General features: G+C 41.2%; 2 protein-coding genes and 1 long non-coding RNA gene across 5 annotated transcripts; 2 read left to right on the plus strand and 1 right to left on the minus strand.

Annotated features, from left to right (window-relative positions):
- Nucleotides 1-6662: 6662 nt before the first annotated feature.
- On the minus strand, nt 6663-23811 carry dcp2 (decapping mRNA 2). Of its 3 annotated transcripts, none has more exons than XM_029710416.1 (11): nt 23161-23811; nt 22130-22281; nt 21764-21891; nt 21510-21608; nt 21204-21356; nt 20981-21093; nt 15661-15765; nt 15440-15554; nt 13914-13997; nt 10085-10136; nt 6663-9240 (listed from the first exon to the last, which is right to left on the minus strand). In XM_029710416.1, the coding sequence occupies exons 1-11, from the start codon at nt 23211-23213 to the stop codon at nt 9098-9100; spliced, it is 1197 nt and encodes a 398-aa protein (XP_029566276.1). In that variant the 5' UTR covers nt 23214-23811; the 3' UTR covers nt 6663-9097. The 3 variants fall into 3 exon arrangements, with proteins under 3 accessions (XP_029566276.1, XP_029566275.1, XP_029566278.1); XM_029710415.1 differs by having other exon boundaries at nt 15440-15566; nt 23161-23808; XM_029710418.1 differs by lacking the exon at nt 13914-13997 and having other exon boundaries at nt 15440-15566.
- Nucleotides 23812-27885: 4074 nt separating this feature from the next.
- reep5 (receptor accessory protein 5) lies at nt 27886-37308 on the plus strand. The gene is made up of 5 exons (XM_029710419.1): nt 27886-28131; nt 28463-28556; nt 30548-30686; nt 33530-33698; nt 36922-37308. The coding sequence occupies exons 1-5, from the start codon at nt 28005-28007 to the stop codon at nt 36975-36977; spliced, it is 585 nt and encodes a 194-aa protein (XP_029566279.1). The 5' UTR covers nt 27886-28004; the 3' UTR covers nt 36978-37308.
- A 29739-nt stretch (nt 37309-67047) lies between these two features.
- On the plus strand, nt 67048-68170 carry LOC115160102 (uncharacterized). The gene is made up of 2 exons (XR_003868998.1): nt 67048-67415; nt 68061-68170. It is a non-coding gene; the product is annotated as an uncharacterized LOC115160102 (long non-coding RNA).
- Nucleotides 68171-72089: the final 3919 nt, after the last annotated feature.

Below are 72089 nucleotides of genomic sequence, written 5' to 3' on the forward strand. Positions count from 1 at the left end.
ATGTTCCCAGACTCTCTATGTTTAACAAAGGCTATTCAAGAGTCCTTCAGTAGAGTCAGAGAGAGAGGGAAGGGAGAAAGGTATTTATGGGGGGGTCATAAACCTTACCCACAGGCCAACGTCATGACACCCAGAATGCACGTGCCTCCTCCATTTCTACGAGCAAGATACATTACAAAAGTGTGTGGACACCTGCTCGAACATCTCATTCCAAAATCATGGGCATTAATATGGAGTTGGTCCCCCCTTTGCTGCTATAACAGCCTCCACTCTTTTGGGAAGACTTTCCACTAGATGTTGGAACATTGGAAGCAAGTTTCTGCAGTATTCAGCCACAAGAGCATTAGTGAGGTCGAGCACTGACGTTGGGCGATTAGGCCTGGCTCGCAGTCGGCCGTTCCAATTCATCCCAAATGTGTTCGATGGGGTTGAGGTCAGGACTCTGTGCATGCCAGTCAAGTTCTTCCAAACTAATCTTGACAAATAATTTCTGTATGGACCTCGCATTGTGCAAGGGGGCATTGTCATGCTGAAACAGGAAAGGGGCTTCCCCAAACTGTTGCCTGAACCATGAAAAACAGCCCCAGACAATTACTCCTCCATCAAAACTTTCCAGTTGGCACTATGCACTGGGGCAGGTAGCGTTCTCCTGGCATCCGCCAAACCCAGATTCGTCCATTGGACTGCCAGATGGTGAAGCGTGATTCATCACTCCAGAGAACGTGTTTCCACTGCTCCAGAGTTCAATGGCGTTGAGCTTTACACCACTCCAGCTGACGCTTGGCATTGTGCATGGTGATCTTAGGCAGTATAATACTACTATTATACTGAACAAAAATATAAAAACACAACATGCAAGAATTTCAAAGATTTGACTAAGTTACAGTCAATTTAAATAAATGCATTAGGCCCTAATCTATGGATTTCACATGACTGGGAATAAAGCTATGCATCTGTTGGTTAGATACCTTAAAAAAAATGGGCCTCACAATGGGCCTCAGGATCTCATTACGGTATTTCTGTGCATTCAAATTGCCAATCGATAAAATGCAATTGTGTTCATTGTCCGTAAAATACAGCGCATTCGGAAAGTATTCAGACCACGTGACCTTTTCCACATTTTGTTACGTTACAGCCTTATTCTAAAATGGATTAAATAAAAAAAATGGCCTCATCAATCTAGAATTGTTCTTGTCTGACTTGCCTAGTAAAATAAAATGTTAAATAATAAAAATATATAATCAATCTACACACAATACCCCATAATGACAAAGAAAAAACAGTTATGAACATGTTGCTAATTTATTACAAATAAAAAAACTGAAATACCTTAATTACATAAGTATTCAGATCCTTTGCTATGAGACCTGAAATTGAGCTCAGGTGCATCCTGTTTCCATTTATCATCCTTGAGATGTTTCTACAACTTGATTGGAGTCCACCTGTGGTAAATTCAATAGAATTTGAATAGGCACACATCTGTCTATATAAGGTCCCACAGTTGACAGTGCATGTCAGAGCAAAAACCAAGCCATGTGTCACGTCCTGACCAGTATAAGGGTTATTTGTTATTGTAGTTTGGTCAGGACGTGGCAGAGGGTATTTTGTTTATGTGGTTCGGGGTGGTGTTTTATGTAGTAGGGTGTTTGATTTATTATTTCCGGGTTATGTTCTAGGTTTGTATTTCTATGTGGTCTCTAGTCTTTTGTATTTCTTTGTCTAGTTTATTGGGGTTGGACTCTCAATTGGAGGCAGGTGTTTTCTAGTTGCCTCTGATTGAGAGTCCTATAAATAGGTGTGTGTTTGGTTAAGTGTTTGTGGGAGATTGTTTCTTGTTTTGCCTGTGTGAGCCTGTGAGTTCTTCATTTTGTTATTTTGGTGTTCTCTTTATTTTAAATAAATAACAAGATGAGCATCCACATTCCTGCTGCGTTTTGGTCCTCTATTCCCGACGACAACCGTTACACCATGGAGGTCGAAGGAATTGTCCCTAGAGCTCAGAGACAGGATTGTGTCGAGGCACAGATCTGGGGAAAGGTACCAAAAAAAATGTGTGCATCATTGAATGTCCCAAAGAACACAGTGGCCTCCATCATTCTTAAATGGAAGAAGTTTGGAACCACCAAGACTCTTCCTAGAGCTGGCTGCCCAGCCAAACTGAGTAATCGGGGGAGAAGGACCTTGGTCAGGGAGGTGACCAAGAACCTGATGGTCACTCTGACAGAGCTCTAGAGTTCCTCTGTGGAGATGGGAGAACCTTCCAGAAGGACAACCATCTGTGCAGACCTCCACCAATCAGGCCTTTATGGTAGAGTGGCCAGACGGAAACCACTCCTCAGTAAAAGGCACATGACAATCTGCTTGGAGTTTGCCAAATGGCACCTAAAGGACTCTCAAACCATGAGAAACAAGGTTCTCTTATCTGATGAAACCAAGATTGAACACTTTGGCCTGACTGCCAAGCGTCACGTCTGGAGGAAACCTGGCACCATCCCTAAGGTGAAGCATGGTGGTGGCAGCATCATGCTGTGGGGATGTTTTTCAGTGGCAAGGACCAGGAGACTAGTCAGGATCGAGGTAAAGATGAACGGAGCAAAGTACAGAGAGATCCTTGATGAAAACCTGCTCCAAAGCGCTCAGGACCTCAGACCGGGGCAAAGGTTCACCTTCCAACAGGACAAAGGACCTAAGCACACAGCCAAGACAACACAGGAGTGGCTTCAGGACAATTTTCTGAATGTCCTTGAGTGGCCCAGCCAGAGCCCAGACTTGAACTCGATCGAACATCTCTGGAGACCTGAAAATAGCTGTGCAGCAACACTCCCCATCCAACCTGACAGAGCTTGAGAGGATCTGCAGAGAAGAATGGGAGAAACTCCTCAATTACAAGTGTGCCAATTGTATAGCGTCATACCCAAGAAGACTCGAGGCTGTAATCGCTGCCAAAGGTGCTTCAAGAAAGTACTGAGTAAATGGTCTGAATACTTATGTAAATGTGAGATTTCAATTTGTTTTTATACATTTGCAAAAATGTCTAAAAAACTGTTTTTGCTTTGTCATTATGGGGTAGTGCGTAGATTAATGAGGGAAAAAAACAATTTAATCCATTAAGAATAAGGCTGTAACGTAACAAATGTGGAAAAAGTGAAGGGGTCTGAATACTTTCCAAATGCACTGTATGTCTGCCCATATCATAACACCACCGCAACCATGGGGCACTCTGTTCACAACATTGAATTCAGCAGACCGCTCGCCCACACAACGCCATACGTGGTCTGCGGTTGTGAGGCCGGTTGGACCGTACTGCCAAATTCTCTAAAACAACGTTGGAGGCAGCTTATGGCAGAGAAATTAACATTCAATTCTCTAGTGAACATTTCTGCAAATCAGCATGCCAATTACACGCCCATCTGTGGCATTGTGTTGTGTGACAAAACTGCAGACCCCAACACAAGGTGCACCTGTGTAATGATCATGCTGTTCAATCAGCTTCTTGATATGCCACACCTGTCAGGTGGATGGATTATCTTGGCAAAGGAGAAATGCTCACTAACAGGAATGTAAACAAATTTGTGCACAAAATTTGAGCGAAATAAGCTTTTGTGGTAGTGGGGTCTGGCTTGGGTTTTGCAGTTTCCTGTTATTCTATCATTAACGTGTGTAAGCTACCTCGTGTGTACAGGTAACTTCCAAAATAAAGGAAACACTTGAGTAAATGAGGGATATAAAGTATATTGAAAGCAGGTGCTTCCACACATGTGTCGTTCCTGAGTTAATTAAGCAATTAACATCCCATCACACTTAGGGTCATGTATAAAAACTCCCTGTTTCCCATTATTTTGGCTACCATGGCTAGAAGAGATCTCAGAGACTTTGAAAGAGGGGTCTCACAGGACCATAGGGGATTAAAGGGGGGGTGTGTCTCAGTCACCACATTTCAACCCAATTGAACACTTATGAGAGATTCTGGAGCGACTCCTGAGACAGTGTTTTCCACCATCACCAACAAAACACCAAATGATGGAATTTATTGTAACATGGTATTGCATCCCTCCAATCGAGTTCCAGACACTTGCAGAATTTATGCCAAGACGCATTGAAGCAGTTCTGACACTATGTCGGTGTTTCCTTTATTTTGGCAGTTACCTGTATGTTTGGGGCGGCAGGTAGCCTAGTGATTAGAGTGTTGGGCCAGTAACTGAAAGGTTGCTAGATTGAATCCCCAAGCTGACAAAGTAAAAATCTGTTATTCTGCCCCTGAACAAGGCAGTTAACCCACTGTTCCTAGGCTGTCATTGTAAATAAGAATTTGTTCTTAACTGACTTGCCTAGTTAAATAAAATAAAAAATTAATTGTAGGTATGTAAAGCATATACAGTAAAACTATGTCCACCAACAAATAAAAAGATAGTGATGTAGACAATGTATGTTTTTGTCACTACCACCGGTACTGTCAACCTTTAAATCCTCTAAACTAACAGACACGGGAAGCTATCCAGTTTCACATAAGACGTGATTCCCATCAGATCAGGCAGACTCTGTGAAAGCCTGATGTCGTTTCGTTCCATTGACAGATAAATCAGATGTTGCTAATGAGAGGAGGAAAAAGAGGCCATTCTGACTGAAGAGAACAGCGTCTTTATAGAAACATAACAATAAACAGTCGGAGGAGATTACTTCCTGGAGACAATAGATGAGACAAGCAACTTGTACAATAAATGAACTTCTTTTTATTACCCACCAAAAGCATGATGGACTGCTTTTCTTAACTATCTTACGGCATTTACTTCACAAATTCAGTAAAAACTAATGGCAGGTCTACTTGACGCAAAAAGTCTTAACAGTGTTTGAAGGGTACCTACCTAAATACTTCATAAGCCATGCATAAAACATTCATAAGCAGTACATGCTTATGTCAACAATCACAAGTAAAGGACATTACTGTGAAAAAAATGAATAGATAACATTGTGGTTGTTGACATAGCCAATGATGGAATAAATGTGTCAAGAAGTCCTTACTTACCTTTCAAATGAAGTGTTATTCATAAAGTATAGCAAAATGGTTGAGAGAAATTATTTTCTAAATGAAATAACAGAAGCAACTTGAGCTGCAACTGACCATGTTAAACAAATAATTCAACTTTCTAAAAAAAAAAAAAGTACAGTATTTAAAATGAAAGCTTACGATCTCAAAAGAATAATGATAGGCATTGAAAACACACGAAGATAAAAAGGAGGAAGTCCTGCTTATTTCTACCAACCTCAGGTCAACGGTCAGATGTACACCACTAATGCAATTCTCCAAATCAAAAGAATAAGTTCAGAACGTTGCAGATAGAAATGTAACGAATAGAGCTGGCATGGTTCCCTATTCTGTATGACAGACCATCATATCCATTCTACACAATACATTTCTATAACGTTACACCCTCATGAACAGGTATTTGTTAGACACATGAGAATGAACCAGGCGCGGTGAATAAAACACTGTTAATCAAAAGGAAAGTCCTGCTTCGCCATAGTCCCACGGGTTCATCAGCATACCATACCTAATATTAAAACTCTTATCACATTTTGTCTCAGCAGGCACCTGGGTTAACTATGGTTCAAACACTAAGGGCCACAAAATATCTTGACTTACTGAAAGACAAAAGACCGCCTCGAGCAGACAGACGAGAGCAGACCGCCTCGAGCAGACAGACGAGAGCAGACCGCCTCGAGCAGACAGACGAGAGCAGACCGCCTCGAGCAGACAGACGAGAGCAGACAGACGAGAGCAGACCGCCTCGAGCAGACCGACGAGAGCAGACCGCCTCGAGCAGACAGACGAGAGCAGACCGCCTCGAGCAGACAGACGAGAGCAGACCGCCTCGAGCAGACCGCCTCGAGCAGACAGACGAGAGCAGACCGCCTCGAGCAGACCGCCTCGAGCAGACAGACGAGAGCAGACCGCCTCGAGCAGGCAGACGAGAGCAGACCGCCTCGAGCAGACCGCTTCGAGCAGACAGACGAGAGCAGACCGCTTCGAGCAGACAGACGAGAGCAGACCGCCTCGAGCAGACAGACGAGAGCAGACCGCTTCGAGCAGACCGCTTCGAGCAGACAGACGAGAGCAGACCGCCTCGAGCAGACAGACGAGAGCAGACCGCCTCGAGCAGACAGACGAGAGCAGACCGCCTCGAGCAGACCGCCTCGAGCAGACAGACGAGAGCAGACCGCCTCGAGCAGACAGACGAGAGCAGACCGCCTCGAGCAGACCGCTTCGAGCAGACAGACGAGAGCAGACCGCTTCGAGCAGACAGACGAGAGTAGACCTCTTCGAGCAGACAGACGAGAGCAGATCGCTTCGAGCAGACAGACGAGAGCAGACCGTCTCGAGCAGACCGCCTCGACCAGACCGCTTCGAGCAGACAGACGAGAGCAGACCGTCTCGAGCAGACAGACGAGAGCAGACCACAGCAGACCACCTCGAGCAGACCGCCTCGACCAGACCGACGAGAGCAGGTGGTTATGGACTCACACAGTGGCTAATTCTAGGACTAAAAAAGTACCCTACTATTTGAGCTACTTGTAAGAGAGCAGTGAGACTCAAATGACTTTAAAAGCAGTTATTCCAATAAGGGAGAGTGATGAAGCAATGTGAAGAGTTTACAGGACACTTCTGACCAGGATTTTAATTATTTATTATCAGAGCTTGTTGCTGGAAACACTGAAATACCTCCACTTCAGAAATACACACCAACACACATGGGATCATTAGCCTGTCTCAGCGCAGAGTGCCGACCACAGACGGGGAAATGACTGCCATTAGGAAGTGTCACCAGAACAAGATCAAAGAGTGTTTCTCCCAAGAGGGGACGTATGTCTTCTAACATCTCTAACGGGTTCCTGTTGAGACTGTCTCTTACTCAGATTGAATCATGGGACTGATTCCGTGAGATGCAACATAGACAGGTAATGATGAAGAGTCTTGATTCTACATGAAGTGTGTATCTTCTACACAATCTATTTCTATGTAAACATTCTGTAACATTGCGCCCTCCTGAATGAGAAGTCTATGTTCATGTATTGTTGAATAACCACCTCTGAACATGAAGCTTGTAACGCTTTACTAACTTAATGCAAGCAGGTATGACGCTTCATTACATGCTATAAGCAGGTATGAGCCCTTACAATGCTTCAGGCTGAAAATAGAAATGACTTAAAGGATCATGAAGAGATGACACTTACTAAAACACAGTGGGGTTCATATATGCTTCTGACAAGTATTACATGCATTATAACCACAATGCATTACTAAGCATCAAGTGTTACCATTAAGTTCTCTAAAAACCTACCTTTGACTACATGTAGGGTCAATTTATTGTTCAATCATACATTACAGTCGGGGTTCTATGACTTGTTGCCATGAAAAACAACGTATAGTACCCTAGCGGGCACGGTATTATGATTAAGAGGTCTGAAATACTTCAAAAACAAGCATACTGAAGATGCAAGGGTAAATTGAATTCATTCATAGTCGTATGCCAGTTAGCAGTATGCTTTGTACCACACATATTGGGCTAAATTTACTAAGCCTTTGCACCTGTGCTTTCAGTTTAGAATCATTTTGTAGAAGGGAGAACAAACAAAAGCTAGAAAACGTTTATTTCCGTTTTGTCTTAGGATTCCATCCCCCTGTTACTGTTCCCTAGTGTAAAATGTGATTTGTCTTGTCCAGGTGTAGAATAGGTACAGATACTTTGTTAACCAGGCGTATTGTGAGAGTGATGAGTTTTGCAGGCTAGATGCACCAAGCCCTGCTACAGACCCCAGACAAAAACAGACATAGGACACGTTCCAGGTTGTCTTTATTGTAGTCGTGCTGCGCAAAAATCACATTTAACATTGTGGAAACCACATTCGTATCATTTAGCAATCTTCTGAGATGCACGACTGCAAAAAAAAAAGAAAAGCTTGACCTGGAACGTGGCCATTGGCATCACAGTTGGTAGGACGAGGCTACTTGGAGCTGACACGGCTTGAGCCATTCAACATAACTGCCTGTACAAGACAATCTACACCAGCTCTATGACTTTGGGGATAAAGCGTAGCAGCACAATGTACAGTACTCTGTGCTTAGCCTCAGATCAGTTCACACCAGCTATACACACACACACACAAAAAAAAAAAGTGGTTCCCAACCGTTTTCGGTTACTGTACCACTGAGTATCCCCTCATGTGCATTTTACCAGCAGTCCTATGGTCTCATGAGTCTTCTCAAGTACCCACTGTAGATAGGCCACGTACACCAAGGGGTCCTAGTACCCCTGGTTGGGAACCACTGCCCTAAAACATAAATCGGGAGCTCAGTTGGTAAGGCGGTGAAACTGACCAAAGTTGGACTATGTTGTCCATTAAAATTAGACAAAAAACACTGAACTGGGCAAGTTATGGCGCCGACTTCACTCACTGGCCAGATTTACTAAACATATGCTCTGTTCGTGTCAACAGGGGATGAAACCCCAAAGTTAAAACTCTTATCTTCATCTACCTTAATTTTTTATTTAACCTTTAAATCTACCTTTACCGTCTTTCTTCTCAGAACATGTATTTTCAACCCCCCCCCCCCCCCCACTCTACTTTCTGTGACTAATTCCCTCTATAAAAATACAGATACAACATTTGCACCTGATGCAAATGCTTAGTAAATCTGGATCATATGGGCTGAATCCTAACTAGAGATCTGTGCACAAGAGTACAAACTGTTCATCCCTAGTTGGCATTGACATCACTGCATGATTTCCTGGAAGCGAAACTAAGTTACTAAGAATCCCAAAGTAAGGATTCGGCTTGAATGAACAAACAGCGACATCTAGTTCACCTTTCTGTGCTTGACAAAAAATTAAACCTACGACAGAAGGCTTTTATATATATGTGGTCAGTACTCTTCATCTCAACCCTAAGGTTGGAGGGGCTGCCGTTCCATAGAACTGAAGTTTCTGCTCGTCTGCCATTCCAGGGTCGTGTTCATTAGGGCATACAACGAAAAGCAAAAAAATGCATTTACTTCCTTTTGGCCCCTACTGAACACGACCAAGGTGTCCCTTTGGCTATTTCAGGAATCAAAGCATTTCATGATGGCCTCCCTGTCGAACTTGAAGTTGAGGAAGGACCTGGAGGAGAGGTGTTCACAGTTGCCGTTGCAGATCACCTGCTGCCCATTGGTGGTGCTGCACATGTCAGATGGCAGTGCTGCATCTGGGAAGAGAAAGGGAGCAGTTTCACTCAAGGCCAGTGGACAGTGGAAACAACCTTTAAAAAGGGAGAGTTCACCTCAACGTTTTGTCCCACCCCCCCAGACGTTTTGAAAATGTTGGCTCTCTGAAAATGTCTGACTGATGTTGAAGTGAACAATACCTTTAAATTCTCACTCTGAACTAATAAAAATGGTGGCCAAACCTCTTGGAGAGCTACCCTCGCAACATAATTTTGTTACATTATTCTAGTCATGTGCACCTCAGGATCTTGATTAGCTGAATCAGGTGTGTTCACTATAACCTGAGCTAGTTAGAAGATCTCTAGGAGTCACGGCCACCCCTGAGCTAGTTAGAAGATCTCTAGGAGTCACGGCCACCCCTGAGCTAGTTAGAAGATCTCTAGGAGTCACGGCCACCCCTGAGCTAGTTAGAAGATCTCTAGGAGTCACGGCCACCCCTGAGCTAGTTAGAAGATCTCTAGGAGTCACGGCCACCCCTGAGCTAGTTAGAAGATCTCTAGGAGTCACGGCCACCCCTGAGCTAGTTAGAAGATCTCTAGGAGTCACGGCCACCCCTGAGCTAGTTAGAAGATCTATAGGAGTAACGGCCACCCCTGAGCTAGTTAGAAGATCTCTATAGGAGTCACGGCCACCCCTGAGCTAGTTAGAAGATCTATAGGAGTAACGGCCACCCCTGAGCTAGTTAGAAGTCTCTATAGTGAAAGAGGGACCCAAAACAATGTGTGTCTGAAAAAATGAACGTATAGTTGCTTCAAACAGCACATAAAAGCTGTTACATATATCTATTGAAAACTTCTCATTCCTAAACTTCACTTTGTGCAATACCTGTGTCGAAGTTGTCCTGTAGTCTCCTGGGTTGAAGTCTCTTCTCCTCTTTCTGGAAGAACAGTTTTAACATTTTAAATGCAAAAAAATAAAGTGTGTCTATGACAAATCAGACTATGATCAAACATCAAGCAAAAAAACAATACGCACAATCACCATTGAACACGTGAATATAATTGCAATTTAAAATGTGAGACCGATATGTATTAAATTAGTAGATAACTAGAAAGCTTTTAGAAAATGTTTGTAGTCAGCTATTCACTTGTTTTAGATCTAGTTTAATCTTGGACACCTAGAACTAAAATCTTCCGTAATTGTGTCAGATGCTCGATAGAGTTCCGGGGGGGGGGGAGAGACAGGTTAGAAAATGTACTAACGAGACTAGCGAAGTCTCCACCCCTAAACGGAAACTCTGAAATCGTGATTTGCCCAAATGATCAGCGACGGAAAATCAACGTACCGGAAAAAAGTTCCTTGTTAGTTGTCGCATACCACAATCTGTCGACAGATGCTACTACCATTTATGTTACCTGCATCTGTCCACAAGAAATTAGATCTAGCTAGATATAATCTAGACCAATACTAACAACACATCTAGCCTGGTCCCAGATCTGTTGTCTCCTCCTCTAGCCTGGTCCCAGATCTGTTAGTGCTCTTGCCAATTCCATTGCTGTTATTGTCAAGCTATAGATGTTTGGCTTGACAAAGACTTGGCATGCAAAGACTGGCACTCAGGCTTTCTACAATCTAGATAGACCTAATCTACATTCTTATAGTCTCGGTAGAGGTCAAGTAAGTTGGTCTAGATCCTGGTCTATAGTTTAGACTAGTTAGAGGTCTAGTTTGAATAATTGGTTTTATTTAGGGAGTGGTTTAGTTGGTCTGGACCTACATCTATGATGATGTGTAGAGGGTGTAGGTAGTTATAGTTCGATGGGTAGAGGGTGTAGGTCAGCTATAGTTAAATGTGTAGAGGGTCTAGGTGAGTTAAATATGTGAAGGTCAGTTATAGTTTGATTATGTAGAGGGTCTAGGTGAGTTATAGTTACAGCTGAAGTCAGAAGTTCACATACACTTAGGTTGGAGTCATTAAAATTTGTTTTTCAACAACTCCATACATTTCTTGTTAACAAACTATAGTTTTGGGAAGTCGGTTAGGACATCTACTTTGTGCATGTGCAAGTAATTATTCCAACAATTGTTTACAGACAGATTATTTTACTGTATCACAATTCCAGTGGGTCAGAAGTTTACATACACTAAGTTGACTGTGCCCTTAAACAGCTTGGAAAATTCCAGAAAATTATGTCATGGCTTTAGAAGCTTCTGATAGACTCGAATGATGTCAATTAGCCTATTGGAGGTGTACCTGTGGATGTATTTCAAGGCCTACCTTCAAACGCAGTGCCTCTTTGCTTGACATCATGGGAAAATCAAAAGAAAATCAGCCAAGACCTCAGAAAAAAAAGTCTGCTCCCAAGGATGAACCAATGTCCAAACGCCTGAAGTTACCACGTTCATCTGTACAAACAATAGTACGCAAGTATAAACACCATGGGACCACTCATACCGCTCAGGAAGGAGATGCGTTCTGTCTCCTAGAGATGAACGTACTTTGGTGTGAAAAAAGTGCAAATCAATCCCAGAACAGCAGCAAAGGACCTTGTGAAGATGCTGGAGGAAACAGGTACAAAAGTATCTATATCCACAGTAAAACGAGTCCTATATCAACATAACCTGAAAGGCTGCTCAGCAAGGAAGAAGCCATTGCTCCAAAACCGCCATAAAAAAGCCAGACTACGGTTTGCAACTGCACACGGGGACAAAGATTGTACTTTTTGGAGAAATGTCCTCTGGTCCGATGAAACAAAAATAGAACTGTTTGGCCATAATGACCATCGTTATGTTTGGAGGGAAAAGGGGAATGCTTGCAAGCCGAAGAACACCATCCCAACCGTGAAGCACAGGGGTGGCAGCATCATGTTGTGGGGGTGCTTTGCTGCAGGAGGGACTGGTGCACTTCACAAAAGATGGCATCATGAGGAAGGAAAATTATGTGGATATATTGAAGCAACATCTCAAGACATCGGTCAAGAAGTTAAAGCTTGGTCGCAAATGGGTCTTCCAAATGGACAATGACCCCAAGCATACTTCCAAAGTTGTGGCAAAATGGCTTAAGGACAACAAAGTCCAGGTATTGGAGTGGCCATCACAAAGACCTGCTCTCAATCCTATAGAACATTTGTGGGCAGAACTGAAAAAGCAAGTGTGAGCAAGGAGGCCTACAAAACTGACTCAGTTACAGCAGCTCTGTCAAGAGGAATGGGCCAAAATTCACCCAACTTATTGTGGGAAGCTTGTGGAAGGCTACCCAAAACGTTTGACCCAAGTTATACAATTTAAAAAAAGGCAATGCTACCAAATACTAATTGTGTATGTAAACTTCCGACTTCAACTGTAGATGTGTAGAGGGTCTATGTCAGTTATAGTTAGACGTGTAGAGGGTCTAGGTTAGTTATAATTAGATGTGTAGAGGGTCTAGGTCAGTTATAGTTAGATGTCTAGTTGATCTAGATGTATAGTGAAGTTTGATACCTCATAAGGATAAACATCTCCTGGGAGTACACCCAAACCAGTCTACTGATTTAACTAATGAGGGGCTTGATTATAATGGGGCCATTTAGAATCAGCTGTGCTAGTTTGGGAATACATCAATAAGTGGACTGGCTAGGAGTACAGGTTTGGGAAACACTGGTCTAAACAACAACAATACGAAAGGGAGACTGCGACTGAAGCCGTGTTCCGATTTCTTACACTTCTCCTATAGGGTGCGCAGAAGGTTTTGCATTTTGCAAGTTTGACACATGACAAAGGAAGTAGTGACTGCCGTAGTAATGGTAGTAGTTATAGTGAGCTATTTTGTGGTGGTTTGTAGGTATGGCGTTATTATAGTGGGTTAAGACAGTAGGGTAGTGTGAGTACTATAGCATCATAACCAATAGAATGTGTTTTAAGATCTGAAAATGTTTTAGTTTGAACATTCTGATAGTTCTGCACCAGTGATTTAGAATGTGGAAGTCTGTATTCCACTATTGACATGGGGGGGAAGCTGTAAGGTTTTACATCTACAGTCATTTTAGCAGACAGTCTTATCCAGAGCAAGTTCCAGTTACAACAGTTAGAGCATTCATCTTAAGGTAGCTATAAAAATATGTATTGACGTAATCAACGGCCTAGTGGTTAGAGCATTGGACTAGTAACCGAAAGGTTGCAAGATCGAATCCCCGAGCCAACAAGGTAAAAATGTCATTCTGCCCCTGAACAAGGCAGTTAACCCACTGTTCCTAGGCCGTCATTGACAATAAGAATTTGTTCTTAACTGACTTGCCTAGTTAAATAAAAGGTACAATTAAAAAATCTAAGTTGAGACGGCTCGCACTTGTCAACGTCAGTTTGATGTTTGTAGAGCAAACGGTTGAAGACCAGTATCGAATCTAAAATGGATGGCTTATGGGGCTTTGATAATAAAAAAGAAAAAAATGGTAATAGTATACACAAAATCCAGAAGTTATTTGGCAAGCAATACAAGCAGAGTCAGTGAGAAAGTAGCATACAACATTTTTTAAAATAAAATAAAAAAAGACTAGTGCTAGCCTGGATGTTTTAAAGTAGTTTTGGCGTTGGTAGGGGGCTACAGTTGGTAGGGGGCGGAGAAAAGGCAATAATGAGAAAGTAAGCCAGATTTCAGTAGTTGTTTTCACTTTCAGCAAGCACACCTAACAAACTATGGTGAGGCGTTACACACAGCTTCAGCCAAGCTAAGTTTCACCTGCTGGTTGCCGACTCCATTGGCCCTTTTCTTCAGGTTGGGAGAATCCTGGTGCTTCTTCCCATTGCCTTTCACATTGAGGTTCTGCAGACAGGAGCAAGTACCATAGAACCAGGACTCATACTTGGGACATTCAACAACAACAAAAATATATTGAGTAGGCACTGATGCACTTCTACTACTAGAGTGTCCTCAGAACAACATAGAAAATTGGGTGGGGGGGGGGGAAATCGATTTTGGTTTAGGTCAGTTTTGATTAATGGGTGCTGTCAGAAAAGCAGGAATTCTTGATTAAAAAAAAACAGGCTAGACAAAGAAATATTTTTGCATTCTACAAGGCCTGATTCAGAACAAGGCCAAACTGGGAAGACTAAGGCGACATCACCCTCTGCTGGTAACAGAAAAAAACAACCCAAAACAGACCTTTTGGCCTTGAGTGAATTGATGCTGGATTACAATTGCTGCATTGTTTTGATCAGACTAAGAGATATCGGTATGCTACAGTATCCTAGTGCAGAGTAAACACACACACTCAGTGTTGCCTCACCCATTAATTAAACAATCTGGCTTTGCCTGAGGAAGACTGACAGTGAGCATGCAATGTGTTTCAACCTGAGTATTTGTCATGTAGTATTTTTGAAGAAGATGTACCACAGACATTTCATACATCTATCCCCCCACCCACCCCATCTTACATTTGGTCTAAACTAAACGTGTGTCAGCTGCAGCAGGCCTCAGCACTCTGAAGTTAAATCTGTGGATAACTGCCCAAAGCATCCAATTTATAGAGTCTGCTGGAGCGAGTGTGGGGTACCTGAGCCGTAACATTTTCTGATACTGCCCGATTCAGAGTTGAGATTAGTACACGATACTGACTTTCCCATAAGTAATTTATTCATGTCAACGGGAGACTCGAGTTAAGCACTCGTGAGCATCTCGTCAATATATACAGATCTCTGGACGGATACACTTTGACGCCCGCAACATTAGGTTAGTTACACACAGAGCGCATGAGAGAGGAATATGCACGACGCAATGACAAGAGGGACAGTTCATGAAAGGGTGCCTATTCTACTTTGAAGAACTAGTAAAATGATTGTCAGACAGCTCTGCAGCACACTTAGGCAGGCTAGATAAATAGGATGACTAAAGACAGTACAGGAAGCACAGAGATGATGTGGTCTGGGTGGCTGCTACTTAATGAGCAGAGATTATGACTAAGGAATGAAAAATAATAAAGTCAAATAAAAATGAAATAATGTAACCAACTGAAATATTTAATTTCATTGTCATTTTTCTATTGATATTTACCCAATGTGGACCTGACAGAGACAACATATTTTCTGTTTTGGCAATTGAATGTCCACCATTGTTTTGCTTAGGAATTTCCATTAGAAAGCTCTAAAATCATTTAAAAAATGTAATTATTTCATAATGCACTTAATGTTTTTCTTATTATCGAAACAGAAATCGAAAACCGTGACTATTTTTTAATAATCTAACCAAAACAACAGAGACCAACCAACCTTGGCTTTCAAGAGTTCAGAGACCTCGTATTGGCTCAGCTGTCCCAGAGGCTTGGGTAGCTTCTGCTTCCCCCACCCCTCTCCTGGAGATGCCTCAGGCAACATCTGGGCCCGTCTATGCTTGGAACTATAGAATAAATTATTCAATTCATATTCAAAAAGCTTTATTGTCCACCAAATGTATATAAAAATTGTCTTTAGCATGGGCATAAGTGTCTTACCGTGCTTTGTCCAGAGGTTTGCATGGAGTGCTGCCGTTGGATGCAAAATCCTCATCGCTGTCTGTAGACTCTCCTTTACGCTTGGCAATCCATTCTCGGAGTGGTCTGTGGAGGGCAAAGTAGAGATGCATGAATCAATGACTGATGTCAGCTTTATACACATAGGATAGAAGGTTACACAATAATATACTGTACAAGTCGGCTACAACTATAGGTGACGCCTCCATAAGGATGCTAAGAGGCTCCCGAGGGGTGCAGCGGTCTAAGACACTGCATTTCAGTGCAAGAGGCGTCACTGCAGTACCTGGTTCGAATCTAGGCTGCATCAGATCCGGCCGTGATTGGGAGACCCATAGGGCGGCGCACAATTGACCCAGCGTCGTCTGGGTTTGGCCGTCATTGTAAATAAGAATTTGTTCTTAACTGACTTGCCTAGTAAAATAAAAAGGTTAAATAAAAAATAAAAAAGCTTCCCCTAAAGTAAAGGTCATTCAAATTGCCTACTCCCGTCTTTTACAGAAATAAATACAAATCATTCAAATAATAGGCTACTACACCAGAAAGCATGATTTGGCCAGAGGATCATTAGCTTCTTTACCAAAAAAATATAAGCTGTGGATCGTTTTCAAATCGCATTGCCTGCAGTCGGAAGGGCCTGCAATTTGGTCAGCGCACACAACAAATACCAAATAGATGATTGTCAAGTAGCAACAGACAGTGAAATGTAGAGGTCATCCAGCCAGGCATATTGCAATATTTCAAAATACAATCTTTGGAAAACATAAAACAAATGGCTATTGCTGTAAAGACAAGAAAATTAAGAGACTTAAACCGTCTTTTAGTTATCAAAATCCTCAACTTAATTGAGTGAACAGTATAGCCCATCTTGACACCAGCGGAGAGCATTGTCCATGTCCCGGGTGAGTGTGCATATTCACCCTTTATCATGGTTGGGTCAGTGCCACCTGAAAATTAGTTTTTGGACAATAATATTGTCCTCCAGGTTAGATGGACTTCATAAGAGTCATTTTTATAAATCTGTTTGTCAGTATCAGCAGAGTAGTTGTCGTCGTAGGCTATTCAAAAGTAGAATGAAACACGATAATAAAAAAAGGCCACATTTTCCTGTGCAAAAGGAGAAGAAATGTGTCTGGATATTGCCTAGGGTTACTCTACGCCACTACACTCTCAGCTATGCATTGAACTGTATATTTTGCCAACAGTAATCAAGTTAAATTATTTGCCTAAATTACTATCCAATCATCACATTATGAATACATTAGTCTGGAAATGCCAGTGATGCATGGAATGCTTTCTGAAGAAGGTGCATTTTTAATGGTGAAAATTTGCTTCCCCAAACTAGAAACTCAGGCGTAGTCTATGGCTACACCTTAAACATACAATAGTTTTACCATTTTGTTATTCATGATGCACTGAAATGACAGGTTATATTTGACAAACTGAAAAAGCAACACGACAGAGTATTCCACTGTTTACTAGATTCTCTTATCACATGCATTTGGCTGTCACACAAGTCTTTCAGAAATGCGGGGGGGGGGGGGGGGTTTACATTGTAGAATAATAGTGAAGACATCAAAACGATGAAATAACACATATGGCATCATGTAGTAACCAAAAAAAAAAAAAAAAGGTGCTAAACAATTCAAAATATATTTTAGATTCTTCGAAGTAGCCACCCTTTGCCTTAACAACTGCACCTTGTTAATAGTAAATGTGGAATTTATTTCCTTCTTAATGCGTTTGAGCCAATCAGTTGTGTTGTGACAAGGTAGGGGTGGTATACAGAAGATATGCCCATTTGGTAAAAGACCAACTTCATATATTGCAAGAACAGCTCAAATAAGCAAAGAGAAACGACAATCCATCATTTATTTAAGGCATGAAGGTCAGTCCATGCCGAACATTTCAAGGACTTTGAAAGTTTCTTCAAGTGCGGTCGCAGAAACCATCAAGCACTATGATGAAACTGGTTCTCATGAGGATCGCCACAGGAAAAGAAGACCCAGAGTTACCCCTGGTGCAGAGGATAAATTCATTAGAGTTACCAGCCTCAGAAATTGCAGCCCAAATAAATGCGTCACAGAGTTCATGTAACAGACACAACATCAACTGTTCAGAGGAGACTGCGTGAATCAGGCCTTCATGGTCGATTTGCTGCAAAGAAACCACTACTAAAGGACACCAATAAGAAGAGACTTGCTTGGATCAAGAAACACAAACAATGGACATTAGACCGGTAGAAATATGTCCTTTGGTCTGAGGAGTCCAAATTTGAGATTTTTGGTTCCAACCGCCGTGTCCTTGTGAGACGCAGAGAAGGTGAACAAATTATCTCTGCATGTGGGGTTCCCACCGTGAAGCATGGTGTGATGGTGCTTTGCTGGTGACACTGTCCGTGATTTATTCAGAATTCAAGGCACACTTAACCAGCATGACTACCACAACATCCTGCAGCGATATGCCATCCCATCTGGTTTGCGCTTAGTGGGATAATAATTTGTTTTTCAACAGGACAATGACCCAACACACCTCCAGGCTGTGCAAGGACTATTTGACCAAGAAGGAGAGTGATGCATCAGATGACCTGGCCTTCACAATCACCCGACCTCAACCCAATTGACATGGTTTGGGATGAGTTGGGCCGCAGAGTGAAGGAAAAGCAGCCAACAAGTGCTCAGCATATGTGGGAACTCCTTCAAGACTAATGGAAAAGCATTCCAGGTGAAGGTGGTTGAGAGAATGCCAAGAGCGTGCAAAGCTGTCAAGACAACGGGTAGGTACTTTGAAGAATCACCACTTTGGGTTACTACATGGTTCCATGTGTAATTACATAGAATATTAGTGAAGACATCTAAACTACAATGTAGAAAACAGTATTAAAAAAAAGAGAAAAAAAAGCCTTGAGTAGGTGTGTCCAAACTTTTGACTGGTACTGTATATGTTTACCCCAAATATATATGGGGATTGATTACATTGATGGAAGCTACAATCCGCAATATTACAGCTGAACCACCCACCCCAAAAAAGAAGACAAATAATATTTCAGAAATGGGCATCTTTATCAGTGTGAAGCGAGAAAAAAAGATGAAACCCGCACACTGCTCTTTAATAAGCGTTACGTATTGGCCTTAGTCAGAGCTTCTGAGTTTTTTTTAAATTAGCACCCTTATGTAGACCTAGCCCTACCCACAGCCGTTCCACTCATCGAATGGGGTTGGAGTCGAGGGAAAACAACTAAGTGCTAACAAATACAACAATGTGCATTTAAAAAAAAAATAATCGAATAGTGTGTACATAAAAAAACGTATTAAACACATCTGTAAAACCACAATGAGGACATCGACCTACCAAGCATGTTTTCATAAATCATTGGGTACAGCGCAAGAAAAACGTCAGAGTAATCTTAAATGGGGGCATAATTCATATTCACAACATAGGTATTTCATCATTAAGACCTTTAGGAAATGTCTGGAGGGTGAAAATCCCAAAACATTCTCTTTTACTCAGAGTATTATTTATCACCTCCCCTGTCTGATATTTTAACATTCTCTATGCCAAAAAATAAAAACATTTAAAAATGTCATGTTTCAGGTCATTAAAATGTACTGCAACTGGATAATCCCTGTCGTTTCTCCTTATTGATCTTTTATGTTAAGAGAACCAGAGGTTTTACCTACATAAACACAGCCCACAATGACATTTAATCATGTAGATAACAGCGGTGGTGGAGCACGTAATAATGCCATTTATTTGGAACTGTTTTCCTGTATGTGGGTGGCAGAAATATTCACACTTCATCCTATTGTTGCACTGTGAGCAACCTCTGCATTTATAGCTACCATTCCGAAAAGCGCGTAAAAGAGCTTGGCTGATTTCCTTTTGTGGCTGGTAGTTGGCATGGACCAATTTATCACGTAAATTGCAAACTCTCCTATATACAATAAGTGCTGGTTTCTTAAATTCAGCAGGCAAACCTGGGTCCGATGATAAAAACATGCCAGTGTTTCTTGACAGCATCTCCCACTTTTCGCAAGTTCAAAGTATATGTGGTGAACATTAGAGCGTTCTTTAGGTCTAGTGGGTCTTTTTTGTACCCGTTCATCTTGTGTTTTCCCCAACGCCAAACGAAGGGCTTCATCCACACATTGTGGAGAATAGCCTCTTCTTAGAAACCTATTGAGCATCTCTGCTGCTTTTTCTAGATATAGTCCTCTGTGAAGTGGCATATTCAGCACTGTCTGAAAAACTGTCTCAGAGTGGAAGCTGTCCCCTTGTAATAGTGTGTTTCTGTCCGTTTTTGTTTTCTATACAGAGTTGTAAACAGGGTTCCATTTGATTTCTCAATCCACATGTCGAGGTAATGAACACATTTAGCGTCAAATTCAATAGTGAATTTGAGATTATGGGATTACTGAATGACATTGACCCCAAAGTCTGACAGCTCTTTTCCCCATTCCTCCCCATATGCAAAAAATTGTCAATATATCGATACCATTTCAGGACTTTATTCAAAAATTGATTTTCGTTTTCATTGTTAACAAAACATTCTTCAAAAATACCCATATAAAAGGTTAGCATAGCTCAGAGCGAATGTGGAGCCCATCGATGTCCATTCGTTTGGAGGTAGTATACATCATCAAACCTGAAATAGTTGTATGTCAAAATATATTCAGCCAGCTCTAGAATAAAGTTTGTTGGTGGGTACTCTGTCTCTCAAATAGTGAGCTAGGGCTGCCAGCTACCCCATATGGGGAATGCTGTTACATAGACTCGACATTTAATGTGACCAACAGTCTTCTGTTAAACCCTTTATTGTCGAGATCTTGTTTATGAAGTCTATAGAGTCTTTCACATATGATGGCAATCCTTGCACGTGATTTAATTAAAGAGTCTACGAAGTTCGACAATGGCTCTAGCACTGAACCTATTCCCGCAACCACTGGTCTGCCTGGATAATTTTCTTGTTGAGTTTTAGGTTTGTGTAATTTCGGCAAAATGGATGTATGACACATTTGCAGCAAAGGTATTCATATTCAGGTTTTGAGATAAGGTTGTTTAATAGGGTTTGCTCCAGATTAGAGCATATATCCCATTGGAACACCTGTGTGGGATCAACACTCAGTTTTTTATAGAAACGTTCATTATTGAATTGTCTCTGAATCTCTTCTTTGTATTTGTCATAGTCTAAAACTACCACAGCACCCCCCTTGTCTACAGGTTAGATGACCAAAGATGAATCTTTCATTAGTTCATTAAGCGCCTGTTCTTCTGAATGTGTGAAGCGCAATAAGACACTTACCTGACAAAAGGAATGGCCATGAAAAACTTGTTGGGTGCGAGTCCAAGTTTAGACTTGGGAGTCATGTCGTTCCTGTGACATGGTAGTTTCTCAATCGGGAACCACTCGATGTTCTAGGAGAAACACAGCACAACAGCTAGTCCTAGTTGTTCTCTTCATCTGCGTTGTAAATACAAAATTGTAAATAGGAACAAAAGATGAGAAAGTTAAGGGGTAACCGTACCCTTATCTCCTTCCTTGTTTTGGGGTTGAACTTCGTCTCCTTGGGTACCCCAGGTATTATGTACAATCGGGCCAACTGATCAGTGATTTTCTGCTCGATGTACGTGTCTTTGCAGATGCGATCTTTGATATCAAAACCCGTCTCCTCCATAACCTAAGAGAATACAGACATGGGTATGAGAAAATATTATTAAATGAAACGTCATATATAGTATCTAGCCATTCTGTATTGAGCAAATATTTACTTGCCAAATCAGAATTATAAAGACCTATAAAAATAGAGATAATTTAATAAGAGGCAATTTACCTCTCGTACAGCACAAACATGAGGAGCCTCATCTTCATTGACTTTTCCCTTTGGAAAGCCCCACCCTGACTTGGCCAAATAGCCCTGAACCAGCAATGCCTAAAGAGAAGAAATATTAAATATTATAAAAGGACATGACATACAACACACACACACACACACACACACACACGAGACAACTTAAGACATATGAAATGCTTATCGGGAAGTATCACCATACATTATAACACTGGCTGTGTATGTACTATACGCACATTGTCAAGCGATTCATCTAGAATAATGGCACCATAGGTTGGAACACCCATCTTATATTCCTTCCACTGTTCTAGAACCTTCTGTACATCCTCCCCATTGGGCAGCAGGAATGGACAATGATTAAAAAGTAGCATGGTGTCAAGGAGAATATAAGGAACATTTGCAACAACAACAAAAAATATATTAATATTGAGTTTAGTTGTATGTACCGCTCCTCACAAGACATTATTTGAATTGAAGGTGGTGGGGTCTTTGCAAGTTCAACAAGGAACTGTTAGGTGATGACATGTACATAACCTTTCACACAGCGGGCCTACGGTCATAGAGCACCTCCCTCTCACATCATTATACTCATGTAAGGATATCAGCCTTGGCAAAGTCCCTTATCCCACACTGAGGTAATCCTGGTGCATTCTGCATGCAGAAGTCCAGGTAGAACCAATGGGCAAGCTCGATCTGGAAGCAGACGCGGATAGCATTGTCTCTCTCTTCACTAGGGATGTGGAGGATGAAGCGACTGGAGGAGAGGAGAGGCAAATCAGTACAGTAGCAGAACTACATGGACATAGTTCATTAGACAACATACTGTGGTCCATGTCACAATACAGTTTTGAGTTATGAAACTACAACACAGTTTAATGAAGTACCATGACGGTAGACAAACATTAGTGATGTACCATCATGACTGTAGTGAAGCATGAGGTTAGGTGTATGCAACCAGGGGCACATTCATTAGTGAAACCGTTTAAGAACTAAACAGAGCAAAACACGAGTTAATATTTGACTATTAGCCATCACTAGCACAAAGGCTGCTGCCTATATACATAGACTTGAAATCACTGGCCACTTTAATAAATGGTACACTAGTCACTTTAATAATGTCTACATATTTTGCATTACTCATCTCATATGTATATACTATATTCTACTGTATCTAAGTCTATGCCGCTCTGACATTGCTCGTCCAAATATTTATATATATTCTTAATTCCATTCCTTTACTTAGATTTGTGTGTGTATGTTGTGAAATTGTTGGATATTACTGCGCTGTCGGAGCTAGAAACACTGGCATTTCGCTACACTTGCAATAACATCTGCTAAACACGTGTACGTGACTAATACAATTTGATTTAAATTCAGATTGGTCTTTCCCCGTTTCGTTCCGTTTGAGAAACGTTTTGTAACATAATTAATACAACCCCGACAACACTAATGCAACGCACTTTCGTTGTCGCTCGACACAGACTAACTACCTCGGTATCTAACTAGCTATCCACAACCAAGGTTACGACAAGCCACAAGCACAACAAAGACACTCCTCAGGATATAGTGTTAGTAAAGAAAACAAAACTTGATATTTGATAACAAGTTAGTCACTTTTTGACGCGGTATTTACCTGCAGAGGTCGTCCAATACGCCGTTGGGAATCTCCCCTCTTTTTGTCTCCATGTTGAGGATAAAAACATCCCGAACTCGCGAAACAATGAGGCGAAAAATAAACAGCGCAAAGCTACTATTTTCTTAAATCTCGAATCAATGCATTCTATTGATCAATCAAGGCGAACTATATGTGCCAGGTTCGTCAAATGTCCCTAAATTTACACAAATGAATACATGTTAGCTCGCTAAAAACAAACACCAACACCGCGTAATCGAAAAAAAAAAGAAAGATAGAAACGCCACACTGTTGATGACGTGAGGGGACATTATTATCCAATCGTATATCAGGGGAGGCTGGCCACGTTGAGTAGGTGGTACCTTATTAGACTGAATGATGGTCTGTCAAAATATTCTAACCAATCACGACACACAATAACTCGAGCACAATGTATTAAGTTTGGTTGACAAAACAAGGAAACGGTAAGCAAAGATATTCGAGCAAGATTATAAAAAAGACAACTAGACATTATTGAGGAAGAGGCGAAGCCTGTGTAGCTATGTAAATTACATTTTATACACGGACATCCAATGGCAATATAACACTTTTTCATTAGCAGTAATCGCAATAAATAACATGCGATATCCTTGGCCACAATTATATTATTATAGGAATAAGATAAACTTGTTATTGTAATAAAATATATAGAATATTGTTATACGTGCCCTTATAAGTTATTATATTGTATATCTTCTGTTGTGAGAGGCAAGCGACCTGTGAAAGCACTAAACCATTATACAGCTACAACCATTTATTCAGTCTACTGCCCTCATCTAAATGTGTGGATATTAATAGTTGTTTAATTCAATAAAATAGACTAAATTAACCTCTCATTTGTGACAGTAATTTGAAATGTGGATGCTCTTTTAGGATATGAATGGCAGAATGTCAGTGAACCCTAGGATTGACCTTTTTGAATGAACATGCATATGAATAAAATAAAACAAATATTAGGTTATATGACATTATAAATATTTTGTATTTTCATAGGCTGACATATTAATGTGTAGGCATATTAAATGTTTCATAAAGGAGATTTGTGTGACTGGGCTGTAGCAGAAAAATATATCATATAAAAAAAATGGTCAAAGGCTCCAGCCACCCAAGTCATAGCCTGTTCTCTCTGCTACCACACGGCAAGCGATACCGATACACCAAGTCTGGAAAAAACAGGACCCTGAACAGCTTCTACCCCCAAGCCTAAGACTACTAAATAGTTAGTTAAAAATAGTTAACCAATAACTACCCGGACTATCTTCATTTACTATTTTTGCACTAACTCTTTTGACTCATCACATAGTGCACTGTAACATCAGTTTATCTATCCTGTTGCCTAGTAACGTCATCCCTACTTATATGTACATACAGTACCAGTCAAACATTTGGACACACCTACTAATTCAAGTTGTACTTTTTTTTTTTTTTTTTTTACAATTGGGGTTCTTTTTTAAACAACTAATTGAATCATGTCTGTTCAATAATTTGAATTCCAATTTGTTTGTTCCCCCCCCCCGCGAGCTCAATGCACACATTGCACAGTTTTTCTAGAGCTACACTACCAGTCAAAAGTTTTAGAACACCTACTCATTCAAGGGTTTTTATTTGTACTATTAACTACATGGTAGAATAATAGTGAAGACATCAAAACTATGAAATAACACATATGGAATCATGTAGTAACCAAAAAAAAAGTGTTAAAAAAAATCAAAATACATTTTATATTTGAGATTCTTCAAAGTAGCCACCCTTTGCCTTGACAGCTTTGCACACACTTGGCATTCTCTCAACCAGCTTCATGAGGTAGTCACCTGGAATGCATTTCAATTAACAGGTGTGCCTTGTTAAAAGTTAATTTGTGGAATTTATTTCCTTCTTAATGCATTTGAGCCAATCAGTTGTGTTGTGACAAGGTAGGGGTGGTATACAGAAGATATTATGGCAAGAACAGCTCAAATAAGCAAAGAGAAACGACAGTCCATCATTACTTTAAGACATGAAGGTCAGTCAATAGGGAAAATTTCAAGAACGTTGAAAGTTTCTTCAAGTGCAGACACAAAAACCATCAAGCGCTATGATGAAACTGGCTCTCGTGAGGACCACCACAGGAAAGGAAGATCCGGAGTTACCTCTGCTGCAGAGGATTCATTAGAGTTAACTGCACCTCAGATTGCAGCCCAAATAAATGCTTCACAGGGTTCAAGTAACAGACACATCTCAACATCAACTGTTCAGAGACTGCGTGAATCAGGCCTTCATGGTCTAATTCCTGCAAAGAAACCACTACTAAAGGACACCAATAAGAAGAAGAGACTTGCTTGGACCAAGAAACACGAGCAATGGACATTAGACCGGTGGAAATCTGTCCTTTGGTCTGATGAGTCCATATTTGAGATTTTTGGTTCCAACTGCCGTGTCTTTGTGAGATGCAGAGCAGGTGATTGGATGATCTCCTTATGTGTGATTCACAGCGTGAAGCATGTAGGAGGTGTGATGGTGCTTTGCTGGTGACACTGTCAGTGATTTATTTAGAATTCAAGGCACACTTAACCAGCATGGCTACCACAGCATTCTGCAGTGATACGCCATCCTATCTGGTTTGCGCTTAGAGGGACTATAAATTTGTTTTTCAACAGGACAATGACTCAACACACCTCCAGGCTGTGTAAGGGCGATTTGACCAAGGAGAGTGATGGAGTCCTGCATCAGATGGTCTGGCCTCCACAATCACCCAACCTCAACCCAATTGAGATGGTTTGGGATGAGTTGCAGTCAACAAGTGCTCAGTATATGTGGGAACTCCTTCAAGACTGTTGGAAAAGCATTCCAGGTGAAGCTGGTTGAGAGAATGCCAAGAGTGTGCAAAGCTGTCATCAAGGCAAAGGGTGGCTACTTTGAAGAATCTCAAATATATTTTGATTTGTTTAACACGTCTTGGTTACTGCATGATTCCAATATGTGTTATTTCATTGTTTTGATGTCTTCACTATTATTCTACAATGTAGAAAAAATAAAGAAAAACCCTTGAATGAGTAGGTGTCCAAACTTTTGACTGGTACAATATAAACCTCAATTACCTCGTACATACCCCTGCACATCGACTCGATACTGGCATAGCACTTACACAAATGACTGATGAGTGGCTGAGAGAAATTTATGATAAAATGATTGTGGGGGCTGTCTTGATTGACTTCAGTGCAGCTTTTGACATTATCGATCATAGTCTGCTGCTGGAAAAACGTATGTGTTATGGCTTTACACCCCCTGCTATAATGTGGATAAATCCAGTTAGAATCAGGAATTCCCCAGGGTAGCTGTTTAGGCCCCTTGCTATTTTCAATATTTACTAACGACATGCCACTGACTTTGAGTAAAGCCAGAGTGTCTATGTATGCGGATGACTCAACACTATACACGTCAGCTACTACAGCGAATGAAATGACTGCAACACTCAACAAAGAACTGCAGTTTGTTTCAGAGTGGGTGGCAAGGAATAAGTTAGCCCTAAATATTTCTAAAATTAAAAGCATTGTATTCAGAACAAAACACTCAAACCCTAAACCTCAACTAAATCTTGTAATAAATAATGTGGAAATTGAGCAAGTTGAGATGACTAAACTGCTTGGAGTAACACTAGATTGTAAACTGTCATGGTTAAAACATATTGATACAGTAGTAGCTAAGATGGGGAAAAGTCTGTCTTTAATAAAGCGATGCTCTGCCTTCTTAACAACACTATCAACAAGGCCTGTCCTACAGGCCCTAGTTTTGTCGCACCTTGACTACTGTTCAGTCGTGTGGTCAGGTGCCACAAAAAAGGACTTAGGAAAATTGCAATTGGCTCAGAACAGAGCAACACGGCTGGCCCTTGGATGTACACAGAGAGCTAATATTAATAATATGCATGTCAATCTCTCCTGGCTGAAAGTGGAGGAGAGATTGACTTCATCACTACTTTTATTTATGAGATGCATTGACATGTTGAATGCAGCGAGCTGTCTGTCTAAACTACTGGCACACAGCTCAGACACCCATGCATATCCCCACAAGACATGCCACAAGAGGTCTCTTCACAGTCCCCAAGTCCAGAACAGACTATGGGAGGTGCACAGTACTACATAGAGCCATGACTACATGGAACTCTATTCCACATCAAGTAACTGAAGCAAGCAGTAGAATTGGATTTAAAAAAACAGATTAAAAAAAAAACACCTTATGGAACAGCGGCGACTGTGAAGCAACACAAACGTTGGCACAGACACACATACACACAAGTTAACATATGCACTATACATACACATGGATTTTGTACTGTAGATATGTGGTAGTGGTGGAGTAGGGGCCTGAGGGCACACAGTATGTTGTGAAATCTGTGAATGTATTGGATATTTTTTTTATTGTATAAACTGCCTTAATTTTGCTGGACCCCAGGAAGAGTAGCTGATAATGGGGATCCATAATAAATACAAATATAAGTTATCGTTTGCCATTGTGTATTTATTGCTTGTTATTATTTTTCTATATTTTTTTTATCTCTCTCTGCATTGTTGGAAAGGCCCTATAATTAAGCATGTCACGTTAAGTCTACGCCTGTTGTTTACGAAGCATGTGACAAATAAAATTTGATTTTATACAATTTAGCATTGTCATCAAAGTATTGGGTGTGGCTGTAGACATATTGCAGTGACGTCTCGAGCTTCTGGCCGTGCTTCCATTCATTTACTCTGAACAGCGAGAAGAAGCAGGATAGAGTTGCATGGGTGTCGCAGTTCAATAGCCAACCAGCACCATACAACACGAACATCATGGCAGCCATGGTACAAGACATAAAAGAAAGATTCGACAAGTTTCTTCATGAAAAGAATTTCATGACCGATGCATTGGCAAAGATCGAAGCTAAAACTGGAGTAAATAGGGCCTATATCGCAATCGGTAAGTATTTTTGCTGTTATGAGATGGCGGGAGGGGAAGCACAAGGGATCTATTTATTGAAAAGAAAATGAGGGTATGCTGTAAGAGTTCTGGTAACACAGCCTGCATCGGTCGTGGCACAGTTTGTTCTCTTGACAAATAACGTTAAGTCAATATTCTGATCAAATAAATGGTTGTACGTTTTGATGGGCTTTGTCATAATATAATACGTTTCCATATGAGCATACTGTACACCATTTTTATTTTTTACTAGATGATATTTAGACAATCACTTATTAATGGATGACATTTGTAGCCTATAGGCTAATAAACAGATGTTATTATATTGCAGCTGTCGTCATCATTCTCGCAATTTACCTGGTTATTGGGTATGGAGCCTCCCTACTGTGTAACCTCATCGGATTTGCTTATCCAGCCTACATATCGTAAGTTTTTTTTTTCTTCCTCATTAATTGGTCATTTAGGATAGCAGTCCAAATATAAAATTGTTGCTGCCCTGTTCTCAGCAAAAACAAGAAATGAATTGCGTCATATTTGACCCACCCTACCCTGTTCCTCACACGCACGCCCAATAGCATAAACACAACATCACTATGCTATTTCAACATTGCCCACAGAAAACAAGGCCCAACGGGGAATCAATCACCCACGTTGCACGGAGAGAGCCTATTTGAATTAGTGAATAATTTTAAACACATTTTGCTTGATGGGTGTTACCCATGTAGTCCTACAGTAGCCCATGTTGAAGAAGAATGTCTGGGTTCAAAGTGCATGTTTACCTTCCTATCAACTTGAGAGTCAGGATTCTTTGAATGGCACTGGTAAAGTACTCGGCAATATGCCAGCAGCATCTTACTACAAGTTGTTACATAATAACTAAGGTTCAATTGTAGACAATTTTGTCTGCAGGTCGGGTGTGTGGTTGATATCACCTTTAAAAAAACTAGAGTCGATGTTCGCGCCTCCGCGGAAATGTAATTAGCACAATACAAAAATCCCCATAAGAATCTGTCAATTTAAACTTTTTTTTTTGCATTGGTGGCGGCTCAATCCATCGCATCCGCCAACGTTGCACTTCCGTGTCTGCGGTGAAAGGTGGTAGAGCTAGAGCGGTGTTTGTCAGACCATGAGACATCCCGGAAATCTCTCTCAAAATCGTCTGTAACGTCCGAACGATTTGGCCTATAGGACAGACACTAAAGAACAAACTTTCTTTTTTTTGAGGGGGGCAGCGGACTATCTGTTCCATGTAGTGAATGCGTTTGTATGGGCTAAAATAATTATTCAAATATTTAAATATTATTTTATTATACATTAAGGGGTCTTAAAATAAAAAATCAAATACCAAAATGATCCTTGTATGACCTTAAAACAATTCCATATAGCTTAGTAGAACCCCCCTCCCAGGGGCTTAGACTGTTATGGGTTAATGGCATCTTTCATAAGGTAGTAATGTATGGTTTCCTGTGTCTACAGTTGCGTAAAATACTTTGATAGTGCAGCAATGTGCCATAGCCGTAATCCTATGAAATGTATTGCCATCTGATTGACTTGCTACTTTGTGTTGTGGTTCCGCTCTCTATTGTGCAAAAACCGTTGAAACATTAAAATGTCACAATCTAACACTTTTTTTTTTGGTGTGGATGATCTAGTCAAACTCATCTATGAAGGATATCAAATCACTCCTTGGGGTGAGGAGATCACATTTTCTCCCAGACACACTTACCGTACAGCAGTCTATGGCTCTGCAATGAGGACAATATTTTAGTTATTCAACATGTAGGCCCAAATGTGGGCAAAGCAGCCATGATATTGTCGAGGCTACTGCTCTTGTGGAGTGTTGCAAGAGACTGGGCAATTAGCACAGAGAGGAAAATCCAGATGCGCATGATTAACCACAAAATGCAAGTGACTCAGTCATTTCAGTTGGTCCCAACCACAGTTGCTCCTTATGATTAACTCTGCATGTCTGGACAAAGTTCAACTGAACTCTGACATATAGTGTTATCCTCGTACAACAAGTTATATTATTCAATTCATAACTTGTTTAGATATGGATGAGTTTACAAACGTCAGCACATAGTGAAACAATACAAATGCTTTTCAAAGATAAAATGGAACATTCAGTCTTATTTGGCATGCAAAACATTGACACAAGACTCACAATTTGCTCTGAACTCCCACTCGTGACTCAAAATATTACCATGGAAACCTAGTTGCCAGGCCGTATGGTATCTATTGTGTTCTTTAGCCTGTAGCTTGACAGCCTGGCTATTCTTTCCCAAATATAAAATCAATGCGAATTCGTGTTTGTGTTATGAAATCTGCTCAGTGTGTTCATGTCATTTTGCATAATACTTTGCCATTATGCTTTTAGGCATCCTGTCGCTAACATGGACTTATCCTTTAATTGCAGGATCAAAGCCATTGAGAGTGTAACCAAAGAGGATGACACAAAATGGCTGACCTACTGGGTGGTGTATGGGGTGTTCAGCGTGGCAGAGTTCTTTGCTGACATCTTCCTGTCCTGGTTCCCATTTTACTACATGGGAAAGGTAATGCATACTGGTGTTTGTCCTTAACCTCAAGGTCCTGAAGTACAGTGGTTTCCTAATCTTTGATACTATTTGATGAGATTAACATTGAGGGCATGATGTGTAGTGCACATACACCATTCCCTCATTTGTCAAACTGTCCTGCTATTGTGAAACCTTCAGCACACAGTCGCCAACATCCAAACACACCCCATAGTTAAATAATTGGCTGAAATATTTTCAACTTCAAAAGGTGTGAATTCTGAAAATAAATCACACTTACAGTGACTTCAGAAAGTATTCACACCCCTTGACCTTTTCCACATTTTGTTGTTAGGAATTAAAATGGGATTAAATTGGGATTAAAATGTATTTAATTGTCATTTTGTCTACGATCTACACAAAACTAATGTCAAAGTAGAAGAACAATGTTAAAATGTGTAAAACAATGAAGAAGAAAAAATTGCAGTTCTTTTTTGGTTTTAAATTACTAATTTACTGATGTCTGTTCAATAATTTGAATTCCAATTTGTTAGTTCGAGCTCAATGCACACAATGCACAGTTTCTCTAGAGCTACACTACCGGTCAATAGTTTTAGAACACATATTTTTTTCTTTATTTTTACTATTTATACATAGTTTTGGTGTCTTTACTATTATTCTATGAAATAACACATATGGAATCATGTAGTAACCAAAAAAGTGCTAAACAAATCAAAATGTTTTATATTTGAGATTCTTCAAATAGCCACCCTTTGCCTTGATGACAGCTTTGCACACTCTTGGCATTCTCTTAACCATCTTAATGAGGTAGTCACCTGGAATGCATTTCAATTAACAGGTGTGCCTTGTTCATTTGTGGAATTTCTTTCTTTCTTAATGCGTTTGAGCCAATCAGTTGTGTTGTGACAAGGTATGGGGTGGTATACAGAAGATGGCCCTATTTGGTAAAAGACCAAGTCCATATTATGGCATGAACAGCTCAAATAAGCAATGAGAAATGACAGTCCATCATTACTTTAAGACATGAAGGTCAGTTGATCTGGAAAATTTCAAGAATTTTTGAAAGTTTCTTCAAGTGCAGTCGCAAAAACCATCCAAGCGCTATGATGAAACTGTCTCTCATGAGGACCGCCACAGGAAAGGAAGACCCTGAGTTACCTCTGCTGCAGAGAATAAGAGTTACCGGCCTCAGAAATTGCAGCCCAAATAAATGTTTCAGAGTTCAAGTAACGGACACATCTCAACATCCAACTGTTCAGAGGAGAACAGGCCTTTTATGGTCAGATTGCTGCAAAGAAACCACTACTACAAGACACCAATAAGAAGAAGAGACTTGCTTGGGCCAAGAAACACGAGCAATGGACATTAGACCTGTGGAAATTTGTCCTTTTGTCTGGAGTCCAAATTGGAGATTTTTGGTTCCAACCGCCGTGTCTTTGTGAGACGCAGTGTGGGTGAATGGATTATCTCCGTATGTTTATTTCCCACCGTTAAGCAATGGACATTAGGTGTTATGGTGCTCTTAAGAGCTTTCCCCACCTGGATTGCGCAACAATTGCCCATTTATTCTTTTCAGAATGCTTCAAGCTCTGTTAAATTGGTTGTTGATCATTGCTAGATAACCTTTTGCAGGTCTTGCCACATGTAACTTGGCCACTCAGGAACATTCACTGTCTTCTTGGTAAGCAACTCCAGGTTAGATTTGGCCTTGTATTTTAGGTTTGTCTGGCTGAAATTTGAATTCATCTCCCAGTGTCTGGTGGAAAGCAGACTGAAGTAGGTTTTCCTCTGGGATTTTGCCTGTGCTTAGCTCCATTTCGTTTCTTTTTTTTATAAAAAAAAAAAACTCCCCCAGTTCTTAACGATTACAAGCATTCCCATAATATGATGCAGTTACCACTATCCTTGAAAATATGGAGAGTGGTACTCCATAATGTGTTGTATTGGATTTTCCCCAAACATAAGTTAGCATTTAGGACAGAAAGTGAATTGCTTTGCCACATTTATTGCAGTATTACTTTGCCTTGTTGCAGACAGGATGCATATTTTGGAATATTTTATTCTGTACAGGATTTTTTTCTTTCCACTCTGTCAATTAGGTTAGTATTGTGGAGTAACTACAATGCTGTTGATCCATCCTCAGTTTTCTCCTATTACAGCCATTAAACTCTGTAATTGTTTTAAAGTCACCATTGGCCTCATGGTGAAATCCCTGAGCAGTTTCCTTCCTCTCCGGCAACTGAGTTAGGAAGGACGCCTGTATCTTTGTATTGATACACATAAAAAAAAATATATAAACACTTATTGCACACGGAGCGAGTTCATGCAACTTATAATGTGACTTGTTAAGCAAATTTTTACTCCTGAACTTTATTTACGCTTTCCATATCAAAGGGATTGAATACTTATTGACTCCAGACATTAGCTTTTCATTTATTAATTTGTAAACATTTCTACATAGTTCCACTTTGACGTTATGGGGTATTGTGTTTAGGCCAGTGACGACAATCTATTTAATCAGTTTTAAATTCAGGCTGTAACACACCAACATTTAGAAAAACTCCAGGGGTGAAATACTTTCTGAAGGCACAGTAGCTCATCGTTAAGTTATTAAAAGCATGTTAAATCATAACATTATATTGACTCGATTCAATAACTTAATCTCCTTCCTTAATCTACATCCATCATGTGCTGGTATGAAGCAGATGTCCTTATTTCCTTCCCATCTAAATCTCCATGGCAACGGAGCTCATGCCCGCCAGCTTGTGTAATTTGCTAGAGCACTTACTCAGAGACTTTATTCTTGGCGGCGTTTCCTGGAAGCATTGGGTGAGAACGTTCTTTTGTTTGTTTCCCCTCAGTGTGCCTTCTTGGTGTGGTGCATGGCTCCAACTCCTTCTAACGGTTCCATCCAGATATACACGCGGATCATCCGCCCCGTCTTCCTCAAGCACGAGGCCAAGATTGACAACATAGCCAAGGACCTCAAGGGCAAGGCGGCAGAGGCTGCAGACAAGTTCAAAGATGAAGGTAGGCACACCTAGCATTTGTTTTCAGTGTCTCTCTGAAGTACGGTGAATCCTTTTTAAAACCATCTCTGCTTTTGCCCTTTTGAATCTTATCTTTACCATTTTAAAGGATTAAATATGCAGCATCTGCTCTTTGAAAGTAGCTGACGGTGATGCCTTTTGCTCTAACACGGTCACCACTGATAAATCCATGATAGTCGAAAATGTCAATAAGCATTTCTCTATGGCTGGCCATGCCTTCCTCCTGGCTACTCCAACCCCGGCCACAGCTCCGCCCCCCGCAGCTACTCGCCTGAACCTTCTCCTTCACCCAAATCCAGATAGCAGATGTTCTGAAAGAGCTGCAAAACCTGGACCCATACAAATCAGCTGGGCTAGACAATCTGGACCCTCTCTAAAACTATCCGCCGCCATTGTTGCAACCCCTATTACCAGCCTGTTCAACCTCTCTTTCGTATCGTCCGAGATCCCTAAAGATTGGAAACCTGACGCGGTCATCCCCCTCTTCAAAGGGGGTGACACTCTAGACCCAAACTGCTATAGACCTATATCTATCCTGCCCTGCCTCTCTAAAGTCTTCGAAAGCAAAGTTAATAAACAGATCACTGACCATTTCGAATCCCACCGTACCTTCTCCGCTGTGCAATCCGGTTTCCGAGCCGGTAACGGGTGCACCTCAGCCACGCTCAAGGTACTAAACGATATCATAACCGCCATTGATTAAAAGACAGTACTGTGCAGGCTTCTTCATCGACCTGGCCAAGGCTTTCGACTCTGTCAATCAGTGTATTCTTATCGGCAGACTCAATAGCCTTGGTTTCTCTAATGACTGCCTCGCCTGGTTCACCAACTACTTTGCAGACAGAGTTCAGTTTGTCAAATCGGAGGGCCTGTTGTCCGGACCTTGCAGTCTATGGGGGTACCACAGGGTTCAATTCTCGGGCCGACTCTTTTCTCTGTATATATCAACGATGTCGCTCTTGCTGCGGGTGATTCCTTGATCCACCCTTTTTTTTTCTTTTCTTTATTATTATTTTTTTTTTTTACCCCTTTTTCTCCCCAATTTCGTGGTATCCAATTGGTAGTAGTTACAGTCTTGTCTCATCGCTGCAACTCCCGTACGGACTCGGGAGAGGCGAAGGTCGAGAGCCATGCGTCCTCCAAAACACAACCCAACCTAGCCGCACTGCTTCTTGACACAACGCACATCCAACCCGGAAGCCAGCCGCACCAATGTGTCGGAGGAAACACCGTACACCTGGCAACCTGGTCAGCATGCACTGCGCCCGGCCCGCCACAGGAGTCGCTAGTGTGTGATGAGACAAGGATATCCCTGCCGGCCAAACCCTCCCTAACCCGGATGACGCTTGGGCAATTGTGTGCAGCCGTCTTCATCGACGTCGCCCCATGGACCTCCCGGTAGCGGCCGGCCACGACAGAGCCTGGGCTCGAACCAAGAATCTCTGGTGGCACAGCTAGCACTGCGATACAGTGCCTTAGACCACTGCGCCACCCGGGAGGCTCGGGCCGACTCTTTTCTCTGTATATATCAATGATGTCGCTCTTGCTGCGGGTGATTCCCTGATCCACCTCTACGCAGACGACACCATTCTGTATACTTCTGGCCCTTCCTTGGAAACTGTGCTAACTAACCTCCAAACAAGCTTCAATGCCATACAACACTCCTTCCATGGCCTCCAACTGCTCTTCAACGCTAGTAAAACCAAATGCATGCTTTAACCGTTCACTGCCCGCACCTGCCCGCCCGACTAGCATCACTACCCTGGACGGTGCTGACCTAGAATATGTGGACAACTATAAATACCTAGGTGTCTGGCTAGACTGTAAACTCTCCTTCCAGACTCGTATTAAACATCTCCAATCCAAAATCAAATCTAGAATTGGCTTTCTATTTCGCAACAAAGCCTCCTTCACTCACACCACCAAACTTAACCAAGTAAAACTGACTATCCTACCGATCCTCGACTTCGGTGATGTCATCTACAAAATAGCTTCCAATACTGTACTCAGCAAACTGGATGCAGTCTATCACAGTGCCATCCGTTTTGTTACCAAATCACCTTATACCACTGCGACCTGTATGCTCTAGTCGGCTGGCCCTCGCTACATATTCGTCGCCAGACCCACTGGCTCCAGGTCATCTATAAGTCTATGCTCGGTAACGCTCTGCCTTATCTCAGCTCACTGGTCACGATAACAACACCCACCCGTAGCACACGTTCCAGCAGGTATATCTCACTGATCATCCCCAAAGCCAACACCTCATTTGGCCGCCTTTCCTTCCAGTTTTCTGCTGCCAGTGACTGGAACGATTTGCAAAAATCGCTGAAGCTGGAGATTTATATTTCCCTCGCCAACTTTAAACATCAGCTATCTGAGCAGCTAACCGATCGCTGCAGCTGTACATAGTCCATCTGTAAATGGCCCACCCAATCTACCTACCTCATCCCCATACTGTTTTTATTTACTTTTCTGCTCTTTTGCACACCAGTATCTCTACTTGCACATCGTCATCTGCTCATTTATCACTCCAGTGTTAATCTGCTAAATTGTAATTCTTCGCTACTTTGGCCTATTCATTGCCTACCTCCTCATGCATTTTGCACACACTGTATATAGACTTTCTTTTTTTCTACTGTATCATTGACTTGTTTATTGTGTTATTGGCTTGTTTATTGTTTATTCCATGTGTAACTCTGTTGTCTGTGTCACACTGCTTTGCTTTATCTTGGCCAGGTCGCAGTTGTAAATGAGAACTTGTTCTCAACTAGCCTACCTGGTTAAATAAAGGTGAAAAAAAAAAAATAATAATAAAAAAAAAACTGGTTTTGAGGAATGGTTCAGACAGTTTTCGGAAATGTAACACGTTTTCTTCATTGCATTATTGAGGAACGGTGAACCTGTCACATTGACAGATTTTAAATGGCCATTGTTGATATGTCCAATTTTAAAAGGTCAGCATCACAATAATTGGAATGCTCTGGTCTTGACCATTCATTTTCATTGTTAAATTGTCTGTGTGACTGCTTCTCTGACAGACAGATTGACGGTGTTGTTGAGGTAGGCCTCTTGATAGGCAGACGGTGTTGAGGTAGGTCTCTTGACACACAGTGTTGTTGAGGTAAGCCTCTTGACAGACCGACAGGCAGAGTTGTTTAGGTATGCCTCTTACGTCTAAAGTGTAATGTTTTTTTGTTCCACAGCGAAGAAAGCGACGGCGAACATAATGTGGGAGGAGGGGATGAAGAAGGACTCCTAAAGGCGCCACAAGGACAAAGTTCCCAAAGTTCAACAGCATTGTCATCTCTGGAGTGGACTGTGTTACACAGCTCAATAAATGTTGCCTTGGATTTTTTTTATTGTTTATTATTTTATAAATTATCTGAAGGATAGCATCTTGGTCTTGCACAGTTTGTCTGTAAAAAAAATATTAAAAAAACACAGCGATAGATGGTCACGTATCCAAGAGTGATGTAAAACCGTTTGAAACCTTTAACTTGTTTGCGTACCTTTAGGCTGTAATGAGCCAGTGATGTTGTTTCCCCTCCTGCTACGCTTTAAGAACCCAAATAAAAAAATAAAAAAAGAAACTTGCTGTTATTTCTCTATTGTTTCTCCCTCATTATGTATGGATTATAGTCTTTTTTACAATGTTATTTTTGGCAGAGAGGTTGATGTGTACTAGACCAAAAGCTAAGATTTTGGCTGGATTTACTGTTTTGATTTGCATACCTGAATCTCCCCTGTAAATTGGGGCCTGCTTATAGAAGAAAGATACCGATAGATGAACTTTACTGTTCAACTTTCAATGGAAAAGGATTGATTTGCTGATACAAAATCCAACCTAATAAAACGCACAAACACACAAGGCTGGCAGCAGCACAGACTCAGCTGCAGATCAGCATCGCTGGGGCAATTGTAGGGGTTAAGTGACTTGCTCAAGGGCACGTCGGCAGTGAATAGTACCTGGGATCAGAGATCAGCAGCCATCTGTTGCCAGGTTAGTTCCCGTTTATGTAGCCCGGTCCAGAGGGGTATACTACAAAGCAAGTTAACGTTGACTAACAACCAGAAAGAACCATTTATTTTCTGGTTCATAAAGCTAGACTTAGATATGTGTTTTGGTTGTTGTATTAAGTAGATGATGCCAATTTCAAGCATATCCTTCTAAACAAAACTTTCTAAATAGGCAAGTTAGCAGGCTAACTCATTGATCCTGTTTTGACATATACCCCTCTGGGCTTGAAGCAGAAACCTTCCCATGTATCCTTTGGCAACACGATAGACTGATATGAGTGAGGAACAATTGATGTACATCCATGATCAATAATGAAACCTTTTTTATGTTTAATTGGGTAGAGATGCAGAGGTGAAAGGTAGATGAGAGTGCTGAACTCATGCTGGCAGCGTTGCATGAGATGCCAGAATATTCAGTGGTGGAAAAAGTACCCAATTGTCATACTTGAGTATTTAAGGTATAGATACCTTAAATGTTACTCTAGTAAAAGTGAAAGTCACCCAGTAAAATACTACTTGAGTAAAAGTATTTGGTTGTAAATATACTTAAGTATCAAAAGTAAATGTAATTGCTAAAATATACTCAAGTATCAAAAGTATAAATCATTTCAAATTCCTTATATTAGGCAAGGCAGACGGCCCCATTTTGTTTTGAAAAGTACGGATAACCGGGGGCACACTCCAACTTACAAAAGATGTATTTGTGTTTAGTGAGTCTGCCAGATCAGAGGCAGTACGGATGACCACGTGTTCTCTGTTTGATCAGAGGCAGTAGGGATTGTTTTATTTAACTAGGCAAGTCAGATAAGAACAAATTCCTATTTACAATGACAGCCTACCGGGGAACAGTGGGTTAACTGCCTTGTTCAGGGGCAGAACGACAGATTTTTTACTTGTCAGCTCTGGGATTCAATCCAGCAACCTTTCGGTTACTGGCCCAACGCTCTAAACACTAGGCTACCTGCCGCCCCCCAGGGCTGTTCTCTGTTTAGTGAGTCTGATCAGAGGCAATAGGGATGACCAAGGATGTTCTCTGTTTAGTGAGTCTGTCAGATCAGAAGCAGTAGGGATGACCAGGGATGTTCTCTTGATAAGTGTATGAATTGGATCATGTTCCTGTCTTGCTAACCATTCAGCATGTAATGACTACTTTTGAATGTCAGGGAAAATGTACGGAGCAAAAAGTATATTATTTTCTTTAGGAATGTAGTGAAGTAAAAGTTGCAAAAATATAAATAGTAAAGTGATCCCTCCTGTCTCAGCCTCCAGTATTTATGCTGCAGTAGTTTATGTGTCGGGGGGCTAGGGTCAGTCTGTAAGATCTGGAGTATTCTCTTGTCTTATCCGGTGTCCTGTGTGAATGTAAATATGCTCTCTCTAATTCTCTCTTTCTCTCTTTCTTTCTTTCTCTCGGAGGACCTGAGCCCTAGGACCATGCCTCAGGACTACCTGGCATGATGACTCCTTGCTGTCCCCAGTCCACCTGGCCATGCTGCTGCTCCAGTTTCAACTGTTCTGCCTGCGGCTACGGAACCCTGACCTGTTCACCGGACGTGCTTGTTGCACCCTCGACAATTACTATGATTATTATTATTTGACCATGCTGGTCATTTACGAACATTTTAACATCTTGACCATGTTCTGTTATAATATCCACCCGGCACAGCCAGAAGAGGACTGGCCACCCCTCATAGCCTGGTTCCTCTCTAGGTTTCTTCCTAGGTTTTTGGCCTTTCTCAGGAGTTTTTCCTAGGGAGTTTTTCCCAGCCACCGTGCTTCTTTCACATGCATTGCTTGCTGTTTGGGGTTTTAGGCTGGGTTTCTGTACAGCACTTTGAGATTTCAGCTGATGTACGAAGGGCTATATAAATAAATTTGATTTGATTTTAAAGTAAAGTACAGATATCTAAAAAACTAAAAAACTACTGAACGTTATCCTCGTCGCCATTGTTCATTCCTATACTTACAACTTGTGCTAAATTAGGATATTATACTCTATTGAATAAACCGGACTCGGGTGCATTTCAACACGTCTTTACTCCATGACTGTGTAACGGTGTAACAAGATCCTAGCATTATTTCCAAAAGAAAAAAAGCATGCATCATAAATTAGAAATCAGAAATTACATTTATTTGATGTAACTTGTAGTTGTGCTTATCGTACATCATTTTCTGCTTGGTTTCAAGAGAAATGCATTGAAAGAGAGAAATGAAACTACCGAGGTCTAATAAATGTAACTTCTACTTTCTGATGTTTTCTAATGTTTTCTGATTTATGATGCATGGATTTTTTTTATTCGGAAAATAATGCTGGGTTCTTTTTACACCGTTACACAGTCATGGAGTAAAGACGTGTTGAAATGTACATCGTAGCCAGACAAATACAGAAACACAATGCTCACGAACTGCATCTCCGAAATACAGTCACGTGTATTTTATTTGCATTTTGGAACATATTGCACAATAGGCTATAACGTTTTTACCAGGCTATCCATTTATCCCGTTCGCGAATCACAACACACATATAACTTTGATACGCTCGAGGGAATGTATACTGCAAACTTTCACCCAATGACCTTTTGCTAAGCCTGGCCCCAGTTTTGGGAAACCAGTTGCAGTGCTCCAATGGATAGCAGCTGTCTTCCAGTCCGACACGTTGGACAAGCTCATGTTTAAAACGCATGAGAGCTATTGAAGGCTGTGGCAAAAACTGCGTTTCCCAACAAGGCACAGTTTTCTTCAACAAAAAAAATGTATGTTTAAATGGATAAATAATTGAACAATGCATCATGATTATTTGCTACTGTGATTCCTGAACTGCAAAGCCTGTTGGGAGTATTTTTCCAATCCAAAATGTTACTTATGTAACATTGTTTGCTAGCTCTCGGTCTCATTGATCACCAAACGTTGCTAACGCCTGTTATCTACCAGGGATGTGCTTCTCTCCCTTCATGAACAATTCGATACCCATCAAGATGCATGGGCTCCGATACTTGTTCGATTTTTTGTTGTTTTTGTTGCATGAACATTAGTTTTCCATTGTAAATACTGCTGATGGAAGCTCAGGAGCTGGGCCTCTGAGCTGGATCTGTCTGAGATGACTTCTCTAAGCGGTGGCCCTCTGTGTGTGTGTGTGTGTGTGTGTGTGTGTGGGCACCTGATGTATGCCTTTCCCCCCCACTTTTTATCTGAAATCACCATCACCCGCTGATTAATTTATCCTTTTTGCAGATTGAAAATGTTTTGAGCAAGTACTATGTCAATATTTACACTGCATTTGGAAAGTATTCAGACCCCTTGACTTTTTCCACATTTTGTTACGTTTACAGCCTTATTCTAAAATTGATTAAACATTTTTTTCCCCTCATCAACCTACACACGGTTGCCAATAATGACAAAGCAAAAACAGGTTTTTAGAAATGTTTGCAACTTTATATAATAAAAAACCTGAAACATCACATTTACATAAGTATTCAGACCCTTTACTCAGTACTTTGTTGAAGCACCTTTGGCAGCTATTTCAGAATCAAGTCTTCTTGATTATGAAGCTATAAGCACGTCACACCTGCATTTGGGAAGTTTCTCTCATTCTTCTCAGCAGATCATCTCAAACTCGGTCAGTTTGGATGGGGAGTGTCGCTGCACAGCTATTTGCAGGTCTCTCCAGAGATATTCGATCTGGTTCAAGTCCGGGCTCTGGCTGGGCCACTCAAGGACATTCAGAGACTTGTATTGAAGCAACTCCTGCGTTGTTTTGACTGTGTATTTAGGGTTGTTGTCCTGTTGGAAGGTGAACCTTCGCCCCAGTCAGGTCCTGAGCGATCTGGAGCAGGTTTTCATCAAGGATCTCTCTGTACTTTGCTCCGTTCATCTTTCTCTTGATCTTGACTAGTCACCCAGTCCCTGCCGCTGAAAAACATCCCCACAGCACAATGCTGCCACGACCATGCTTCACCGTAGGGATGGTGCCAAGTTTCCTCCAGACGTGACGCTTGGCATTCAGGCCAAGGAATTCAATCTTGGTTTCATCAGACCAGAGAATCTTGTTTCTCCTGGTCTGAGAGTCCTTTAGGTGCCTTTTGGCAAACTCCAAGCGGGCTATCATATGCCTTTTACTGAGGAGTGGCTTTCGTCTGGCCACTACCATAAAGGCCTGATTGGTGGAGCGCAGCAGAGATGGTTGCCCTTCTGGAAGGTTCTCCCATCTTCACAGAGGAACTCTGGAGCTCTGTCAGAGTGACCATTGGGTTCTTGGTCATCTCCCTGACCAAGGCCCTTCTCCCCCGATTGCTCAGTTTGGCCGGGCGGCCAACTCTAGGAAGAGTCTTGATGGTTCCAAATTTCTTCCATTTAAGAATGATGGAGGCCACTGTGTTCTTCGGGACCTTCAATGCAGCAAAAATTTTTGGTACCCTTCCCCAGACACAATCCTGTCTCGGAGCTCTACGGACAATTCCTTCGACCTCATGGCTTGGTATTTGCTCTGACATGCACTGGCAACTGTGGGACCTTTTATAGACAGGTGTTTGTCTTTCCAAATCATGTCCAATCAATTGAATTTACTACAGGTGGGCTCCAATCAAGTTGTAGAAACATCAAGGATGATCAATGGAGACAGGATGCACCTGAGTTAAATTTCGAGTCTCATAGCAAAGAGTCTGAATACTTGTAAATAAGGTATCTGTTTTTTATTTTTAATACATTTGCAAACATTTCAAAAAACTATTTTTGCTTTGTCATTATGGGGTATTGTGTGTAGATTGATGAGAAAAAATGTAATCCCTTTTAGAATAAGGCTGTAATGTAACAAAATGTGGAAAAAGTCAAGGGGTCCGAATGCACTGTATATTTAGAAATTAAACTCTATTTGTCACATGCGCCAAATACAACAAGTGTAGACCTTACCGTGAAATGTAAGGTGGCGAATCGCATCTCTGCATGTCTGGCAGACATATCAGTGTGGATGACGGATCACCACCTCAAGCTGAACCTCGGCAAGACGGAGCTGCTCTTCCTCCCGGGGAAGGACTGCCCGTTCCATGATCTCGCCATCACGGTTGACAACTCCCTTGTGTCCTCCTCCCAGAGTGCTAAGAACCTTGGCGTGACCCTGGACAACACCCTGTCGTTCTCCACTAACATCAAGGCGGTGACCCGATCCGGTAGGTTCATGCTCTACAACATTCGCAGAGTACGACCCTGCCTCACACAGGAAGCGGCGCAGGTCCTAGTCCAGGCACTTGTCATCTCCCGTCTGGATTACTGCAACTCGCTGTTGGCTGGGCTCCCTGCCTGTGCCATTAAACCCCTACAACTCATCCAGAACGCCGCAGCCCGTCTGGTGTTCAACCTTCCCAAGTTCTCTCACGTCACCCCGCTCCTCCGCTCTCTCCACTGGCTTCCAGTTGAAGCTCGCATCCGCTACAAGTCCATGGTGCTTGCCTACGGAGCTGTGAGGGGAACGGCACCTCCGTACCTTCAGGCTCTGATCAGGCCCTACACCCAAACAAGGGCACTGCGTTCATCCACCTCTGGCCTGCTCGCCTCCCTACCTCTGAGGAAGCACAGTTCCCGCTCAGCCCAGTCAAAACTGTTCGCTGCTCTGGCACCCCAATGGTGGAACAAGCTCCCTCACGACGCCAGGACAGCGGAGTCAATCACCACCTTCCGGAGACACCTGAAACCCCACCTCTTTAAGGAATACCTGGGATAGGATAAAGTAATCCTTCTAACCCCCCCTCCCCCTAAAAGATTTAGATGCACTATTGTAAAGTGGTTGTTCCACTGGATATCATAAGGTGAATGCACCAATTTGTAAGTCGCTCTGGATAAGAGCGTCTGCTAAATGACTTAAATGTAAATGTAAATGCTTACTTACAAGCCCTTACCCAACAGTGCAGTTCAGGAAGAGTTTACGAAATAAACAAAATATTTACGAAATAAACAAATGGGGGTGGGGGGTCAATGTAATAGTCCAGGGGCCATTTGATTATTTGTTCAGCAGTCTTATGGCTTGGGGGTAGACGCTGTTAAGGAGCCTTTTGGTCCTAGACTTGGCGCTCTGGTACCGCTTGCCGTGCGGTAGTAGTCTATAACTTGGGTGACTGGGGTCTCTGACAATTTTATGGGCTTTCCTCTGACACCGCCTATTATATAGGTCCTGGAATGCAGGAAGCTTGGCCCCAGTGATGTACTGGGCCGTACGCACTTAACATGGCATTTAGACAATTAATATAATGCAGCTTTGAATTTTTACCCTTCTCTCGAAAGCGAATAGTTTATGCGTTTGGAATTTTACAGAGAGCTTCTCCCGCTCTGACCAATGAATGCTAAATGATTGCAGTCCTTTATGAAATTACCATGTTCATGTAAACATGACCAAATAGAGTGGTGAGGAGAAGCTCAGTGGACCCTTCGTGTCCAGAAGTAATTTAGCCATTCATTGTAGTCATTGCGATCTGTCGAGTTTAATAAAGTCCAGCTAACCCTACGTCAATGATGCCGGTGGATCTCAAAACTGAACTTGGATCCGCATTAAGTAGCAATGATATCCTTCGCCATTTTACGGCAGATATCTCGAACCAGTCATGACTATTCAACAAAACATCATTTAAAAAAATGTACAACATGATTGTATAACTAGTAGAGGAGTTTTGAAGTTGAGGGTGGAGTACTAATTAAGTTTGTCAATTAGGACGAAAACTAGTATAGTTCAGCAAGCCAGCTAGTTTAGCCAGGAAAAAACAAGCTTGGGCCTGGTGCGCATATGCGCCATCTAGGCTAATTCAGGAGACAGATTGTAGTTTTTATGCCCTGATATTAGGAGTTGGTGGCGAAAAGTTTGATTAAACAATTTAGAGATTGAAATGAATAAATTACTTATTTAAGGAGAGCAAATCGATATACAATCCCGAAATCAGCTGTAATTGTCAATAGTAAAACCAAGTTTAAAATGATGTTTGAGTGAACCTTAATCCAGAAAAGTTATAGTGAATTCGCTTCCGGACACGGTAGACTCCTCCTCAATGCTCTACACACTGACTGTATAAAGATGCACTATGCAGAAATCGCTCTGCCATTTCCTGGTTGCTAAAATTCTAATAGTACGCCTAGATTCAGTTTGTGAAAAAACAATAAAGTATAGCATAGAGAATCACTGTACCATCTAAACATCTGTGAAATATATTTTCCATAACCAAAAATATTGTATTTTCAGCTTGTGTACAAAACCTTAAGTAAAAGACGCAAAAACAAAACTTTAATCACTGAGATTAGGATCTTTACTTATCTATTTCATAGAGATTATGTTTTTTGATCAGATATTATGCATTTTACCAACATTTTCACCAAATTGTCAGTACCGTAACAGTTTTCGAAGTCCAAAAAAGTAATAAACAAAATATTTCAAATATTTTTTAACACTGCTCCCCAAATGAAAATGCCTGAGTTAAACAAAAGACTAGAAAATCTGACTTCAACTAGTATTTTTCAGATTTATGGACAAACTACAGCAACATAGTGTTTTATTCAAATAAGTTAGGTTTAAAAAAGTTTTTTTTAAATGGTATAAAATGACTTGAGAATTTAATCCAGAAGGATTTCGGTAATGATAATTTATTGTGAAAATGTACAAAATGAAAGGGAACATGTATTTAAAATAACACAAAAGTTTGAAGGAGAACACGCATCAATTCAGTCACAACAGATAATAGGTATTTTTGGAATAAAACAATAGGAGTAAAAAACATTTGTGAACTGGCAATTACTAAGGTTTGAGTCGGTTCTCTGACCGATGCATGCTTCATTTAGATAGGTTTGGGCTCCCACAGACAGATGCACTCATATCTTTTAAACATTTGAACCAGGGACCGATACATATCGGAGAATCGTTACATCCCTACTAGCTAGCCACTTAATATAACTTGTTTTCTATAAATGTATGTTGGCTAGCTATGTTATGAATACAACTACCATCTGCTGTCGACATCAGGATAAGATTTGAGAGCACTAGTTCGCTCCAAAAGTGGTTAAGGCTTTGACTGCATGCAGACAGTGAATTCAGAGACACTAAGTGGCTGTAGCTACACTACAAACATATATTTTTTTACCAGGTTCCCCTGAAGCAATTGCAATGACAGTCCACCACAATATACCCAATAGTGTATTGATTAGCAAGGGTTAGTCTGTGTTTAATTTCAGCCCCCTCTTGAATTATTCCCCGTTCACCCATGACTGTGTGGCTAAACACGTCTCCAACTCAGTCATCAAGTTGGCTGATGACACAACAGTGGTAGGCCTGATTGCCAACAACAACGAGATAGCCTACTACAGGGAGGATGTGAGAGCCTGGCGGAGTGGTGGCAGGAAAATAACCTCTCCCACAATGTCAACAAAACGAAAGAGCTGATCTGGGACTACAGGAGACCGCAGAGACAACACGCCCCATTCACATCGACGTGGCCCCAGTGGAGGGTAAAAAGCTTCAAGTTCCTTGGTGTGCACATCACAGAGGACCTGAAATGGTCCCACCACACAACACAGTGGTGAAGAAGGCGCAACAGTGCCTCTTCAACCTAAGGAGACAAATTCAGCTTGGCCCCTAACGGTAGGTTTTGACCAGAAGCGGAGCCTCCGCTTGACAACCCTTTGCTCCAAAATAAACCTATTCAAGTAAGTAAGTAAATACATTTGGAATTAAAAAACAACAACAATGTATTGTAATGACCCTGGGTTTATAAGCACAGATATCGACTCTGCTGCTCGAGCATGCTTTTGCGGCACAATGGATAGCGCGATGGACTTAGGGCTAGACAATCAAGGGTTCGAGACCTGCTACCTGCTGTTTCATTACAGTATTATTAGCTAGCTAGCTACAACAGACAACTGTGTGTAGGCTAATGAGCTGCTAGCTTGCCAGCTAGACAACTTTACTTACTATAGCTAAGTGAAATATAATCAGCTAGCTAACTTCATATTAGCTTGTTATCTTGATGTAGGCCTATTTATCATTGTAAATTAAAAAGTCATACTCCAAATTTCAACAGGGTGAAAGGATGTTCTGCTCCAGCTGTCAGAAAAGGGAGTAGGTGTATTAGCTAGTTAGATAGGTTCAGGTTGTGGGATGACATAGTGTATATTAAAATATTCTACAGTTCTAGTCCTTGATAGGAAAACCATGAAGACAAACAGAGATAATAGTCAGGGCTGTCTAATTGTAATATAATGAAGCCTGTTCCTTTGTGTTGTTATCTCTCCTCAGATATGGAGAGCTGCGAAACACTGTCTGCAGATGAAGAGGTTCTTGTGAATGTCCCAAGAACCTGCTGGCACATCCTTGTATACCATGGGTTGTATATGTTAGCACATGTTGTATACAACAATACAGTTAAAAGTCACACACAATTTAGGCTACAAACTTATTACAACTGTAGCAGGCCTATCCTTCTCCTGTAGGTATGCTGGTTGTGCTGGCTTATGTTCAAGCCCAGCACTAACACATTTGATTCAAATGATCAAACCTAATGAGTTGATAATAATGTGTATTATTGTTGGGCTGGAATAGAAGTCTGCTCACCCAGTAGATCAGGGAGTGGAGCAAGGGAGTGGAGCATCTGGTATGGACTTTTTTTGTTCACCTGAAATGATGCCTCAGTAAGAATAGCCTACCTACTCTAAGATGTCTAATATTTACAAACAAGTTAGCTAATTTGTACATTTTGAAATGATGTTTAAACTTGTTTTAATTGTTCATTTAAAAAACATTATTCAAGATGAACTAGTGTCAATGTTCATTAATCACAGATTATAGTTCTACAATAAAAAGGTGTGAAGGTGTGTTTTTCAACTGAACATTCTGTTTTTGTCCAGTTGTGAGAGCTCCAATCGGGTTTATTTGCTTGGCACTGTCTCAGGATATCAGCCATGTGAACCCATTTTGTAGCTTATCATAATGGCATGCATTACCAATACAGCCATAGACCTACAGTATGATGGCATTACTGGCCTAATGGGCATATGCAATCAATGTGCCCTGTAAGTGTTGTTACATAGATGCTGTGTTCACGATGCATGATTAATACATAATTCATGGTTTATTTGATGTAGTAAATAAATAAAATATTTATTGATGTATAGATAAGAATTTAAATGTGATGTAACAGGTAAATGAACGTTAGGCCATTGTTTGTGTTTTTATGTTCCATCCCGGAACTAACGTTCTCTGTTGTGTTACTGCTACGAAATTTGTTAATTGACTGTGTGCAATCTAACTTAAGCGGATCTTAGTCTGAGTCATAATTGTTGATGGCAGAGGCTAAGAAAGACAGTAAAGGGACTTTCAAGGGACTTTAAGGATTCAACAACCTTTTTTCAGGACAAGCAGCCAACGAGGTATTTTGTTCAACCTATAGAACTTTGTTTATAGTCGCGCCAAGTGCCATTTGTATTGTCGCGCCATTTGTATTGTTGCGCCGAGCGCCATTTGTATTTCTTTGTTTCAGTACTATATAATTTATCAACGTTACTGTGTTCATTCAAACATATAGTTCTCACGGCGTGACGTGGATGCATCGGAAAAAAAGACGTGCAAGGCAATAAACGCCCGTTTCAAGGAACCAACCTGTGTCTGTTGTCGTGAAGAGAGCTACATGCCCCTTGTCATTGTACATCTGAAGCAGAGAATAGCTGAACTCACAAATCATCTCCATATTGTTGAGATAGCTATATGTTCTCAATTGTAAATGCCAAGAGTGTGCAAAGCTGTCATCAAGGCAAATGGTGGCTACTTTGAAGAATCTCAAATATAAAATATATTTAGATTTGTTTAACACTTTTTTGATTACTACATGATTCCACACGTGTTACTTCATAGTTTGTCTTCACTATTATTTTACAATGTAGAAAAATAGTAAAAATAAAGAAAAAAAAACTTGAATGAGTATGTGTGTCCAAACTCTTGACTGGTACTGTGTGTGTGTGTGTATATATATATATATACATAAACACACACACAGTGGCAACCTGGATTTCTGCATAAATTGGTCATAAAATTTGATCTGATCTTCATCTAAGTCACAACAATAGACAAGCAGTCTGCTTAAACTAATAACACACAATGTGTTTTCATGTCTTTATTGAACACACTGTGTAAACATTCACAGTGTAGGGTGGAAAAAGTATGTGAACCCTTGGATTTAATGACCCTCCTTTGGCAGCAATAACTCAACCAAATGTTTTCTGTAGTTGCGGATCAGACCTGCACAGGGGTCAGGAGGAATTTTGGACCATTCATCTTTACAGAACTGTTTCAGTTCAGCAATATTCTTAGGATGTCTGGTGTGAACCGCTCGAGATCATACCACAGCATTTTAAATTGGGTTGAGGTCAGGACTCTGACTGGGCCTCTCCAGAAGGCGTATTTTCTTCTGTTGAAGCCATTCTGTTGTTGATTTACTTCTGTGTTTTGGGTCGTGGTCCTGTTGCATCACCCAACATCAGTTGAACTTCAATTGGTGGACAGATAGCCTTACCTTCTCCTGCAAAATGTCTTGATAAACTTGGGAATTCATTTTCCGTCCATGATAGCAAGCTGTCCAGGCCCTGAGGCAGCCCCAAACCAAATGCTCCCTCCACCATACTTTACAGTTGGGATGGGGTTTTGGTGTTGGTGTGCTGTGCCTTTTTTTTTCACCACACATGGTGTTTTGTGTTCCTTCCAAACAACTCAACTTTAGTTGAATCTGTCTTCAGAATATTTTGCCAGAAGCGCTGTGGAATATCCAGGTGCTCTTTTGCAAACTTCAGATGTCTAGCACTGTTTTTTGGGGGCAGCAGTGGCTTCTTCCGTGGTGTCCTCCCATGAACAGCATTCTTGTTTAGTGTTTTACGTATCGTAGACTCGTCAACAGAGATGTTAGCATGTTCCAGAGATTTCTGTAAGTCTTTAGCTGACACTCTAGGAATCTTCTTAACCTCATTGAGCATTCTGCACTGTGCTCTTGCAGTCATCTTTGCCGGACGGCCACTCCTAGGGAGAGTAGCAACAGTGCTGAACTTTCTCCATTTATAGACAATTTGTCTTACTGCAGACTGACGAACATCAAGGTTTTTAGAGATACTTTTGTAACCCTTTCCAGCTTTCTATAAGTTAACAATTATTAGGTCTTCTGTGCTCTCTTTTATTCGAGGCATGGTTCACATCAGGCAATGCTTCTTGTGAATAGAAAACTCCAATTTTGTGAGTGTTTTTTATAGGGCAGGGCAGCTCTAACCAACATCTCCAATCTCGTCTCATTGATTGGACTACAGGTTAGCTGACTCCTGACTCCAATTAGCTTTTGGAAAAGTCATTAGCCTAGGGGTTCACATACTTTTTCCAACCTACACTGACTGTAAATGATGTATTCAATATAGACAAGAAAAATACAACAATTGGTGTGTTATTAGTTTAAGCACACTGTGTTTGTCTATTGCTGTGACTAAGATCAGATCAAATTTGATAACTAATTCATGCAGAAATCCAGGTAATTCCAAAGAGTTCACATACTCCCCCCCCCCCACTGTATATGTACGCCTGATCACGCAGCATCCGGTCAAAAGGGTTGTTAAACCTTGATGGAGAGTTTGCAGTTTACACAGTGTTGTGTATGTATTTGCAGAATAAACCGTGAAAGAGAACAGCACCCTGTCCTTTGTCGATGAGCCATATGAGAGCGGTTACACAGAGATGTTGGTGTTGATGGTGGGGGAAGAGAGATTTGCAAGTCAAAACCACAATTTCCTTTACCCATGTACCATTCATTGCTGAGAGAAAGAACTGAGCTATAATCAATGTCATGACACAGGTACTATATATATATATATATATACAAAAGTACGTGGACACCCCTTCAAATTAGTGGATTTGTCTATTTCAGCCACACCTGTTGCTGACAGGTGTATACAATCAAGCACACCGCCATACAATCTCCATAGGTAAACATTGGCTGGGGCTGTTTTCATGGTTCGGGTTAGGCCCCTTAGTTCCGGTGAAGGGAAATATTAACACTACAGCATACAATCACATTCTAGACGATTCTGTGCTTCCAACTTTGTGGCAACAGTTTGGGGAACGCCCTTTCCTGTTTCAGCATGACAAAGCGAGGTCCATACAGAAATGGTTTGTTGAGTTCGGTGTGGAAGAACATGACTGGTCTGCACCGTGCCCTGATCTCAATGCCATCAAACACCTTTGGGATAAATTGGAACGCCGACGGCGAGCCAGGCCTAATCACCCAACATCAGTACCCAACCTCACTAATGTTCTTGCGGCTGAATGGAAGCAAGTCTCCACAGCAATGTTCCAACATCTAATGGAAAGCCTTCCCATAAGAGTGGAGGCTGTTATAGCAGCAAAGGGGGGGACCAACTCCATATTGATGCCTATGATTTTGGAATGTCCACATTCTTTTGGTCATGTGTAATACATTATTTGTGGTTCATTATCTACTTCTTAGGTGCATATAATGTCCAAGGCATAACCCACCCCCTGATCGCTGTGTTCACCATTCTATTTCACTTCACATTTGATGATATCTGAAGTGAGATAGAAAGTGAATGTAGCAAATCAGGTTGGTTCCACCAAGCTAATCATAATATTGATACATTGATAATGTAGTCAATGCTCTCTCTCTCTGTGTGACCAACAAGTATCTTTGTTGAGGGGCCAGAGGTGATCTACGTTGCCATGCCCATCAATGGGGCTCTGGCAAAGACCTCACCTCCAGCCTCACCTCTTGCCTGTTCACCAACAGTCGTCGATGGGGAGAACAGAATTTAGTCTGGTTTAGCCTAACTTGTTAAAACTTCAACATAGTATATGTTTGTGTGAGAGATTTCACCTATCCCTAACTTCCATTGGTTATAGAACATTGTGTGTGTGTGTGTGTGTTTTTCAGAAGGCAGCCTCAGTCATTTGATGGGGAAACCATAATTGGGTAGGTTTTATCTGACCTGTTCAAACTTAAACATAGGATATGTAATATCTGACACAAAACAGGTACTAACTGCCTTTGGTAACAGAACATGGAGCCAGCACATGGAGACTTGAAAGATGTGATTAAGTCCAGACTGACAGACGGGCTTGATATTGAGGTCTGAATGGAGAGAGACCTGGCACTCGGCATAAACATTTGACTAGACACAACTTTTACTTGTATTGTCTTTTATTTTAATTGAATTGTACAGTATTAGTCAACATGGGGCGGTAGAAACCCTAGCTGTGTTCTAATACTCATACTAACCGAGCTATTTGTGACGTGAATTGAGTATATAGTATGCGTATTGGTCATAGTATGGATATATAGTTAGTATGCCAAAAGTTTCCGGATGTCGTACTAAATCGACAAAATATTAAGTATACACGCAGTGGACACTATTTCCGTACTTTAGGGCCCATAATGCAAATCTTCAGAAAATTAGCGTGGCTTCATTCACAACGTTTCCAGATTAGAAGAAAATGGCAGAAAATATGCAGTCGAAGTACAACGAGAACGGATACAAATTCATTGCTTTAACCAATTATGACAAATGTTAAGAAAAATATTTAGCAATGTAATAAAGTAATTACTTTTCAAATAAGTTACCTTACACGTTATGTTGGCTGACAATTTGTTAGCTAAGTTACGCTGCATAGAGTATCATTACAGCAGTTTGTACCGGTATGTTAGTTGGCTACTTATACATCAAACGTGCCAGTATATTAACTATAGGCTATCTAACTACCCAACGTTTATTGACTTGATTATTTCCGTCATTCTTCGCTAAATTGTATAACTTTGTCGTGAGTTCTCAATGTACATTCGGGTGCTTTCGTAAATTTTGCTCTGGCTATCTACTCCGATATCAGAGCGCAGAATAATGAATTTACTAGTACTCAACACTCGTTGAATATACCCAGTATCAGTAAACGTCGCAACAACAAAAAAACAACGTAATTAATAAACGGCTAGGGCGAGTAAAATGGTCAGAGTGGTCTAATTTATGTCTGGAAGTAGCTAGCCAACGTTAGCTTGGGTGCTTGACTACAGTTGTTAAGGTCAGAACGCTCAAATCAACCGTAAATTACTCCTCGGTCCGAGAGCGAAACGCGGTGTATTTACAAACGGACCATCTGACAACACACTGAATTTACGAGCCCCACTCCATATTGAATTTAAAAACACACCCGAAGTCGTAACATGTCTGACTAGTAAATTTGTTACGCAACAGCATCAACCCCCGGTAGACATGCGAAGAGCCAGTACGCTCAACTGAAAGCATACTGTTCGTATACTAAAATGAACTAATAGTATGTAGTATATACTCATTAAGTATGTAGTATACAGTATGAGTATTACAACACAGCTCCTGTGTATTCTGCACCAGGATCAGGGAACTCCTGTTAAATATGGGACATTCTATTGGCAGAACACTGTTTTTACGGGTATCATGTGAAGAGATGTTTATTCTACATTGACCTGATACTACATTTAAAAGTGATCAAAACACTTAGTTTAGAATATCTTGTTAAATGTTACTCAATGTGAATTCATTCCTTGTGTTATTATTTTTCTTTGCATTGTTAGGAATGGCCCATAAGCAAGAATTTCACTGTTAGTGTACACTTGTTGTTTACAAAGCATGTGACAAATAATGTTTTTGAAAAAATTTGATCTACATTAATTCATCAATTGCATTCTTCTCATATTACTATGTAGGCTACTGACCTCTTCAAAGCTTCCTCCAGCATCTCACCATACATGTGCCTGTAGTTATTGAACACAACCTTGTTTGTTGTGATTGAGCTGGAGGAAACCACACCCTCATGCCAACTCACGTTTGGCTACTGTCATGGCCGCCAGCATTTCTTGTGGAGCAAGACAAAAAAACGAGGCCAAATCAGCGGATGCAGTTCCCCTTTATAATGTTGGTTTTGTCTGTGGTCTTATGTTACATTTTCACATCAAGCCAATTTGAAAACCTTAAAAAGGGCATGGGTAGAAATAAATTAATCCACAGATACGAACATCATTTGATGTACACTACCGTTCAAAAGTTTGGGGTCACTTAGAAATGTCCTTGTTTTTGAAAGAAATGGACTAAACATTGCTTTAAAATAACATCAAATTGATCAGAAATACAGTGTAGACATTGTTAATCTTGTAAATGACTATTGTAGCTGGAAATGGCTGATTTTTAATGGAATATCTACGTAGGCGTACAGAGTCCCATTATCAGCAACCATTCCTCCTGTGTTCCAATGTCATGTTGTGTTAGCTAATCCAAGTTTATCATTTTAAAAAGGCTAATTGATCATTAGAAAACCCTTTTGCAATTATGTTAGCACAGCTGAAAACTGTTGCCCTGATTAAAGAAGCAATAAAACTGGCCTTCTTTAGACTAGTTGAGTATCTGGAGCATCAGCATTTGTGGGTTTGATTACAGGTTCAAAATGGCCATAAACAAAGGCTTTCTTCTGAAACTCGTCAGTCTATTCTTGTTTTGAGAAATGAAGGCTATTCCTTGTGAGAAATTGCCAAGAAACTGAAGATCTCGTACAACGCTGTGTGCTACTCCCTTCACAGAACAGCGCAAATTGGCTCTAACCAGAATAGAAAGAGTGGCAGGCCCCGGGGCACAACTGAGCAAGAGGACAAGTACATTAGAGTGTCTAGTTTGAGAAACAGACACCTCACAAGTCCTCAACTGGCAGCTTCATTAAATAGTACTCGCAAAACACCAGTCTCAATGTCAATAGTGAAGAGGCGACTCCGGGGTGCTGGCCTTCTAGGCAGAGTTGCAAAGAAAAAGCCATATCTCAGACTGGCCAACAAAAAGAAAAGATTAAGATGGGCAAAAGAACACAGACACTGGACAGAGGAAGATTGGAAAAAAAGTGTTATGGACAGACGAATCTAAGTTTGAGGTGTTCAGATCACAAAGAAGAACATTCGTGAGATGCAGAAAAAAATGAAAATATGCTGGAGGAGTGCTTGACGCCATCTGTCAAGCATGGTGGAGGCAATATGATGGTCTGGGGGTGCTTTGGTGGTGGTAAAGTGGGAGATTTGTACAGAGTAAAAGATTCTTGAGGGAAGGCTATCACTCCATTTTGCAACGTCATGCCATACCCTGTGGACGGTGCTTAATTGTAGCCAATTTCCTCCTACAACAGGACAATGACCCAAAGCACAGCGCCAAACTATGCAATAACTATTTAGGGAAGAAGCAGTCAGCTGGTATTGTCTATAATGGAATGGCCAGCACAGTAACCGGATCTCAACCCTATTGAGCAGCTTGACCGTATACACCTGATGTAACAGCGGGGACTGTGAAGCAACACAAACATAGGCACAGACACATGCATACACACACACACAAAAAAACATACGCACTATATATACACGTGGATTTAGTACTGTAGATACATGGTAGTGGTGGAGTAGGGGCCTGAGGGCACACAGTGTGTTGTGAAATCTGTGAATGTATTGTATATTATAGAAATTGTATAAACTGCCTTAATTTTGCTGGACCCCAGGAAGAGTAGCTGCTGCGAGGCAGAGTACGACCCTGCCTCACACAGGAAGCGGCGCAGGTCCTAATCCAGGCACTTGTCATCACCCGTCTGGATTACTGCAACTCGCTGTTGGCGGGGCTCATCCAGAACGCCGCAGCCCGTTTGGTGTTCAACCTTCCCAAGTTCTCTCACGTCACCCCGCTCCTCCGCACACTCCACTGGCTTCCCGTTGAAGCTCGCATCTGCTACAAGACCATGGTGCTTGCCTACGGAGCTGTGAGGGGAACGGCACCTCCGTACCTTCAGGCTCTGATCAGTCCCTACACCCAAAGAAGGGCACTGCGTTCATCCACCTCTGGCCTGCTCGCCTCCCTACCTCTGCGGAAGCACAGCTGGGACCATAGTCACCAAGAAAACAATTGGTAACACCACGCCGTGAAGGACTGAAATCCTGCAGCGCCCGCAAGGTCCCCCTGCTCAAAAATACATATTACATGCCCGTCTGAAGTTTGCCAATGAACATCTGAATGATTCAGAGGACAACTGGTGCAAGTGTTGTGGTCAGATGAGACCAAAATGGAGCTCTTTGGCATCAACTCAACTCGCCGTGTTTGGAGGAGGAGGAATGCTGCCTATGACCCCAAGAACACAATCTCCACCGTCAAACAATGAGGTGGAAAAATTATGTTTTGGGGGTGTTTTTCTGCTAAGGGGACAGGACAACTTCACCGCATCAAAGGGACGATGGACGGGGCCATGTACCGTTAAACCTTGGGTGAGAACCTCCTTCCCTCAGCCAGGTCATTGAAAATGGGTCGTGGATGGGTATTCCAGCATGACAATGACCCAAAACACACGGCCAAGGCAACAAAGGAGTGGCTCAAGAAGAAGCACATTAAGGTCCTGGAGTGGCCTAGCCAGTCTCCAGACCTTAATCCCATAGAAAATCTGTTAAGGGTGCTGAAGGTTCGAGTTGCCAAACGTGAGCCTCGAAACCTTAATGACTCGGAGAAGATCTGCAAAGAGGAGTGGGACAAAATCCCTCCTGAGATGTGTGCAAAACTGGTGGCCAACTACAAGAAACGTTTGACCTCTGTGATTGCCAACAAGGGTTTTGCCACCAAGTACTAAGTCATGTTTTGCAGAGGGGTCAAATTTCCCTCATTAAAATGCAAATCATTTTATAACATTTTTGACATGCGTTTTTCTGGATTTTTTTGTTGTTATTCTGTCTCTCACTGTTCAAATAAACCTACCATTAAAATGATAGACTGATCATTTCTTTGTAAGTGGGCAAACGTACAATATCAGCAGGGTATCAAATACTTTTTTCCCCCACTGTATGCTCTCGTTGGCTGGTCCTCTCCACATATTCTTCGCCAAACCCATTGGCTCCAGGTCATCTATAAGTCTTTGCTAGGTAAAGCTCCGCTTTATCTCAGCTCACTGGTCACCCTAGCAACACCCACCCGTAACACGCACTCCATCAGGTATATTTCACTGGTCATCCCCAAAGCCAACACCTCCTTTGGCCACCTTTCCTTCCAGTTCTCTGCTGCCTATGACTGGAATGAATTGCAAAAATCACTGAAGTTGGAGACATATCTACCTCACTAACTTTAAGAATCAGCTGTCAGAGCAGCTTACCAATCATTGCAGCTGTACACAGCTCATCTGTAAATAGCCCATCTAACCAACTACCTACCTCATCCCCATATTTGTTTGTGGTTTTCTGCTCTTTTGCACACCAGTATTTCTACTTGCACATCCTCATCTGCACATATATCACTCCAGTGTAAATTCCTAAATTGTAATTACTTCGCCACTATTGGCCTATTTATTGCCTTACCTCCTTACTTCATTTGCACACACTGCATACAAATTTTGTATTGTGTTATTGACTGTACGTTTGTTTATCCTATGTGTAACTCTGTGTTGTTTTTGTCACACTGCTTTGCTTTATCTTGGCCAGGTCGCAGTTGTAAATGAGAACTTGTTCTCAACTGGCCTACCTGGTTAAATAAAGGTGAAATACAATTTTAAAAAGTGTGGTGCATCGATGGTGCCAGAAGCCTTGCTTTGTTATGATTCTGAACAGTCAGACAGCTAGCAATAATGACAAGAAGCTGCCATGTGGGGAATCGTTGGTGGCTCGTTTCAGCTAATTGTATCTTGTTATTGATACCCATGTTTTGTTTTGATGTGTTTTGATTGATTTCATGTGAAATGCTAATATGGCTAAAATTAGCTAGCTAGCTAACCAACAGCCGCAACGGTGTGTTTGTGCAAATGTATGTTTTCAATAAACATTTGGAGACGATATAGTTTATATTTGTCAACAACCTAATAAGCCAACCCCATCTATTTTGTCCCATAGTTGCAGGTGTCAGTTTTGTTGCCTAACAACCAACCCCTCTATACCTTCAAAATATGGTTATAACTATTTATTCAATATCAAAGGTTGTCAGTCCTTGCATCTAGAGCACTGTCTTTGAATTTAAGAGGGGTAACATTTCCGTAGTCTGGAGAACAACGACTTACATACATAATAGAGAATCATTGTAAGATACAATCTAAACATCTGTGAAATAGCTTTAAAATAACCAAATAGCGTGTGCTCAGCTGTTTAAAAAACTTCTTCGGGATCAGTGTCCCGTCCATTGAATGGTTGAGCTAACGTAGGCTAATGCGATTAGCATGAGGTTGTAAGTAACAAGAACATTTCCCAGGACATAGACATATCTGATATAGGTAGAAAGTTTAAATTCTTGTTAATCTAACTGCACTGTCCAGTTTACAGTAGCTATTACAGTGAAAGACCAACTGGTCCTGTGTGGCTCAGTTGGTAGAGCATGGTGTTTGCAACGCCAGGGTTGTGGGTTCGATTCCCACGGGGACCAGTACGGAGAAGAAATGTATGCATTCACTACTGTAAGTCGCTCTGGATAAGAGCGTCTGCTAAATGACTAAAATGTAAAGAATACAATTTTATTGTTTGAGGAGAGTGCACAATGTTGAACATGAAAAGTTATTAATAAACAAATTAGGCACATTTGGGCAGTCTTGATACAACATTTTGAACATAAATAGAATGATTCATTGGATCAGTCAAAAACGTTGTACATACGCTGCTGCAATCTAGTGGCCAACATATAAATTGCACCTGGGCTGGAATAACACATTATGGCCTTTCTCTTGCATTTCAAAGATGATGGTACAAAAAAAATACAAAAGAACAGTTGTTTTTTTCTTTGTATTATCTTTTACCAGACCTATTGTGTTATATTCTCCTACATTCCTTTCACATAAATGCAATAACAGCTGGGTTTAGCCTACCTAGTTAATTGAACCGAGAGAAAAAAACAGCGAATGGGGCTTCCTCTTCCGTCTCTGGTTGCTTGAGCCATGGAGCAAATTAAAATATATTTTATTTTGCATGACTCGGTGCAGGGTTTGCTCATTTTTGACCATTTCATTGATAAAAAATATATATATTTCCACACAACAGGGCACCGGGCCATGCAAATCGAACTCGCCCATTGCTTCAACAGTTAGGATAACCATATAACCCGAGTTTAGATTGTTTGTTTATATTTCTGTGGCAGATTCGCGGCCGCAATGTAGATAATACATTGATATCTACCTGGCTGAAATGATAAGAGATAACAAAGAATAAAGAATATAGCATATTGTCCGTGTGCATGTCCAAATATTAACTGGAATGATCAAAAGGCAAGGGGAGTCAGACAAACCTCAATACTCAACTCATCGTATAGGCATGGTGTAGTTGGGATGGACATCTCATGAGAGGTAGGCTGGTAGTCTTTTTCTGAAATAATTATTTTCACCTGATTTACAGTATGCCTGTCTTAACTGAAATGGTGCTCACATAACTTTCATTAGCTATGTAAGGTTAGTATGCTATCTAGTTACATTGACGGCTGTCAATCGGTGCCTTATTTGTTATAAACTGGTTTGTCTAAAACTAGTTCATTCTGGTCTAAAAAATACTAAGGAAAACAACTGTTCTTTAAAACTTTATTCAAGTAAACCGGAGCCGTACAAGGCTCGTGCATTGAGCTGGGATGTCCCGCTCTTCCACTCGGGCGGCGCGTCCCCAAAGTGGTCAAGTGTCCTCCGATACAATATGCCACTTCCGTCTTATCAAGATATCCCGTTTCCCTTAAGATAAAACAATAACAATTCTTTATAAATCCTGGCTACACTTCTTTGCATAGTGAATACTGCATTTCAATAACACATGTATACTTCATCAATCAGCCTCTGAGGTGCTTTTACTTTTTTTTTTTTTTTTTTTAAATTTTATTTATATAGCCCTTCGTATATCAGCTGAAATCTCAAAGTGCTGTACAGAAACCCAGCCTAAAACCCCAAACAGCAAGCAATGCATGTGAAACAGGCACGGTGGCTAGGAAAAACTCCCTAGGAAAAACTCCCTAGAAAGGCCAAAAACCTAGGAAGAAACCTAGAGAGGAACCAGGCTATGAGGGGTGGCCAGTCCTCTTCTGGCTGTGCCGGGTAGATATTTTACTTCTCTACCTGACAGTCTCATTTCAACAGGCTGCCCTGGTGGATCTAACACAGGAGTGTCTGGGCTTGAAGTTGTCTGACCTGTAATGTCAATCTCAAGTGTCTCCTGTTTCTCCTGTGTGTAACTCCCTCAGATGTCATTACATAATGACCTGGTTGCCACTGTTTTCACCACACAGGCCTCAACGCTCTATGTTTTACCATCATGCATCTTCACCTCTATCATTTGGACTGAGCGCACTTTAGACCCTTTGTCATAGTACCTTATCCATTCATTCTTTTCTCTCTGTTTGTTAAGAAAGACCTTGTCATCCTTCTCTGTTTCTAGGAGTACTGGCAACCTAGTGTTGAGTTACCTGTTGAACAACAGCTCTGCAGGAGACATACCATGTTTTAGTGGAGTAGCCCTGTAGTTTAACAAAGCTAGATATTGATCTGTCTTGTGTTGAGAGCTTTCTTAAGCAGTAGTTTCACTGTTTAGACACAGTTCTTGACTAACCCATGATTAGACTGTTGGCACAGTGGGCTGGATGTGACACGCTTGAACCCGTACAGTTTAGTAAAATCACTGAAGCTGAACTGTGAGGCGTTGTCCGTACGGACTACCTCTGCGACCCCATGACGAGCAAAGAATGACTTAATGTGAGTTATCAGCTGACTAGCAGTAGTGTCCTTCAGCAAAGCTCTCTAGGTAATGAGAGCAATAGTTCATCAGTAGAACATAGTTCTTGTGCTCAAGAGAACAGAGATCTATTCCTACTTGGCCCCAGTGTTTCAATACCTCTTTTTCCTCAACCCATATTGGCTCTTTGGTCTACTTTGACCTGTATTTATGGCATTTATCCGACTCATAATTCTACTATTTGTATTAATTTGCATCACTGTCAATTACATACTTTTGTTTTGAAGGCAAACTGCAAATTCCACTATTGTGTCTAATCATCTAATTGTGGCTAGCTTCACAACACATAACCCAGTCCAGTCGAGCCACAATAGCCAGCTGAAGCTAGCTGGCTGCTTATATATAACCTTAGCTTTGGGCAACAGGGTTAAGTAGCTGGCTAGCTATTTATTTTCATGAACTGAAGTTCAATTTCAATAGGCGAACAACAAGTGGCAACCTAGCTAATACTTACTCACAAGGATTCCTAAATCATTGTTAAGAATAATGAAAATGACTGCAGTTTCTACTGGTCATTGTTTTCAGGCTGGTTGTATTGGTGCTAGCTAGATACCAAGCTAAAGCTAGCTACCCCAGAAGTTGCGGTCTGACAAATGATGCTTTATTACCAACGCGGTATTGTAAACACAAAAAGCCAACAGAAAGCCAACATCACCCACGACAGAGAACGGTTGATTGTCAGGGGCAATGAATGCCATTATCTTGGCTTTAATGGATTTCGCCTTTGAGTTGTCTCACTGAAATTTTCTTACTCTTTCAAATGACTGCTCAACTTGTTGACTGCTCGATCCACACAGCAGACATTGTGGGCTAGGTTAGGAATGCTGTGTAGCACGTGTAGCGCAAAATGTTACGTGGCGTCATTACGTCATGTACCTACGTTATAGGTATGCACGTCAGCTTTGACATCGGTTTTGCACAAAGGGCGTTAAACTAGACATTGGGCCGATACCGATGTTGGTATTTTTAGCTAATATTGTGCATCCCTACTAAGAACACCATTGGACCGTATGATCCTCTGAGTCACCTATCTAGCTTGACACATTTGTATTGCTCTTTCTAGAGTCAATTCATTCTCACCAACTAACTTTTCTCAGTCCCTTGTCTCTCACCCCCAAGACAATTCTATCTCGTGTCAGCGAGTGTGCAATTTGACTGAAATTACACAACTGACATTTCAGTTTCAAGTCCATAATAAATTCCTCAACAGTCTACTGTTGAAAACATACCTCTCAAATGTCTCATTTCTTCTGGGAGTACAAAAATACTGATATTTGGCTAATACTAGTTCATAATCTGCTTGCTCTTCATCCGTTTGCTGAAAGTTGTTGTAGACATAAATGGCGTCCGAGCCAGCTACTGTGAGAAACAGTGCGACCTTGTGTGCATCGTCTTCTTCAGCCGCTCCTATCGCCGTCAGATAGAGAGTGAAACGCTGCTTGAACTGCTTCCATTGCTCTTCAACGTTGCCGATAAGTTTCAGTTCTCTTGCAGGCTTTAGCTGCTCCGTGTCGTTAGCCAGCTAGCACTGCAAAACGACTAGCTACATGCACTGCATGCTCCGTTAGCTCCGGAGTGGTTATCTTTACCCCAGTCTCGTTAGCCCAGTGGCTAGTTAGCTAAAGTTAGCTAGTTGACGTGAAGCCTCTTGGCGCCTTTCAGCATTTTCGACCAAAACTCGATGATGGGTGAGTCAAAGGCGAGTAGTGTCACTTCTGGTACCATGTTGTGTCTTCTTGTCTAAAAAAATACTAAAGAAAACAACTGTTCTTTAAAACATAAGTTCCTCTTTATTCAAGTTAACCGGAGCCGTACAAGCATTGTGGCTCGCAGTCGGCGTTCCAATTTAGGTGTTCGATGGGGTTGAGGTCAGGGGTTTGTGCAGGCCAGTCAAGTTCTTCCACACCGATCTCGACAAACCATTTTTGTATGGACCTCGCTTTGTGCACGGGGGCATTGTCATGCTGAAACAGGAAAGGGCCTTCCCCAAACTGTTGCCACAACATTGGAAGCACAGAATCGTCTAGAATGTCATTGTATGTGGAAGCGTTATGATTTCCCTTAACTGGAACTAAGGGGCCTAGCCCAAACCATGAAAAACAGCCCCCGACCATTTTTCCTCCTCCACCAAACTTTACAGTTAACACTATGCATTGGGGCAGGTAGCGTTTTCCTGGCATCCGCCAAACCCAGATTAGTCCGTCGGACTGCCAGATGGTGAAGCGTGATTCATCACTCCAGAGAATGTGTTTCCACTGTTCCAGAGTCCAATGGCTACAAGTGCTACTCAACACTTGGAATTTTGCATGGTGATCTTAGGCTTCTGTGCGGCTGCTCGGCCATGGAAACCTATTTCATGAAGCTCCCGACTAATAATTTTTGTGCTGACGTTGTATATATAGGGTAGCAGGTATGGGTAGCTGCAGCCCGGAGTATAGGCGAGTGAGTGTATGGAAAGCTTATCAGCTAAATGGGCAGATTTGTTGCCACTCAAGCGTTTTGCTTGGCTGATTGGGCTGCACCACGAGTCGATAGTAAGCTGGCGACCAGTGCTCCGGTGTTGTGCATGCCGACTTGAAGTGCTTCCTACTGGGTATCAAGGTCGTGTCGCCATCGGTAGCTAATGTGGCAATTTTTTTCTCTCACATTTATTTCAAGTAGGAAAGCAGCTTACACAATAAATAATTAATATTGATAACCATCTAGATGTCACCTTGATACATACGGTGCATTCGGAAAGTATTCAGACCCCTTGACTTTTTCCACATTTTGTTACGTTAGACTTATTCTAAAATGTATTAAATTACTTTTCATCAATCTACATAAAATACCCCATAATGACAAAACAAAAACAGGTTTTTAGAAATGTTTGCACATTTATTAAAAATAAAAAACAGAAATACCTTATTTACGTAAGTATTCAGACCCTTTGCTATCAGACTCAAAATTGAGCTCAGGAACATACTGTTTCCATTGATCATCCTTGATGTTTCTACAACTTGATTGAAGCCTACCTGTGCTAAATTTGAGTACCGACTAAATGGTCTGAATACTTGTCTAGTTCTAGGAAGAGTCTTGATGGTTCCAAACGTCTTACATTTAAGAATGAAGGAGGCCACTGTATTCTTGGGGACCTTCAATGATGCAGACATTTTTTGGTACCTTTCCCCAGATCTGTGCCTTGACACAATCCTGTCTCTGAGCTCTACGGACAATTCCTTCGACCTCATGGCTTGGTTTTTGCTCTGACATGCACTGTCAACTGTGGGACCTTTATATAGACAGGTGTGTCCCTTTCCAAATCATGTCCAATCAATTGAATTTACCACAAGTGGACTCCAATCAAGTTGTAGAAACATGTCAAGGATGATCAATGGAAACAGGATGCACCTGAGCTCAATTTCGAGTCTCATAGCAAAGGGTTTGAATATTTATGTAAATAATGTATGTTTTTTTATTTGTAATAAATTAGAAAAAAACAACAATCTGTTTTCGTTTTGTCATTATGGGGTATTGTGTGTAGATTGAGGGAATAAGTCTGTAACGTAACAAAATGTGGAAAAAGTCAAGGGGTCTGAATACTTTCCGAATGCACTGTACAGTCTACTATTTAATGGGGAGGGCATGAACGGCAACAACACCGGGACACAGTGCCCTTTGCTCCCGCTTGACAAGTGCTACCATCCGGCAACTGCATGGGAAGTAGCTATCTAGTAGCCAATATCAGGGTGAAAGTCATACTTGATCACACGCATACAACGCATGAAGCAACAGTACACCCGTCATCAATACTTAAGTCAAAGATCAACAATCGTCAGTTTTATAACTGAAAACGTACAATTATTTGTGTAAAATTAACAGTGAAATACAACTCAGACTAATCCTCTGGCTTAACATCAGCATGTATGGTATGGTATGGTATTGCATGGTAAGAAATGGAAGAGGGGGAAAAAAACTGCTCAATCAAAACCATAAAAGCAGAACGCTTTTGACACACCCACTCTTTTCCACATGCCCACTACTTTCCTTTTGACACACCCACTCCTTTTGACACACCCACTACTTTCCTTTTGACACGCCCACTACTTTCCTTTTGACACGCCCACTACTTTCCTTTTGACACGCCCACTACTTTCCTTTTGACACGCCCACTACTTTCCTTTTGACACGCCCACTCCTCCTTTCCTTTTGACACGCCCACTCTTTTCCACACGCCCACTTTTGACACACCCACTCGCCCATACTCAGGTTGCCATATTGGGATGCTGCTAGCCCCTTCTCCGAAATAGGTGCGGCAACTTCCTCTGAGGTGGGCCTTTAAGGATGGGATGCATAGAAATTGTGCACATAGAATGGATCTACTGCATATCAGACTTGCTTTCAATGAGAATGACAGATCTATAACATTTGGCCAGTCTCCCTCAAAGCTACATACTGGACCTTTTAAAAGTGCAGAGCAAAAAAAAAAAAACTGCACTTGTCTTTTCCTACTAGAGCTGACTTTGCTGATAACTTCTTTATTGAGGAACATTTTACTTACTAGGACTGTGATGTCTCACCTACAGATGTAGGATCTTAATTTTATTACCCTATTGTGGCAGGAAATTTCCTGCACAGCAGAAAATGCGAACTTAGTGGATTCAAGGTATAAGCTTCTAATGTTTGTAATTTTCACTTTATATGTTCCACTTGAGTTGCCCTAATAAAAAATGTATCAACCCCTACACAAATGTAAATTAATTACACTCCCCACAATCATTCACATTTCATGTTGCTGCAGGATTATTTTCCTGCTGTGAGAAACTGGTCAAATTAAGATCCTACATCTGTAGCTATCTTAATAAGTCGCTCTGGATAAGAGCGTCTGCTATGACTAAAATCTAAAACGTAAGAGACTGTAATATACTGTATGCAAAATGTGAGTGTGTGTGTGTTGGCAGTTCCCAAATTAATCTGTCTAATGATGAAATTCGATATTGAGACCAGTTGAAAGATTCTAGTATGTTCTACTAACAATACGGATGTGTTCATGTTCTTTGCTCAAATTATATCAGTTTACATGTCATAGACAACTCACCTGTTTGGTTGTTTTAGGGAACCATAGTGCTGCCTGCTAAGGAGCTACTGCTGCTGGCCACTCTGGAGGAGTTGACTGAGGGAGGAGGAAACCTGGAGCAATTTCAGTGGTTCTTGACTAGCCTGCTGCCCATATTTCCTCCCATCCCAGAGAGCCAGCTGGATGACCCTGACAGGCAGGACACAGTGGATGAGATGGTGCAGAGCTTCGGCCCTGAGGACGCTGTGAAGATCACACTGAGGATCCTGAGGAATTTAAAACAGTTTGATCTTGCAAAAAAGTTAGAGATAAACTACAGACAAGTTACTCCATGCTCTAAAGGCTTACTGACTTCCCCTGGAGCAAGTGGAGACCAGGAGACCTATGATGACATTGAAGAAGGCGCAGGTGAAGAATATGACGTCATGTGCTATGATGACCTAGTTTGGGGGTCACCACAACCTCACATAAGCATTCCTGAAGGAGAAGATGAAGAATATGAGACCTGTGATGTCATAGACATTACCGCCACTTCAGCTCCACCGCACACAACCATTCCTGAGAGAGGAGCAGGTGAAGTGCATGAGATCTATGCTAAAATAAAACTGAATGACAGACCTAATTTGTATATTAGGTCTGTCATTCAGTTTTATTTTCAACTGCTGAAAAAGTATGACAAATAATTTAACTTTATTTCCAAAACGCTATATCCACAATTTGTTTTACATTTTCATCAGAAATGATTGCATATGGGTATCTTCGTGTGTGTGTAAAATATTACTGTTCTCAGATTTGTTATTGAGATTTTAGATGTGTATTAATTTTTATATTTTTTTGCAAAACACTATATATCCATTGTGGAATGTTTGTATCCTTTATATTTGACTGTGATGTTGTCTCACCTGGCTATCTTAAGATAAATGCACTTACTGTAATTTGCTCTGGATAAGAGCATCTGCTAAGTGACTAAAATGTAAATGTTTTGAATGATTTAATTATTATTATTATTTGTGTGTCACAATGTATCATTTGTACATTTCTTTATAAAATATTTAGTTGTTGCATTTGACTGTAAAACATAGCAGAACTACTTATTTCTCTGAGTGAGGCAGATATGTAGCATTTTGCAAAAAACATGATTATTTGTCTATCTGAAATGAAACCATCAAGTGATAGACATGGATTTGTTTAAAATCTGTCATTGAACAACCCCATGCAATGATTACATTGTGAAAAAAAACACACCAATTTCTTTCAGAATTTATTATAACAATAAAAGCTAATTTAACAATATTTCTGAAAATGGATATCTACACTGATTATTCAGTAAGAAGACATCTACTGCAAAACGATAACCTGTTTTCACTCTCTTTCTTGCTCATAGAAGGCCTTTACCCCAATATAAAACCTCAGCAAAAAGGGATGCTGAAACGCAGTCTCTCATTAAACGATCTTCACGTCAGAACACCATTCTCATCTCGCAGAGTTTCCGGTGACAAAGGAGAATACGTCAGCTTGATTAGCAGTTCTTTGAGTGCCTTGGACAAAAAGCAGTTGAGCAGCAAAGCCACTGAAATGTGTCTCACAATGCCATCTGTTCCAGATCTGCTCCTCGCTACTCTAGAGATGCTAAACGCAGAAGAGTTTAAGAGATTTTTGAGTCACCTGGCTCACTGCCTGCTGTCCATATTTCCCCCCATCCCATGGAACCAACTGGAGAACGCTGACACAAAGGTCACAGTGGATAAGATGGTGCAGAGCTACGGCCCCGAATATGCTGTGAAGATCACAGTGGTGATCCTGAAGATGATGAAGTGGTTTGATCTCGCTGAGAAGTTAAGGAATAATTACAGACTAGGTAATACAGCAAGACAAAACAATCTGTGCATTATGAGGACATTGTTACCAGCAAGCAACATTTGGCATAGGATGTCATGAAAGATTACAAACCGTAAGGAGGGAACAATCGAAAAATATGGAAGTTTGTAATTGTGGTCGATTTAAAAAAATTAAAAAAAGTTTCGCTCCTTTCCTCATAAGCAGAAGCGAGAAACACAAAACATCAAAACACCTAGTCAGTTGCACAACCTAAATGTGTCTTCTGCATTTAACCGAACTCCTCTGAATCAGAGCGGTGCAGGGGGCTGCCTTAATCGACATCCACAGCGCCCTGGGAGTAGTTGTTGTTAGGGGTGTCGTGATGTGACTATCATTAAAACTATCTTGCTCAAGGGCAGAGCGGCGACCTTACGGTTACTGGCTCAACGCTCCAACCGCTAGGCTACTATAGCATTGCTCATGTTACATCACTGGATTATGTTATGTTCAAGGTAAAATTAGATGAAAACATGAAAGTCGCTAGGTGTGTATGACATTTTAAAATGGTGCTGCTTTTGTGTGTGGTTGACTACCAAATGTTGCCTTTCCCACTCCCACTTACCTGTTATTTAAATTGTTGTTGTTATTGATACTTCTTTTCTCTGTCTCTCTTGTGATACTACAGAGAGTAAAAGAGCATGGAAAGTGTCACAGAGCAGTCACACATCATCTTTGTTCAAGGGTAAAGAAAACACGGAGGAGCTTTTTGTTTCTAGACCCTCTGCAAAAACAAAATATATACTAATAAAGAACAAAAAACCGACTGCAATTCAAAGCAACAAAGATGTCATGGTGAGGAGGAAAGGGGATGTTTGGGTTCACAGACACAAACATACCTAGTTCTGTCATTGGAACTCATATATGCAGTTAATTTGTTATTGTGTATAAAATATGAATGATAATACATTTGGTCTTGGCATTTAGGCTTTGCTCTTTGGGGTGCTCTCCATGCGAGAAAGATTTTTAAATTGTTCTGTTTTCTTTTTTTTTTATAAAGGGACCCACAAAGCTGACTGTTACAGATCTGCTGCAGGTCACTCTGATGAAGCTGAGCAAAGAAATGTGGAGTAAATTTAAGTTTTTCCTATCTGGCAGCCTGCTGCCCGGCTTTCCTCCAATCCCAGACAGCCAGCTAAGGTACGCCAACTTAGAGGTCACAGTTGATAAGATGGTGCAGATCTTCGGCCCTGAGGGAGCTGTGAAGATAACATTCAGGATCCTGAGGGAGATGAATCTGCATAATATTGCCGATGAATTGAAGAGAGAACACAGCAGAGGTAAGTGCAGGTTCTTAGTCAATGTGTTCAGAGTGCCTCAGCTTCTTGACTTGTCTCATTATAGAATGTTAATGAATATATAATGTTTATGCTCCAAGTTCCTCCTTGATAATGTATATCAGAAGCACAGGTAACACTTCTATAGAGGGTAACTACAGTGTTTGTCATTTCTCCCACCCCTCCCCTCTCAATAATAGATTTAGAGGAAATGCGATGTTCCTCATGTCATCGTCCTGCTACCTCAGTTGTAGACTAATAACTAAATACAATTTGCACTCTTTGCTATCTGTTTGTAGATTCTCCTCTCTTCCTGTAACCCAAATCTCCCTCTGTAGACCATGCCCTGTCATGCCTTCCCAGTCGTCCTTTATCTAGCGAACGATCAAAGCAAGAGGAGATCGAGGAACCTATCGAAGTTAATCTGTCTCAAAGCTTAACTGATACCAAGGAGCAATTATTAAGGAATGTATTAGGAAAGGTCGACCAAGCCATGCGTATGACTGACCCTCTCCAGGTAATATAAGATCCTCACTGACAAGAAAGAAAGAGAGAAAATATATGCATTATTACTTATCTATGGGTTCAATATCTACTGGTATTGTTTTACATTTTAGACATCTCCTGATAACTTGGTAACAGAGGTATATGAAGAGAGCATACCGGTAACTTGTTCTTCTTTCCCATTTATATGAGAGGAAAACATGTTGAAATGGATACTTTTTTTTAAGAATGTAAAATGAACATATCATGATGCCACGTCATTGTCATATGCTCGAAACAGGTTCAAGTGCCCCAGTGCAGGTCTGTTCCCAAGTGGTGTAACCGGCCTTGGGTTTGGGATGGAGGGGGAGGGGGAAGTGCTCTATTGGACAGTCCCCTGGGACAAGCGGCTTCTAGCACAGAGAGGCAAGAGACCTGCGGGACCCCTGTTCAAATTCACATGCCTTAAAGGGTCTGTCTGTCAACTACAACTCCCACACTGTGAGCTTCATTCTAGTGAGTGACGATTTCATGAAAGACATAGTGCTTCAAGACCACTGTCATTCCGAATTCCGTCATCATTTATTGATATCTCATCATTTAGCTATTATCATTACTCATCATTGATAATCAAGTCAGAGAAATAAGCTCCACATGTTCTCTTTCTTTCCCAGAGGGTGGATGTGACTTCCTGTCTGTAGCCCATGTGATGGATGACGGTTTGGAGTTTATCCGTGACGTTCAGATAACCGACAAACATGTCATATTAAACATCAGTGGATTCTCTGCTTATGGCATCGTCAGGGAAGATGACTCACCCACTGTTCCTATACGTGCACTTGTCTTGTTATTCTACAAACTCCCAGTTGTTCCTAAAAAGAGGTCCATCCTTAATGTGTTGTTGCTTCCCAGAAATGTTATGATCAGGGAGGTAGGTGAATAGATCAGAGATGTCAAACAATACTTTGGCTGGAATATGCATGTTTTGGTAACATTAATACTTGGATAATGTGTTATAGTTTAAACATTGGATAACAAAATGTGCTTTTATGAAAACATTCAAAGGTACAGGAGGAGTGGAAGAGAAGGAATGGAGACCAAGAAACCTACATTGAAACTAACACTCACTGCCAACTAATCCCAAAGCAAGAATACACCCTGTCCACTGATCTTACAGATGAACATCAAATAAGACCAAAGGTGATATGATATGAGAGAGAGAGAATGAAAATGTATTTGCACATTAAAATTATATAACTGACAAACTGTATTTTTCACCAGGATGCAGCATTTGTGGATTTCGAATCCTATGAAAATTACATCCCAACATTTCAGTTGTTCTTACAAACTGTTGTTGAACAAGTTGATCTTCTCCTAAAAGAAAAGGATGGTGCAGAGTCTGTGTGGGATAGACTTGTCTGGCTTCCAGGTAACACAAAGTTGCTGTACTAGTATTGCAGTTGTAGCTCAGTTGGTAGAGCATGGTGTTTGCAATGCCAGGGTTGTGGGTTCGATTCCCACGGGGGGCCATGTATGAAATGTATGCATTCACTACTGTAAGTTGCTCTGGATAAGAGCGTCTGCTAAAATGTAATGTAAAAAATGTTATTGAATTAGTCCATCTTTATATCATAAGTTTTGGTTATAATGGACGCAGTCTAATATCACCGTTCATCAGACGGGCTTCTTTTCTCAATCGCAGTTTCACCAACAGAAATCATCTCTACAGGTAACTTGATATTCCACTGAGATTTACAATTATAAACATCACAATTTAATGATATCGCAATGATAAACAAAGACATGGAATTAAAGAAATCTGATTCGTAGGGCTCCTGTGTAGTAAAAAATAATATTGACTTGAGGTCATAATTTATCTTCGATGTTTAGCATACATCTTGATTTTTTTCATCCTAAACTCTATTTTAAAGATCGTATTTTCCCTCTCTCAACTTCCGGCCCTCTCCCTGTAGGCCCTCCTGCCAATTCTCCTACTCTCTCAGGAGAGGACTTCATAACAAAATACAGAGTGAAACTGGAGGAACGCATGGGTGAATTGCAGCCCATACTCCTCAAGCTCCAGGACTGTAAAGTACTGAACAATGTGGAGCGAGAGAAGATTGACAACATAAGTTCCCGGATCCAGAGAAACAAGGTCCTTCTGGACATGATTATGAGGAAGGGACTTCGTTCCCAGGAACAGCTCTACCAGGCCCTAAAAAAAGAGGACCCTTACCTGGTAGAAGACCTGGAAGAGGAGACATCCTGACCATAGATTTGTGTGTAAGATAATCCAACAGTTGTGCCAAAAATGACATGTAAATGGACCAGGAGCCTAGAGATCAGGACAGGGTTGCTACGCAGGTGCACTGGCTGCAAACAGCAAGCTTCAGGACTTTGCTATTTAATGGCATTATATATGTTTTAATCTCTGTATAAAATACATATGTAGATGGTAAGTATTTATTTACATTTTCATGTCAGTATTTTATACATACACACAGATTTATGCATCAGTCATTTATTTCTATAGATGATCAATGTCACTGGAATTTCTGTCTGCACACTTATGTTTTTATTGGTCTCATACTGTGATGGAGAGATGCTTGTATAAAAGTTGCATCATTCTTGTCCACATAGAATGTACTGTATGAAAATGATCATATAGCCAGGCCTAGACTGTTGAATGGTGTATCTGTGGACAAGAGATCAATGCTACGTGGTGGCAGGCAACCTGTACAACAATAGTGTGAGGGCAATGTTCAGTGTTCATAATGCTCAATAGTGTAAAGTTATATTACATTTGATCTGAGCTACTCCACCTGTGTCAAAACATCCTGGGTGGGTCATGTTTCCATTTGAATAGCAGCTCTATCCTAGCACGCCGTCCCCACGTT

The sequence above is a fragment of the Salmo trutta genome, chromosome 23 (genome assembly GCF_901001165.1).
Source record: "Salmo trutta chromosome 23, fSalTru1.1, whole genome shotgun sequence".
NCBI lineage: Eukaryota > Metazoa > Chordata > Actinopteri > Salmoniformes > Salmonidae > Salmo > Salmo trutta.

Bases quoted from the DNA above. Each gene is read 5' to 3' on its own strand.
- dcp2 (XM_029710415.1), bottom strand. From the start codon at position 23,213: ATGGAGACAAAAAGAGGGGAGATTCCCAACGGCGTATTGGACGACCTC. The intron at 21,094-21,203 runs GTACGGTTACCC...TGTTTCTCCTAG, and splicing joins AAACAAGGAAGGAGATAAGG to AACATCGAGTGGTTCCCGAT. The intron at 9,241-10,084 runs GTATTGCACAAA...TTCTCTTCCCAG, and splicing joins ACAGGACAACTTCGACACAG to ATGCAGCACTGCCATCTGAC.
- reep5 (XM_029710419.1), top strand. From the start codon at position 28,005: ATGGCAGCCATGGTACAAGACATAAAAGAAAGATTCGACAAGTTTCTT. The intron at 28,132-28,462 runs GTAAGTATTTTT...ATTATATTGCAG, and splicing joins TAGGGCCTATATCGCAATCG to CTGTCGTCATCATTCTCGCA. The intron at 28,557-30,547 runs GTAAGTTTTTTT...CTTTAATTGCAG, and splicing joins GCTTATCCAGCCTACATATC to GATCAAAGCCATTGAGAGTG.